Source organism: Mytilus californianus, unplaced genomic scaffold (genome assembly GCF_021869535.1).
Source record: "Mytilus californianus isolate M0D057914Y unplaced genomic scaffold, xbMytCali1.0.p SCAF_11, whole genome shotgun sequence".
NCBI classification, from domain to species: Eukaryota; Metazoa; Mollusca; class Bivalvia; order Mytilida; family Mytilidae; genus Mytilus; species Mytilus californianus.
This window is the reverse complement of record NW_026262593.1, coordinates 35,392,484-35,464,572: the sequence shown is the minus strand read 5'-3', so window position 1 is coordinate 35,464,572 and position 72,089 is coordinate 35,392,484. Positions and strand designations below refer to the sequence as shown.

The 72,089-nt window shown below is 31.7% G+C and overlaps 1 protein-coding gene across 1 annotated transcript; it reads left to right on the top strand.

Annotated features, from left to right (window-relative positions):
- The first annotated feature begins 20,595 nt into the window (after positions 1–20,595).
- Positions 20,596–69,282, top strand: LOC127719983 (protein brambleberry-like). Its single transcript, XM_052226362.1, has 12 exons — positions 20,596–20,845; positions 26,401–26,529; positions 27,758–27,943; positions 45,866–46,088; positions 47,577–47,693; positions 50,276–50,455; positions 55,767–55,973; positions 59,464–59,613; positions 59,847–59,941; positions 60,756–60,898; positions 61,053–61,524; positions 63,342–69,282. Exons 1-11 carry the CDS (start codon positions 20,621–20,623, stop codon positions 61,174–61,176), a joined length of 1,779 nt encoding a protein of 592 aa, XP_052082322.1. The 5' UTR covers positions 20,596–20,620; the 3' UTR covers positions 61,177–61,524; positions 63,342–69,282.
- Positions 69,283–72,089: the final 2,807 nt, after the last annotated feature.

Below are 72,089 nucleotides of genomic sequence, written 5' to 3'. Positions count from 1 at the left end.
ACATAGCGATCGGTAAAGAAAATTGAAAATTTGAATTTCCCGCAATTTGAAGTTCGTTGTAATCTCGCGAGATTTTGCGGAAACCACGTGGTTTTCCAAAGATATGGTGGGAAAATACTGTAAACATTGACAAGATAAGGAGTTTACAAAAATTGATTGAAAATGACTAAAAATAGCCTCGAAATATTAATAGTCTGGGGATTTTATAAGATTTTTGCTGATACTGTGAATATTTTTCCGATAAACTTCAACATTTAAACTACGTATCTATGAATGACATATGTGATATCTTCAACTTGTCACAATTAATATCAAAACCAACTTGCTTTATGAAAGGGTCTAAACCCTCACTTGTTGATGTTATACTCACAAACAAGGAAAATATGTGTTTTAACACCCACAATTTATCTACAGGTATTAGTGATTGTCATAATCTTATATCAGTTACAATCAAGGGCAAAGTTCATGCCCCAAAACAGCAAAAAATATCATACAGAAGTTATAGAAATTTTGATATAGATAAATTTAACACAGATCTAAACCAAATAAAAATGCCACTTACAGAAAATGTCACAAATTCTGAACAGTTAAACCAGGCATACAATGAATTTGAAGATACATTCACAAATATTCTAAACAAACATGCACCGATCAAAACAAGACAACCAAGAAAACAACCATTACCGTGCATGAATAGTGAACTTAGAAAAGCTGTATATCGCAAACACATGCTGTACACACAATTTACAAAGCATAAAGATTCAAAAACATGGGAAAAATATAGAAAACAGCGAAACCTTGTTACAAAACTTAAAAAAGTATCCATGAAAAATTATTTTTTAGAACGTTGTTCAGGTGGGGCAAAAAACAGTAACTTTTGGACAACTATAAAGCCGTTTTTCTCAAAAAAATGTCACTCAGGGGAACAAAAAATTGTTTTATGTGAAAACAGCAAAATCATAAACAACACCAAAGATGTTTCAGAACACTTTAACACATTTTTTTCGACAGTTGCAGACAAGATTGGTAGTGACGTGATATACGACCCACCAACTCATGCCAGTATCTTGCAAATAAAAGATCAAAACTGCAATAACACAAAATTTGATTTTCAGAAAACAACAACAGAAAAAGTAGCAAAAATTATTAATAAAATTAACATTAAAAAAGCTACTGGAGTAGATGGCATACCAGCAAAAGTAGTGAAACATTGTAAACCGATAATTGTGCCACAGTTAACAACACTTATAAATCTATCTGTAGAAACTGGAGTTTTTCCTGATAGACTCAAGCAGGCTCAAGTAACACCACTGCACAAGAAAAACAACCAACTTGACAAAGCCAATTATAGGCCTGTCAGCGTTCTACCAATTTTTTCTAAAATTTATGAAAAGGTTTTTGAAATTCAGCTTGGTGATTTTTTTGAAATTATTTTTCATCCCTATCTGTGTGCTTTTAGACGTGGCCATGGGTGTCAGACCACACTGTTACGACTGCTAGAAGATTGGCGTGCAGCATTAGATAAAAACCAGTATATAGCTGCTGTTTTAATGGACCTTTCAAAGGCTTTTGATTGCCTACCACATGAAATTCTGCTTGATAAATTATCAGCATATGGTGTCTCTGTTCATTCTATTTCACTACTTAAATCTTATTTGACAAACAGGAAACAACAAATTAAAATAAATAGTATTCTTAGCAGTTGGGCTGACATTCATAAGGGGGTTCCCCAGGGTTCTATCCTGGGCCCCCTACTATTCAATGTTTTTATCAATGATATATTCTTATTTATAAAAAATGGAACTTTGTATAATTATGCAGATGACAATACTCTATCTTACTGTAGTCCTGATTATGATGTTTTGATTTCTACTTTGGAATCTGAATCACTCAAACTTATTGAGTGGTTCAAAATAAATAAAATGCAGGCAAACCCCGACAAATTTCAGGTCTTAGCAGTTGGGAAAAAGACATATAACAAAAATCCATCTATACGTATCCAAAGTGCTGATCTTTCGTGTGAGTCAACTGTCAAATTACTTGGCATTGACATAGATTATCAGCTAAATTTTGATATTCATATTGGTAAAATATGCAGGAAGGCATCTCAGCAACTAAATATTTTGAAACGTTTGGGAGCTTATCTGAACAAGCTAAGTAAGCTTACTATTTTCCATACATTTATTTTGTCAAACTTCAATTTCTGCCCTTTGGCATGGCATTTTTGTACCGAGAAAAATTCAAAAAAATTAGAAAAAGTGCAAGAAAGAGCACTAAGGTTTGTGTACGAAGACCATTCAAGCTCATATCAACAGTTGCTTGAAAAGGCTAAGATGCCTTCACTGCATATTAAAAGACAAAGATCTATGGCAATTGAAACTTTTAATATAGTCAATAAATTAGCACCTGTCTGTTTACATGATTTATTAAATATAAAAGATTGTAAATATTCTTTCAGATATAGTAATATACTGGATATACCACATGTAAAAACTACACAGTTTGGTAAGAAAAGTTTTAAATTTGCAGCTGCTACTCTGTGGAACAGCCTACCTGACCATTTCAGGACTGAAAACAGTTTTTCTCAATTTAAGAGCCTTATACAGTCTTGGAATGGTTCAAAATGTTGTTGTTCTGCTTGTAGATAAGCTTTATCATATTTTAGAAGTTGCTCTAACATGTTATTATGCCTTAAATTTTTGCATGTGTGCTATATTTTATTTGTGCTTAATTTTAGTTGTGCTTTATTTTTAGTTGTGCTTCAGCTTTGGCTTTAGATATGTATTTTAAAAGTGCTTTGCATGTATTTCGATATGACTGTGCTGTTATATATCCTGTCTGCATGTTGTGTGTTTTAATGTTGTGTTTGTGTTACCTTATATTCGGTAAAAAGCTCTTAAGAGCTTATGTTTGTATTGTTATATGTGAACCGAATCAAAATAAAACTTTCGTATTCGTATATACGTTTTGACGTTGAAAAATATACGTACTCTCGATTGAAATGCAAGTACTCGCGTGGTCAGAAATTTGGACCTTCTGAAGATTGGAAATCACGCCAATGAGTGATATTTTTTATTCAGGTACAAAAGATCATTTCAGCAAGTGATTTTTGGGAATGGTATTAACTTAAAGGGGATTAACTCCTGACGACTTAAAAAGTTTAAACAATTTCCCCGTGCATGTTTGTCAGAATGTCAGAAATTAATTTTGGCACGATAAAATAAATATGAAATCATAGTGCGTTTTCTTTTTTTATTATAATTTCACACTGCAAACGGAAATATTAAATATTTATTTGATAAATACAGACTTAATAAAGCAGATCTTTTTTACCAAACTTCGTAACAACTAACATGCAAAGATAATTTTTTTTTGCCAGAAATGGTAAACAAATAACTTGCATATTTATCTCCAAGTGTATTTTTTATATAGTTTATTACATTTGTACATGCAGTTGTATAAATTGTGCATATCATGTACTATGTGTTTCAGGAATATAAACAGTTGCATATATAGACTATGTGATTAACCATTACTGCATTAGGCATTAAATGTTCTATCACATTATCATGCATATTTCATATTTGTTGTTTTTATAAGTCCCCTAACTACCGACAAAGTCGAAGGGGACTTTAGTTTTGCACTCCGTCCGTCTGTCTGTCCATCCGTCAGTCCGACAAATCAGTTTTCCACACTTTTTTTCTTCATGCTTGAAGATATTGATTTGATAATTGGTATATAGTTTTATCCTGACAAGTCACAGATAAGTTTGAATTTTGTTCCAATCTGAAGATTTCGTGCAGAGTTATGGTCCTTGGACTTGGAAAATTCACTCAAATAATCAGTTTTCCTCACTTTGTTTCGTCATGCTTGAAGATATTGATTTGATAATTGTTATATAGTTTTATCATGACAAGTTACAGATCAAGTTAGCATTTTGTTCCAGTACAATGATTTTTTAACGGGTAGGGGACTATATATTGCCATGCAATACTCCCAGAATGCTTGTTCTAACAATCTAACATTCAGATTTATGCATGTTATATGAAATTATTAAAAATCACTGTGCAGTAAGATCATTTGTACCATCATAGAAATCACTCTGTGCAGTGATTTAAAATCATTTGTACAAGTGATTTATATTATTTAATGTAAATCACTCTGTGCAGTGATTTAAAATCATTTGTACAAGTGATTTACATTGTTATTTATCCTGGTCTTATGGGTTTTTTGTCGAGCCTGCGACTTTTGTTGCAGAAAGCTCGACATAGGGATAGAGATCAGGCAGCGGCGGCGTTAGCTAACTTCTTAAAAGCTTTATATTTTAGAAGCTGGAAGACCTGGATGCTTCATACTTTGTATATAGATGCCTTATGTTACGATGTTTCCATCTGTCACATGTCCATTGTCCTTGACCTCATTTTCATGGTTCAGTGACTACTTGAAAAAAAAGTAAAGATTTTTTGTGAAGTTAATTTTTCTCTTATTATGAGTAATAGAATAACTATATTTGGTATGTGCGTAGCTTGCAAGGTCCTCATGCCCGTCAGACAGTTTTCACTTGACCGCAACCTCATTTCATGGATCAGTGAACAAGGTTAAGTTTTGGTGGTCAAGTCTATATCTCGGATACTATAAGCAATAGGTCTAGTATATTCGGTATATGGAAGGACTGTAAGGTGTACATGTCCAACTGGCAGATGCCATCTGACCTTGACCTCATTTTCACGGTTCATTACTTAGTATTAAGTTTTTGTGTTTTGGTCTGTTTTTCTTAAACTATAAGCAATAGGTCGACTATACTTGTTGTATGGATGAATTGTAAGCTGTACATGTCTGCCTGGCATGGTTCATATCATACAACTAATGTTCTCCAGCTGAGCCTAGCAATATTCAAGGTAATTTATACACTGTCCAACATTGCCCTTAAAATCTGGGTTATAACGCTAAAGTGCCCTTTCAGACAACTAGCACCCTTCTGCCCTGAGATTCAAGCTAGAACACTGATATGACATTGACCTCATTTTCATGGTTCACTGGTCAATGTTTAGTTTTCTTGATTAAGTTTGTTTCTTAGAAACTATAAGCAATAGGTCAACTATATTTAGTGTATTGAATGATTGTAAGGTGTAAATGTATTTCTTGTTTGGTTTATATGACCTTGACCTCATTTTATTGGATCATGTTTAGTTTATGTGATAGTTGTAGTTAAGCTTTATATTTGTGACTATCAACATGATATCAATGATTAGTAAAGAAGGCGAGACATTTCAGCGTTTGCACCCTTGTCTTACTATTAAGAATGCATTTTGACGTCACAATGTCCATTAAAAAAGCATGCATAGTACAAATTCATATGAGGTAAGAAAACATATGATCTGACCATAATGAAAATCATTTAATTTGTACAAGTGATTTATATTATTTTATGTAAATCACTCTGTGCAGTGATCAGATTTGAAATCATTAATACAAGTGATTTACATTATTATTTATCCTGGACTGCGTGGTCTTATGGGTTTTCTTAACTATTATAACAGGTTGGGAACAACCTCCAAATGAGGGATATCCCTTTACATGCTTTAATGAGGGACTGTCCCTCAGACAAGGGGTCATTTTACTGTTGTAAAACGTAAAACTTATATTTTTTAACTTAAAAACAGTTTATCCCAAACTTTGACTGACCAACAAAATGTCAGACAAAAAGTCATTTGGTCAGACAGAAATTTTCAGATTTTTTTAGTTGAAAATATAGAGGAAAAGGTCAATTTCTTTTTCAGTCAGACAAACTCTAAAACTGTTTGGCATAGACTGTTAAAAGGGAAAAAATTATTATACATGTATTTCATAATTTGGAACAACTTCTCCAAAAGACGGGTACACTTATTTTTAATAATAAAGAAGATATACATGTAAGTCCAGAAATATTACAAAATTCTTGGACATGTTTTGACCATTTAATACAAGATAGATTTACAGTTCTTTGGGAAAAGTTTCTTCAAATAATATAAATATTTGCTCATTTGCACATGTATACCCTGTGATGCGTTTTCAGATTCATCACTCAACAACTAAAGTTACTTCCTGTTTACCCAACACTTGTATCGTTTTACACATGATAGCCAAGTTTTGGACGATCAATGCATTTGAATGAGAAAATATGGTTTAACACCCCTTATACATTAGTTGGTAAATATCACCATGACCACTGACAAGTTCAATAAATAAATTGGGTCAATTGGCTATAAATACCTTGTGTGCTATAAATATTTCTTATCAATTAAAACATTCAAGGCGTAACAATAATCACAAATACTACAAAATATTCTTGTCAAAAGCTGTATTATATATATTATCTCCTTCTGGCGTCAACACTTTGTGGTGTAATTGTCAGGAAAACCTTTCATGTGCACTCAAATACCCCCCTCCCCCCAAACCAATACACTTAAAAAGCATTTTTACATCATCATCATAATGATCAAGTTGATCTGTGGCATTTTGAAGCTAAAGTAAAAAAAATCACTGGTTGAAGTGATGCACGTAGAAAAATTAATTAAAATCACTCTACACAGTGATTAAGATTCAAATTCACTACATTAGTTAAAGTTATTATAACTAAACAACTAAACATACTAAAAAAAACGATTGTGAAAATTTGAGATATTTGTACTTTTGTCCCCCCCCCCCCCCCCCCCCCCACAAAAAAAACCCAAGTTTCCTTCAAGCTACACCTATTTTCAAATTTATTGAAATAAAGAACACATCGTGCACATTAAAGAAAAAAAATACATTTGAAAAAACTTGTAGTAGTACAATGTAGCTAATACTTGTATTAGATATAAAAAAGAAGATGTGGTATGATGTCAATGAGACAACTCTCCACAAGAGATCAAATGACACAGAAATTAACAACTATAGGTCACTGTACGGCCTTCAACAATGAGCAAAGCCCATACCGCATAGTCAGCTATAAAAGGCCCCGAAATAAAAATGTAAAACAATTCAAACGAGAAAACTAACGACCTAATTTAAATTTAGACCTGGCCTAACATTAATTTGTTAGTTTGTCTGACCTTTCAAATAAGTGAGCAAAAAAAATAAAAAAGAAAGCATAGCACCCTCCCTTTTTTCAATTGATAAATGGTTTGGCAGTTATCGTGTTTTTGCCCTAAGAAATTTTCTTAAAAAATTATAGATTTGATCTGATTGATAATTTTTTTGTAATCAATGAAAAGATGTTACTTTAGTAAGTCAGTTTTTGAAGGTAATTTGAAATTAATTTAAGGATCCTGACCAGGGACATGACAATGTGAGAGGAATAAACATTTTTTTAGAATTGAACCCTGCTTTCATCCATGTATAATGGTAAATATGGAAACGAGTTCATGTAACCTTTTTACAGATAAATTTTTATTGCAATTTGAAATGATTTGGGTTTTAAGCACCTGGATAAATCAATTTTTTCTTCATGAATGATCTTGTGCTGGACAGTCAGGACCCCTTGCTGAACCAGATTACAACAAAAATGTTATCTGAATTTAAATTTATAGAAATAGTTATATTCTGACAAAAAGATTCAAATGACCTAGGACTGCAAAATTTGACAACTTTTATGACCTCTGCATTCTGTTTCAACCCTTACAAAGACTAAAATCTGCAACAGAGTTCAATCATTGATGATTAGTCATGGTCATTAAATAATGATTAATATTCTGGTACTGGATTTCTAATAGGGGAGGGGTTTCTAATTGGAAATCACTTCTACCAGTGTTCTGTTGAAATCACTCTAAACAGTAAATAAAAGTCACTCAAGTCATCCCCCCTTTTTAGCTGACTGAGGCCTGAAGTGCCCTATGTGAGCTTATGTCATCACTTGGCGTCTGTCGTCATAAACTATTTCAAAAACTTATCCGCTGAAACTACTGAGCCAAATACCTTCAAACTTTAAATGAATGTTCATTAGGGTATCTAGTTTATAAATTGTATCCAAAGTTTTGATTCACCAACAAACATGGCCACCAATTCATTAAAGAACATTTAAATGGTATTTTTAAGCCACTCATTATTAATATATATTGAAAAGCAAAAATAATCATTGATGAAAGATTTAAGCAAAAAATAACAGGTAGGTGATTCAGGCTCTTGAGAGCCTCTTGTTTATTAAGATTCAATTGCTGTTGCACACATTTTGTTTCAGCCCTCTGAAATTATACAATTTACAACAGATTTGATTTGATTGATAAATATAGTTATTTTTTTAATTTGAATTAAAAAAAAACATATCTGTTTTTCACCATAGAAGTTAATTGGAAATACTGCTGGTATCAGAGATAAACACACATTTTAATTCACTCTGTGCAGTGATTTTAAGTCATTTGTACAAGTGATTAACATTCTAATTGAATGAAAATCACTCTGTGCTGTGATTTAAAATCATTTGTACCAGTGATTTACATTATTTCAAAATGTATGTGATGAAAGACACCCTTTGAAGTGTTTTATTTTTATACGACCGCAAAAAATTTTTGAGGTCGTATATTGGTATGACGTTGGCGTCGTCGTCGTCGTCGTCGTCCGAATACACAATGGTTTTCGCACTCTAACTTTAGTTTAAGTGAATGGATCTCTATGAAATTTTACTATAAGGTTCAATACCACAATAGGAAGGTGGGGATTGATTTTGGGGGTTATGGTACCAACAGTTAAGGAATTAGGGGCCAAAAAGGGGCCGAAAATAAGCATTTTTGTAACTTCCAGACATAACTTGTGTGTTAGTGTATGGATCTCTCTGACATTGTACCACAAGGTTCCATATCACAAAAGGAATGCTGGGATTGATTTTGGGGGTAATTGCCTCAAAATTTTAGGAATTAGGGGCCAAAAAAGGGGCAAAAAACAAGCATTTTTCTAGTTTCATGACAATAACTTGTGTGTAAGTGTATGGATCTTTCTGAAATTGTACTACAAGGTTCCATATGATTATTATCATAAAGGGAAAGCTGGAGTTGAGTTTGGGGGTAATTGCCGAAACATTTAGGAATTGGGGGCCAAAAAGGGGCCCAAAATAAGCATTTTTCTAGTTTCCAGACAATAACTTGTGTTCAAGTGTATGGATCTCTCTGAAATTGTACTGCAAGGTACCATACAACAAAGGGAAGGCTGGGATTGATGATGGGGGTAATTGCCTCAATATTTTAGGAATAAGGGGCCAAAAAGGGGCAAAAAGACAAGCATTTTTCTAGTTTCAGGACAATAACTTGTGTGTAAGTGTATGGATCTCTCTGAAATTGTACTGCAAGGTACCATACCACAAAGGGAAGGCTGGGATTGATGATGGGGGTAGTTGCCTCAATATTTTAGGAATTTGGGGCCAAAAAGGGGCAAAAAAACACATTTTTCTAGTTTCCAGACAATAACTTGTGTTCAAGTGTATGGATCTCTCTGAAATTGTACTGCAAGGTACCATATCACAAAGGGAAGGCTGGGATTGAGTTTGGGAGTGATGAATCATAAGGGGGTTCAAAAAATTTGGGGGGGGGGATTTTTTTTTTTTTCATTTTTTTTTTCTTTTAAAATTTTCCATTTTAAGTTGGTTATTTCTGATTTATATTTAAAAGCAAATAATAATGATATGGTAGGAGATACACACCAAAACAGGATGTGTAAATTATTATATAATAAGTATTGTGCAATAGCAAGAAATTTTCAATTGCACAGTATTGCACAATAGCAAGAAATCTTCAATTGCACAGTATTGCGCAATAGCAAGAAATCTTCAATTGCACAGTATTGCGCAAAAGCAAGAAATATCCAATAGCACAATATTACGCAATAGCAAGAAATTGTCAATTGTACAGTATTGCGCAATAGCAAGAAATATTTAATTGCACAGTATTGTGCAAAAGAAGATACTTTGTATAAATTGCTTATTTCTTGACCAATTTCAATGGGGTTTTATTCTTGAATTCTTGGGGTTCTTTAATATGCTGAATCTAACCGTGTATTTAGTTTTTGGATTTTGGGCCCTGTTTTTAAATTGGTCCACATTGAGGTCCAAAGGGTCCAAAATTAAACTTTGTTTGATTTCATCAAAAATTGAATTATTGGGGTTCTTTGATATGCCGAATCTAACCGTGTATTTAGATTCTTAATTTTTGGTTCGGTTTTCAAATTGGTCTACATTAAGGTCCAAAGGGTCCAAAATTAAACTTAGTTTGATTTTAACAAAAATTGAATTCTTAGGGTTCTTTGATATGCTGAATCTAAACATGTATTCAGATTTTTGATTATGGGCCCGGTTTTCAAGTTGGTCCAAATCGGGGTCCAAAATTAAACTTTTTTTGATTTCAACAAAAATTGAATATATGGGGTTCTTTGATATGCTGAATCTAACCATGTATTTAGATTTTTGATTTTTGGGCCCCGTTATCAACTTTGTCCACATTGAGGTCAAAAGGGTCCAAAATTAAACTTTGTTTGATTTCATCAAAAATTGAATTCTTGGGGTTCTTTGATATGCTGAATCTAACCATGTATTTAGATTTTGGATATTGGACCATAATAGGTGAATGTCCAATTTAAAATTTTTAAGTTCTTAGACCACATTCATTCTTTGTCAGAAACCTATGCTGTGTCAAATATTTAATCACAATCCAAATGCAAAGCTGTATCAAGCTTGAATGTTGTGTCCATACTTGCCCCAACTGTTCAGGGTTCGACCTCTGCGGTCGTATCAATCTGCGCCCTGCGGAGCATTTTATCTATTTTACTTTTATGGTTGCAAAGAAATTTTTATTTTTAGATATTACTGTTAAATGATGCTGATTAAGGTTTTTGCTATGTTTAGCCATGACTATGATGTCATTTTCTATTTTTAATATCTGTTATGATGTATTTAAATGGGCTTTTATGGTTACAAAGGAATTTTATTTTTTGATATTACTATAAAATGTTGCTGATGCTGATTAAGGATTTTGTTTATTTTTAGCCATGACTATGATGTCATTTTCTATTTTAATACCTTTATGATGTAATTTCCATTTTTAGATATTACTGTTAAATGATGCTGATTAAGGGTTTTTTGCTATGTTTAGCCATGACTATGATGTCATTTTCTATTTTAATATCTGTTATGATGTATTTAAATGGGCTTTTATGGTTACAAAGGAATTTTATTTTTAGATATTACTTTAAATGTTGCTGATTAAGGATTTTTGTTTATTTTTAGCCATGACTATGATGTCACTTTCTATTTTAATACCTTTATGATGTATTTAAATGGGCTCCCATGTATTTAGATTTTTGATTATTTATACATGTTACCAAATTGGTCCACATTGAACAAAAACTGTCCAAATTTCAACTTTATTACATTACATCAAACATTGAATTCTACATATTCTTTGATATATTGAAATTAACAAACAATTTAGTTTATGGATATTCCACCATAATAGGTAAATTAAATTTTTTCCAGTTCTTACACCACATTCATCCTGTGTCAGAAACCTATGCTGTGTCAAATATTTAATGACAATCCTAAGTCATAGCTGTATCAAGCTTGAATTTTGTGTCCATACTTGCCCCAACTGTTCAGGATTCGACCTCTGCGGTCGTATCAAGCTGCGCCCCAGCGAAGCATTTTATTATTTATACCAGTGATCAATACTATTTTTTTAATGAATGATTATATTCCATTAACTTCACTACAAATTATAATTATGACCTGAAAATCTTATTTATTACTGTTTGAGTCTAGTTTTCTACAAATGTATGTAAAAATGTTTGTGATTTTTTTTGGATATATATATATATATAGCATTTTCAGTTTATGAGTTTTTATTGTTCCTTTTTATGCCCCAGCTGTAGCGTAGGGGCATTAAGTTTTACCCTTGTCCATGTTGTCTGTACATCCCAAAATTGGTTTCCGTTCTCTAACTTAACTTGCCTCAACCAAATGTAATGAACCTTATAGACAATGCTTATTACCGCCAAACTCAGCACGAGTACAAATATGGTAGCATCAGTTTTACAGTTTGTGAGTTATGTCCCTTTATTACAGTATATGCAAGCAGTTTATTTGAAAGAACATTTGAACAGATTGCTACTAATCATTTCTAATGCTATTGTTTGTTCAGAAAATAAATTTTTCTCCTTACAAGTTAGTTTTTATTTATTTTCACCTTTTAAACAGGTGTCTTCTATTCGCTAATGTCAAAATGACCCCTGTTGTGATGTTGTCCTCTGAAAGAGGGAGATAACCCTGGTTTCTTATTGAAACTTTTCCAAACATAATAATCACTTGAATGAGTGATTTTAAAAAATATTTCTAATCACTGGTAGAAGTGATTTTTAAAAAGTAATGAAAGGGAATTAACTCTAGTTTTGTTGAAAAAATCACTTGAGAAAGTGATTTTAAAAATCACTTGTACAAGTAACTCCCCTGACTGTTGAATAATGGTACAGCTTATTCCTTGTGACAAAAAGCAGAATGTATTGGTTTTAAAATCTCAAAAGGTTCATTAAAACACTTCGACCACATGTAAAGGGAGTGTGAACGGAACAAAGTAAACCAAAATACTCCAGAAAGGAAAAAGAAAAATTTACAACGCAGCAGATAGAAGACTAAGGTTCGTGTGGAAGAAAAGGATCGAAGTAAATATACAGATAGGTATAAAAAAGGGCAACCTGATCCAAAACTAGATGCTGCATTTGTAAAAGCATAATGGACGATCATTCATATGGTAGAGTAATACCTGCTAAGAAGAATATACCTACCAGAAGCTGTTCTTCAAAAGTTCCAAAATCAAGGAAGATATAGCTGCATTCATCTACTGCTGAAAAAGATACAGACAAAATTAACGGTCCTTTTAAGGACCACCAAAATCTTTAAAAAGGAGTCTAAAATTGTTGTACATTCAGTTAAAATTGTTTATATAAGCTATAGCCCTACCCCTTATATATCTTCCAAAAAAATCCAGGCCCCAATCTTTAAAATTGGAGAGCCCCTGGCAAAATTTTCTAAGTTTTACAAAATATTCTGTCGTTATTTATGTGATGCGGCTCTTCAGTAATGTGAGCCGCATTCCCACACAAACTTTTATGACACATAAAATGGCATAAAGTGTTTTATTTAATATTTAAAACTTAACAAAAACTAATTAAAAACCATAAAACTGAATCTATGGGCTTTTTTCTTTTTCCAGGTCCCAGAAATAGGATACCGGAAAGAAATAAGCCCATATTTTCCATCTTTTGTTGTCCCCTGATCCCATATAAGACATTTGTTATTTCTTGCCAGGTGGCTCTTTTCTAATATTCTTTGCTGATATTTTTCGAAAAATCCCTCCATTTTAACTTACAAGTGTATGAATACATAATACCATCAAAATGACCTTACTGTAACCCCTTTTAAAACTTTAAATTGAAAAACAAACTTTTAAACAATTTCATAAATTTAAATTTCAATTTAATTTAAAAAGTTTAATTCAAATTTTAAAAATAATTACACCATTGTTTTCCTTATTGAATTTTGAAATATCTAGCCAAATTTCATCTATGTAACTCCACAAATAAGCTTACAATTGCAGATTGAAGTGTTCAAAATATGCCCTCTGACAGGAACGGGGACCCAGTTATTTCCCCCATTGAAACGCATTGAAAATCATAGTAAATAAATGGGGTGCTGTCCAATAAATAATTTTGATAGCCACCTTGGGACTTCTGTTTCACGTTAGGCATTTGTTTCGAAGTTTCTAAGTGCAATCTCAGTGCCTCATGACCGGCATTCCGTTGCACAATTTTGTTTTGATTGACAACAGGGTAGGTCGGTCTACTTCCGGGGAAGAATAAAGGCTAGAATTTAGGCAATTTACTCTATGTACCGACGCCAGATTACATTTAAATCAATCAAAATTTTTACAGAAATTCAAGCTAGAAAGCCTACCCATTCAATGAAAACTACATTCAGTTACAGAACTTGTGTAATAATAAAACTACACCATTTTTAATAAAAGTTATATATTTTTTTTAAGAACTACATTCGTGGGTACCGGACTGGTTGCCGTAACTGGGATCCTATTCCAGGTAAATGAACGCAATAAAACCGTACCGGATTCCGAATGGACTTTGGTATGAACCCGGGCTCTGGAAAGATTTTAACCACGTCAATGCTTTTAAGATTATTGTCAGGAAAAAACAGAAAAATAACAAGACGACAGATAAATAAAAAAATAATAATAAATAAATAAATAAATAAATAAATAAATAAATAAATTGATTAATAAATGGAATTACTGGAAATAACAATATAATAAAAAAAAGTTTAAAGAATTTCATAGAAAGCCAACATAGTTCCATAACACATCACCGTATCGTTTTTTTTCTCCATTTACAGTCCAATCATTACTGGTAAGTTATTGTGGAACGGAAAATAAAAGTAAATTGTCGTCGTGCAATTGATTCTGAATGATAAATGTCAAATATAATGAAGATGGTATATTGCGGAATATAAATGAACATAACTTATGACATTTTATCAACATAATATCGAAACTGTCCTAAGATAGGTCCTAAGGATTTCTTAGGACAGAGATTTGGATAAAGTTAGGACTGACTGACAGAAAGGGTTAGCATGCACATCGAAGCTATCTTATGATTATATAAGCTGGGATGTCCTAACCGATGTATTAAGTATTGGCGTATAATGAATGGCCTTACAGTTAATGGTTAATTTAAATGAACGAAAATGAAAATATTGTATCAAACCAAGCCATACATTTGTAATTCTAAATAAGAAAAAACTATTAGTTTTAAATTAAAGGTAATAAATAATTGGTATATAATAATTGTACATTATAAATGTATGAAACAAAAAATAATACAAAAATTATAACTTCGTTTTATATAAGCTTATCGAAAATAGTTATAGCTAAATGTGTTATCATTAAAAATAAGTGAGGTTGAATTCGAAGTGTCACGGTTTCATACTTCAAAGTTAAAAGACAAATTTCGTGCATATTTCATAGAAATACGGAGTACTTCAACTATTGTGCGTTTGTTGATTTTGAAATAAAGCTTTTGACTTTGTACTTAGAAACTCTTTATATTTCAAACTTCTACAAAACCCATGAACCGGATTTTTTTTTAGAGTTGTAAAGATGTATCAGATACGAAATCTTGCATAGTTTATAATAATGAAAAGTCTGCCTTACTTTTTGTATATGATATAGGAGCAAGTCAAGGGGGAATCTCTAATCTATCTCGTTTTCTTTATTCTTGATTGACTTGCAAGACTTTCTAGAAACTACAAAATCTAAAGGGCTAGAAACTGTATTAAAGAGATACAGAAAATGAATAATGGTTTATTTTGCTGTTTGCTGATGATACAATGTTTATGTCAGAAACTTGCAGGATTTACAGATGATGCTAAACTTTTTTTTTTTAAATTAAACAATGGAAACTGGGATAAATGTGAAAAAAACGATATCTTGTTTTCATAGGTCGATGGTCAATGAATTTGAAATTTGATATTGATAATCATAAAAATTGTGGCAGTAAATGAATATAAAGGGCTCAATTGTTGAAGGCCGTACGGTGACCTTTAGTTGTTTAAGGCCTTGCGGGTGCCCATAATTTCTTTCATTCTCTTTATAAGAACTTTATAGTCTTCTCATTGGCAATTAATCCTACCACATCTTCTTATATCTTATGTAGTTTGTTTTTTTTAATTCGCAACGCTTGTTTGTAATTATCAGCGTGTGATTTATGCTTCATGCCAAGAAATTGCCTCTGTTGAAATTCTGCAAACACCCCATAGAGCAAATTACATGGATGATTAATATTGACCATTTGGTATATGACCGTGTTCTAAGCGACACGTACATGAAGGTCATAAATTAATTTGTTGAATGAAATTAAATCTTTTTTTATCTACTAATGAGTGCCGTAGGAGGTCGACCGGAATTTTTAGCGAGGATTTCATGGCATGTAACAGATAGAAAACTCAGGGTTAGAATTCAAAGAACAGAAAAGGGGCAGTGGCAAATATTTCATGTATATTATGAACACAGAGAAGATTACCCCGGCACCCTTTGCCAAAAAAAAAAACCTTCTTTTTCTTATTTGTGCCTTCGGACTTTATGTTTTGAATTGTAGTTTCACTTTCCATATTCGGTATTTATTAAAATGTAAGCTCCACGCGGTAAAAATCACGTGATGCAGGAATATAGTATCTTGGAGTTAAGCTATTTCTTTCTTCTCGGGCGGGGACTCCAAGCAAACAACATGCATGTGTATAACGGCACTGCAGATTTTCGTATTAAATAAAGAAATTTGCCGGTCCGGTACATGAATAGATTGGTTAGAAAGCAAGGTTTTAATTTTAATTAGATTGGAAAGATTAATTCGAGGGTTGAAAATAGAGAGCACAAAAAAAGGGGGGGGGGGGGGGGGGGGGGGTGTTCCACAGGGAATATTTATATCTTATGAACTCTACATTTGAAAGGTTTGTTATTTTTTTTATTTAATTAAAAAAGAGAAAAACAAATGTAAGACAAATTGTGAATGGTCTTTCTTCCTTTCTCCCATGACAAGAAATTGCCTCCGTTGAAATTCTGCAAACACCCCATAGAGCAAATTACATGGATGATTAATATTGACCATTTGGTATATGGCCGTGTTCTAAGCGACACGTACATGAAGGTCATAAATTAATTTGTTGAATGAAATCAAATCTTTTTTTAGCTACTAATGAATGCCGTAGGAGGTCGACCGGATTTTTTAGCGAGGATTTCTTGGCATGTTGTAATCTCATTGTGTTTTTCCAAGTGTAAATTTTGTGAAAGATGATCTGACATATACATTTCCATGTGCCCGTGTATTAGAGGGTCACAGCTCCATTTATGTTCCACAATATACCCTTTTGTGCACATCTTTACTTTGCATTTTTAACTCGCAGAATGTGAGACATAGGTACAACAATCCTGTGGCGTTTATATAAAATGAAGATGTGATATGCGGGTTGCCAATGAGACAACTCTCACAAGAAACCAAATGTCACATAAATTAAAAACATGACGGCCTTCAATAAGCTCATATTGATACCCAGCTATACAAGACCCCGAAATGACAAATGTAAAACAATTCAAACGAGAAAAAAAAAAAAACCTGACGAAAAACAAATATGTATCACAGCAACAAACGACAACCACCGAATTACAGGCTTCTGGTTTGGGACAAGCAAATACAGAATGTAGCGGGGTTAAATTCGTTTTTTTGGCGCCAAACCCTTCCTAACATGGGACAGTGGTATGACGGTACAATGAATCAGATGGATACAAATAGAAATACATCGAATAAAAACACAGAGTATACGTGGACGGGTATTTGTACATCACAACATATTTGTACAGATCTGATAGTACTCGCAGTTACTGACAGCTAGTTCAAAGCCTATAAAAACTATAAAAATAAACATGCATCTAAGAATAACTTTGTTTAAAACTTTTTAATTTAATTTTGGATGTAACGCGTCTTCTGATTGGTTGACGTTGTTTTGTTTATCAGCTCATAGACATAATTTTGTCATGTGACCGTGACGTCATCAACGTTTTTTCATGGTTTACTCCGGTTTAAAATGGAATTTAGAATTAAATTATAAGAAATGACTAATATTTTTTCTGTCTATTCGAAATAACATAAAAAATGTGGTGCACACTTTAAAATAACCCGCTACGCTAACTTGTCTTGAACAGAGACCACCCAATGGTCATGTCCGGTATGGTGAATCTGCGCTGATGGCGGTACCTGGGGTATCATATGTAGAGAATATGTCCATTGACCGTTTTTGGATAGAACAGGTGCGTAGCCAGTATATTGAAATCCGTTAACATTTGGAAACTGCTTTTTCAGGAGGTTTTGGGCAAAGTTAATTATATTGCAAGAAAGTTTTCTGTCACATTCTATGTCTCTTTTATCGGTGAAAGTTAACGAGATGCTATCAGATAATTGAAGCCACAATCGTTGTGAGGTAATGGGCCAGCTGAGGACCACCTCCGGGTGCGGGATTTTCTCGCTGCATTGAAGACCCATTGGTGGCCTTCGGCTGTTTTCTGCTCTTTGGTCAGATTGTTGTCTCTTTGACATATTCCCCATTTCCATTCTCAATTTTATTTCCAATATAAAAGAATATTTTTTTTATAAAAACATAGTGGGAAATAACCAAGTTCTGTAAATACAGGAAAGTTGGCGGTATTTTAGTCACATTAGTTTTTGTATGAAAATTGTCATATGGTCTGCACATTACTAGGTTGTCTCATTGGCAATCATACCACATCTTCTTTTTTGCATTTCCTATAAACATTTAAAAATCTACCTTTTACAATAACTAATCTGATACAAATGTATTACAACTTTTTACCGTGCATTCAAAAAATATTTTAATGGTTTATTTCATACATGTACATAATGAATAATCATTTGCATTCCAACATACTTCTTTTCAAGGTATTTTGTGACTTTTCCGTTTATACTATTTTTATGTCACCTAAAAATTATTTTCAAAACTTTACATGCAGTTTTTCGCTTATTAGATGTGAATATAAATTGTATGGTGATACTGAGTATCTTGCTGTATTTGCATTAACAGTGACCAGATTTCTCTACCACAAAAGGTCAGATACCAGACATTACTATCTCTGTCATAAGTTAGGCCTTTGCAGTGGACGATAACAGAATAATATCACCGGCATATATTAAGCAATTCATTCTTATAGAAGTTTTAAAATAAATTAAACATAAAAAATCGAGGAATCACATTTAAATCTCAAAATAAACACACACAAAAAATTGAATCCATTTATGACATAAAACAAGTAGATAGTTACGGTTTCTGGGGGAAAAAATCTTTTAATTATTTTGTATTAGGTTTAACAAAGTATCATAACCATAAAATACTGGATGTTTTATTTTTTCATTAATCGAAGAAAAAAAAACAGAAAAAAACCCACATTACAGCCAATAAACTAAAACAATTAATACTTCTATCTATTTGACAAAACAAAAACTATATAGAAAAAAAGAAATAAGAATTCAAAAACACAATCATCAATCATAGGCCGAAGTAATGGTCCAAATTTGGTATAGGCCGAGTTAACCAGTAGCGTCATAATCGACCCAAAAATACAAATACAAAATGGAGTTGTCTCCCTTTCAGGTTCGGGCGACCAATTTGTTGGTAATTTCCACGATAAAAATTTTTTGCAAAGTTGTAAGAACAATTTTAAGTCAAATATGAAAGATTATTACATTTGGGACATAAAATAAGAAAGCGAATTTAATCACTTAGGCAGATTAAGGTTTGGTTTAAGAAAAACTTTTAGGTTCGGGTTACCACTTTTACCGAGTTGGAAATTAATAAACCTTAAATTTATCATTGTTAGTGATGTTTGGAAAAAAACCTTTTCATACATGAGATAAAATTTAATTATACATCAAATATATAAACGTTTGTAGAAAAAAACGAAACATAAAGGACATAATATATGTAAAATAAATTTCCGGTTCGGCAAATTTCCGGCAAATTCCGGTTCGGGTTCGGGTTACCACTTTTACCGAGTACCGTAAAAAAAAGCTAAGTATATAATGTGTCACTCAGAGAAACTACAGTACCTAGCTGAAACAAGCTAGCACAAAGAGACCAGTTGTGTCAAACTATATATTGATCAGGATCAGGATTGTATTTATGTTCATGGAAGTTTTTATAAATATCAAATGTTGGTGTACATGTATGAAACGGGACGAATATATTTTTATTAGACCAGGTATAAAGTAGCCAAGAGTTAAAGTGAATGTGTCTCACATGCTAATGATTTGGTACATGGACTTTTGATTTGAACCTGCCCTGAGACGTCCAGCAAAGTTCATGTATAGTATCGTCCTTGCATTCAAATTTGATTCATTTTGTTCCGTATTTGCTGTTAAAGGTTTACAATGTTCCATTATCTGAGCATGAAGTGATGGCGTCAATATTTTCCACGGAGATTGTGAATAACACTTTAATTTGAGTTTCACTTTGAACAGTTTGAAAACGGATGTTGACAACTTGTTTGGGTATAATATTTTCGGAGACAAGGGCGGATACCTAAGACCGAAATCCGAATGTAATTCATCAGTGGTTGGTGTAAATAGTGGATTCAATATATGAATAGGAATTGTCAAATGATGAAAAATAGGATTTCAATTTTACACATACATATCATTTTACACTTAATTTTTGCCTTTTGAATCATTTCCTGGGATCACACTTATTTGAAAATTATTAACTGAATATCTGAAATAAGCGTTTACCTTTTTTGTTGTGTGGCATAAAGTTTGAGCATCCAGAATGTAATAAATGCAACATTACAACGTGGAATGCCAAATCCAACGTCAAACAATGGCCGCCATTACGTGTTGACAACGTCGTCTAGTGAACCGTATCACTGAGCACCGAAATCCTTACTCAGACGCTTCCGGTTGTCCTACTGAAGCGTTAAAAATAATAACCAATCAAATGGCCTGAAAAATTCAGCGAGGGGCATTCAAAATATGAAAATCTACTTCCTGTTGTCAATTTGCTGAAATGCATCGCACTTGTTGTTCACTTTTTATATTGATATTTTGCTTTACACACACTGACAGTTTGGTTCTAGACTCCATAAAAGGATGGCTTTTCGGCCCAGACACAGATATAGACAAATCATTCTCGAAAAATGTGAAATTCGAAGTGGTATCAACAGACAAAAAGTTTCTGAAGTTTGCAAGTGAACTGAACGAGATGTCCCCCTTGGATTCTTGTTATCATATAGTAATTATACTTTATATTATACGAGGACTTCACTGCACTAATGTACAAACAGGTCACGAATAATCATTTATTGGTCGAATATACCTCAAATTTAATATTATTCATGTATCATTGTGTATAGTAGACTTGTCTTCAAATTGGTTAAAACATGAATAAGTAAGAATTATAGTTATCTCGTACCATTGTAAACTCGTACCAATGTCAACTCGTACCACTAAAAAAAACTCGTACCAATGCAAACTCGTACCACGGCTAACTCGTACCACAGAGAAAACCGTGGCAGATTGGCTTTGTTGTCTCTCTTGAATTGACTCTTTTTTAAACTTTTACTGACAACTGAACTATTTGATTTAATTTTTAATCATTCCAAATCGGTAACATTGAATAGATTTGTGTATTTTTCTATTGTTTCTAAAAGGAATTTTATTTAATGAAAGAATTTATTAATTGTGTTTTAAAGGTTTAAAATTGTTTATGACCAACAGTTAGAAAGTATGAAATAATATATGTTTATATAATATTCAGCACTTTGTAGCAGAATATGACCATGCTTTTATTTGATATAAATAATAGGTCATTATCATTCTTCTAATTTATAAATATCACCTGTAGTGGAAGATATGCATAGTTCTTTTAGAAAAAGTAGCCAATATATGAAATGGCACCTGAGATTACTCTCGGTTTTAAGTGGGGTTCGTGTTGCTTAGTCTTTCGTTTTCTATGTTGTGTCTTGTGTACTATTATTTGTCTGTTTGTCTTTTTTATGAGTTTGACTGTCCCTCTGGTATCTTTCGCCCCTCTTTTTTAATGATGTGTCTAATGGTATTGTGAATGACCAGTAGGCGTAATGGTAGTGTTGGCAGAATAACAAAGAATATGTTTCATTTTGATGCTTTATTTACCACAATTTCAAGAACATTCATGTATAAAAATTAACAAAACATCAAATATTACTATTTTTTTCTCTCAAGAAATACACCTTATGTTTTATTAACATATATATCATATATTATTTCACATATATATCATATATTATTTTGTCTAAGTTTTCATTAAATTCTGGTATAAAATTCAAAGATATTTTAATTTTTTGTATAAAGCTTAAAAAAAATAATCATAAAACATTCGTATTTATGTCTAAGTTTTTATTAAAATCTAGTATACAATTCAAGTAATTCAACTTTTTTTGTTAAGTTTACCCCCAAAAAAATCATAAAACATTCGTATTTTTGAATATATTTTTAATGGTACGAGTTTGCAGTGGTACGAGTTCTGATTGGTACGACTTCCCAGTGGTACGAGTTTACGTTGGTACGAGTTAACTTTTTTGGTACGAGTTTACGTGGTACGAGTTTACAATGGTACGAGTTAACTTGCTTCCAATAAGTAACCTGTAATTGGTATGGATCTGTATGTCCCAATTTCTCATTTGCCCTCCAAGTCTGTTTTTCGAGGACTTGTGAGCCGTATTTTAAAATTTTAAGTTCAAGACGATTTCGATTTGTGCATTTTGCCATACATTTCTGGTGTCACAATGCTTTATCATTTCATGTACATCACTGTGAGAGGTGATTGTTCAATGACCTCATTTCCGCTGATTGACCCTGGAATCTCCATGAAGTGTTTTCTAGTGGTGCAACACCATCTTCAAATGATCCCTGCTATTGTTAGATTATCATGATGATCCACTGCCATCATTAAAAAACTGCTATGATTTTAAGGTGTAGTCAAATTTGATTTTGTTAAGCTAGCCCTCATCATTTTTGTGAACAATAATAATCAATTGCATGTAATTGCATAACTCCATACGTATTTTGATCCAAAGGAGCCTCCTGGTTACTGTTTTTAAGCCCTGAGGGATATGTATATGTTGGTAAATCGACACACCTGACATGAGAAAACATTGATCTAGATAGATGATGAATTGCATTATTTAAGGTAGCACAATATGAAAACAACAAAACTTTATCAAAATTTCATTTTTAGTTGTTTTTGTAACTTTTTACAATTCAAAACCACAGAAGAAAACTATGTCAGTATGATTCCATATCTTACACTGTTAATTGGTGTTTTGGTGATAATTAGTTTTGTAAACAAATGCATGTGTCTGACTGATATCAGATAAGAACATGTGGGTAGTGCTTCGTGTGCTTTGTGGTTAATCAACAGAATCATTTGAAAGCTTTATGACCACTGACCAGCTATCAAAATAGCAGTTGTGGAAAATGAGGTGGATTAGAGGTAATAGAAAAAAAGAAAATAAAGAACTGCAAATAAATATACATTTATACATTAGAGCTGACAGGAGAAGAAAAAATGAAACAATTTGGAGTTAGATATACATGATATAGGGAATCAAAATATAAATGTAAAGTATTAAACAAAAATAATTGTACAACAGTTAATGTTGCTGATGTGTTTATGATGATTCTAATATTAGAATTTCTTGAGGGGAATGATTAAACTTGGATTCTTTTTTAAAAAATTAAAATCAAAACACATTAATTATTTTTTTCAAGCTACAAAAATAGAAATTCAAGTTTGGGTAAAATACTGCATAATCTTTGTATCCAATCATAATTCTAAAAATTCCCCATATACACCATATGAATCTTCTAGATTAACCAACTGATCGTTTAATGTACACAATCAAAACTTACTTTTTGGGTGAAATGTTGAAAACAGAATGCATTGTATCATGTGCTTAATTGATATTATCCAAATAAAAAAAAAGCAATGTGTAATTTATAATCTGAGATCGTTCATAGTTAATATTATCAAGGTTGGCAGAGTTTTTATCATATCAGTAGCAACTGACTTAGAGCAAGGTCAATTGTGATATAACTTCTCCCACCAGATCTGATTTTCAATGCATAGGGTATACATTTTCTTTGTATATTTAAAATTGCTGAGATGTAATGCTCTATTACTTGTCAAAACCTAATTGATTTATGATTAAAGGCTAATCCTGAGGTATCCCCATGGTAAATGTGTGAATTACATTGAAGTAAAATTAAATGAGGTTTAAGAAGGAAGATCCTTATTTATTCAATTGTGACACCTACATTTTTGTCATGAAAGTGTATTTTTAAATGAAATTAGTTCCTAGATGGCTGCCCCTATCATGCCTATATGTGTGATTTTAGCACATGTTGTTCTTTGACCAGTTATCTTCAAAAGGGTGTCTCAGATTTCTCATAACATCATATGAAAATCAATAGAACAAATTTTATAATTTTATACCCTATTAAATTTGGTGATTTCTTTAGAAATATGGTTACATACTTAATTGGAATGAAATACAATAGGAAAAATCTGAGACACGCTTTTAGTGGTTAAACTGTGATATACAAGAATCTTTCAAATATTTTGGGATGGTACATGTACATGTATGACAGTCAGGGGTACTACTTGTACAAGTAATCTTTATTTACTTGACGAAGTAAATAAAATAAACTTATATAAGTTAATTATAATGTTTGAATAATCTCCCCTTAATTTTCTCAAAAATTTACTTGAATAAGTAATTTTTTTTCACAATCCCACAAAAATTCTTAAGTTTTGAGATGTAAAAACATGCCTTTAACAATTTTTCTCAGGTTAGCTCATAATTTTTTATTAGAGTTCAATGTTTCATCTCATTAATTCAACAAAGAATCTGATTGCGCAAAGATCTTAAGTATTTGCGCAAGGCCTTCAAAAATTGCCCCTTGGGGGCTTGTAAAAGAGCAGTGTTCTGAAGATAACAGACAAATGAGATTTTCATTGTCCATGAAATTACACTTAAATGATTAGTAAAGACATCTGCAAAGGACAGACAATCAAAAATTCTATTAGAGCAAAGAAGTCCTAAGAATTCAAGAAAAGAAGATAGGATGACTTTTTTACTTGTATAAGTAAAAAAATATCTTAATGTCTAAGGGACATTACTAAGCCCAATTTTTTTTTACCTATACAAGTAAATAAAATACACTTGTATAAGTATCCTACAAATTTACTTATATAAGTATATTAATATTTACTTCTTCAAGTAAATAAAAATTACTTGTACAAGTAGTACCCCTGACTGTATGAATAACAACCAAACTAATTTCATTCAAACATGTACATCACTATCTACATGAAGCAACTAATTATGTAATGATTATGCAATAATGAAATTCTATCTATTTGGAAGATAAATCTTTCTTCTTTCTTTTGGTTCCTCATTTTATATGAACTTTAGAGCTGTTTTAAAGAAATTACATCAGTTTAAAGTTATACATGTATGATTGGGGTTGAAAAAATCTTTGTATTGTACTTTTATTATTTTTCAGCAAATGCTTATGAAAATTTTGAATAAAAATTAATTTAAATTCAATTACAAATGTACAAAGAAAAATATTAAAGAAGTCAAACACATTCTTTTTATTGACCTATGCAATCCGTTTCCTTCTTTTTAAACAAGTCCAAGATTAGACTCCTAACCATAAAAAAGAACATAATTTCATGCCAAATAAACACAAATACAACAATTATGAATCTCTTTACAAGTGTAAAAGTAGATACGCAAATATTATCTCTGAAACTGGCATAATTTATGCAAAATTATGCCAAAAATCAGGTTTTAACGAAACTCACCTACATTAATTATAGAATAATGTTGCAGATATAAAAATAAGGAGATGTGGTATGATTGCCAATGAGACATTACCCTATCCACTAAAGTTCAAATGAAGTGGATGTAAGCAATTATAGGCAAACGTACATCACTTAATTTTGTAATTAGTGAAACTCTTTTTAGCTTAAACAATTGGAAATTTTAACATATGTTTTCATCAAATTTTAACAACATTATCACAGTTAAAACTTTTTAATTAGTGAACATGATGAACCAACTCCTTTATACTGTTGCATTTGGTATACATTCTATAAGATTACCTAAATATCGAGAAAGCACTCAGGAGCCTTCTGACAGGAAAAGACAGCTGAATAAGAGAAGCCAGGCTTGACTTTGGAATTGTTACAAATGAAAATTAATGAAGATATTGATTATTCTATATTGAAATAAATATAATAACAATCTATGTGGAGAAATGAAATAATTTCGATCACAACATGGTTGATTTTGTTCTGTTGAAAGTTCCTCCATTGTCATGATTGTTAAATTTTTATCCGTTATGTCCAGGAAGATCTTCATTGACCCCTGGTCAATGGGCCTAACTATTCATAAAAAAAGAACTTGAAATTGGTCCTCCATCATGTTTTGTCCATGAACCTGTATCTGTCCAACTTGTAAGTAAAATCTGCCCTCAACTGTCAAATACTTCTGTTTGTTTTATTACTTTTTGACGTGTTGAAGTCCCCGTTGAAGCATAAAATGTTTGCTATTATGTTAAGAATGTATATAGTGTATACAATGAATTACTTGTAAATTATAAATTGATAATGTAAGAAATTTATTGTTCATAGTCATTATTAGTTGTTGTATGTGTGCCTACCGCCATGTACAGTACTTACCACTTGGCAATTTTGAAATTCATGACTTACCTTTTATCTTTCTTTCATGTTCATAGGTTGTATTTAGTCTCAAGAAAAGGTGTGGGGAGCTTACTGAAGAAGAATTGAACAAGTTAGCAGTACAACTACTGAACTGTCAATCACAGGCAGAAGGGAGACCTGTGTTTAAATGTACCACTGAAATGGTAAGATGTTTGATCAAAGGTATATATCTACATGTGTGCCTAAGTTCCTTCTTAATCACATCTGTTTATTGGGATCTTTTACTCCAAAAATAAAAATAGTCAGGCAGGGTGCAGATTTTAGAGTACCAAACTATAAGCAAGATGTAAGATAAAAACTAGCTTGTTTAAGTTAAGTCTGTCATATAAAAAAGAAGATGTGGTTTGATTGCCAATGAGACAACTCTCCACAAGGTACCAAATGACACAGAAATTAACTATAGGTCACCGTACAGCTGCCTTCAACAACATGTTTGTTATTGAAATTGTAGAGGCCACCCTTATTTCTTTTTAAAACTTCAAAAAATAACATACCCGGTAATCCATATTAATATGCAAGTTTAATTTTTAAATCCATATGAAAGGAGAAAAACAAAACAAAGGATGAAGCTAGATATTGACAGATGTCCCTGATAATTCATATTTAAGATCTGTTTATTGGGATTAAAAACCTTAATAAACAGGAACAGGTCAGAAGGATGGGCATTCTTGGAAGAGATGACTCCGATTTATCATACCACCTGACCACCAGCTTAAAGCAAATATTTAACCTACATGTACTCTATCACATACCAGTCAAAAAGATTTCATCCTGATATTTTTCTTAGTGTCTTGGTTAACCCTATAGTGGTCTTGACATGAATGAATAAGTTATGATATTAAACTACCAAGACTGCTAATTAGTTACAGATTTATCTAATGGTTATTAAAATCCTATTTTTTATTAGGGTATTTCATGTATTTAGACAATTTATAGTGTAAGTGAATCAAAGCATTTGATTTTATAACTGAGACTTTTAACACACATACTTTTGCAATCAAAAATAAGTTGTTTTACAATTAATTTTACCAATCATGCATACATATATATACATCATGTACATTGTATGTTTATAAAAGTTGTATTTATTTTTTGATTTCACAGACAGAGGAAATGATGTGTAGGGTAACCTTTGTATATATAAAAATAAGAAGATGTGGATAATGAGACAACTCTCCACCAGAGACCAAATGATGTAGAAGTATAAACAACTATAGTTCACTGTATGGCCTTCAACAATGAGCAAAATACATACCGCATAATAAACTATAAAAAGCCCAAATATAACATACTTCATTTAGTTTTAATTGATTGTTACTTTTTTCATAAAATATATGAAAGGCATGTAATTGATTTTATTTATCTTACTAGACTCTAGCTGACTGTACAAGGGAGATGGATGGACCAACATGGAATGCCTATCAGATTGTTGGTAACAGAGCTAGGGCAATGTGTTATGCTACACAACAGGAACAGTTTAGAAGGATGACAGAGATGACTGTCAGTGATTTGGTGAATGCAGCTACAAATCAGCTGGACAGTATGGAATTAATAAAGGTCTGACTTGTATCTGTTTTAGAGTAGATGAGCTTGAAAGTATAAGAATAGTAAAGGTTTCTTCTTTTTTTCTGATTTTATGAAGCTACAGATTGATTTTACAGTACATGCTGTACAGGTTTTTTATTAACATTTTCTTTCTTATCTGCACTGTTTGTAGTACATATCATGCACATACTGATGTTCATTACCATGATTACTAAATAAAATCTTGGTAATTTTGGGTATAAATTGATGATTAAATATTTCTAAAGTTTTATAACAAGTCAAAGATACTGGTTTGCACACACATGTTTCTGGAATCTGGCATATGACCAGTCAGAGCTCTGACATAAACAAGTCAGAATAAAATGACTTCTTCAAGTCAGAAAGTGTTTTGAAATTCTGACCTGTACGCGTCAATTTTTGTTTTGCATAGTTTTCACTGAGTCCGTCAAACCAGAAGTTATTTTGAATTTGCCGCCGATCTACGACACATACGATCACGTGGTTTTTTGCAAGAGATCACTTGTTTGAGAGTCGTTGTTTTGGAAGTGTCTCGAACGAGAAGTCATTGAATATTATATTGATTATTTACGATTTTTAGTGAAAATCTAGGTCATTGTGGGCATTTTTAGAAAGGTAATTCATATTACCTCCGTATTTTGATGGGCATTTTTATATTTTTTGCCTATAAAGAAGTTCCTTGCAAGTGATTTTTTTGCTGTTTCATGAAGGCGCGCGACCTGTAAATACGGACGCGTGGTCTTTTAGATGACCTGGTGTTTGACAATTCTGACTTGTTCAGGTCAGAAAATGTTGTTATGATAATGAATTGTTATTTTCGGGAGATAACTCGTGTTGTCTTAAACAATATTAACCAGTCAGTGCAATTTAAAAAGTAAAATTATTGCTTCGAGCTGAACATCGTCACGTGATTTTTCTATTTTTAAACTCAATCACGAACTGATTTTTTAACCTTTCTGATTCGTTTCTCCCTATGAGAAAAACGATCATTGTGAATATTGATATGATGATAATGAAACGAAAATGGGAAAAATTTTAATAAAAGAAAAAGGAAGGGAGGGGTTTAACTAAAGAACCCAAGGGTTTTTTTTTTATTTTTAAAGTTATAACTTGAGAACAACAAGTGATGCACACACCTGGTCTTCATTTATGATCATGGGACATGATAAAACAAATCAAATGAAATGTAGGGCAAGTCTCCAGGGATCACCCCTATCCCTGTCATTTCTCTATTCCTCTTTATAATGTCAAATTGATTTGAATGAAATATACCGGGCTAGTCTCTAGGTTTACCCCCACCCCCTGCCATTTGCAAATGTTCTTATATTTTGTAAACGGTAGAGATCCCCACCCCTAAACCATATATATTCTTGTATGGGACAATTTAACAAATCAAATGATATGTTGGGGAGGTCCCTGGGGGTCACCCCTACCCCTCCTGTTTGAAAACTTGTAAACGGTTGAGATCCCCACCCCTAAACCATATATTTTTTTTGAATAGGACAATAAAACAAATCAAATGAAGTATAGGGGAAGTCCCTTGGGGTCACCCCCACCCCCTCCTGTGTGAAAACTTGTAAACGGTCGGGATCCCCACCCCTTAACCATATATATTCTTGTAAGGGTCAATAAGACAAATCAAATGAAATAAAGGTGGAGTCCCTGAGGGTCTCCCCACCCCCTCATGTTTGAAAACTTGTAAACGGTCGAGATCCCCACCCCTACACCATATACATTCTTGCACAGGACAATAAAACAAATCAAATGAAATATAGGGGAAGTCCATTGGGGTCATCCCCATCCCCCTTTTTGAAATGTTCTGGATCACCACCCCTAAAGGTAAACCATATGATATTCCTGTTCGTCATTTCAAGAAGATTTGAATGACATGCAGGGTCAAACCCTAGGCGTCACTTATGCATATCACTTTACTAGACAAAACCAAATTGTACTGGAACTTGCCCAATGTCAGGCAACCATGGGAATGACGAATTATGGGAGCTTAAATTTGTTTGGGAGACTTCGTAACAGCATCCTGTTACAATTATTTCTTGTTTATTTTAATCTGCTGAGAGACCACCTTTACATATTATATTTATCAGTGTTTGTGCAAACAGAATTGTCTATTCAGTATTATTTTCCTCTCACATGCATCACATCTTATTAATTACATGGATATAGGAAGATGTGGTATGAGTGCCAATGAGACAACTCTCCATCCAAGTTACAATTTATAAAAGTAAACCATTATAGGTCAAGGTACGGCCTTCAACACGGAGCATTGGCTCACACCGAACAGCAAGCTATAAAGGGCCTCAAAAAATTACTAGTGTAAAACCATTCAAACGGAAAAACCAACGGTCTAATCTATATGAAAAAAAAATAAATTTTGGCATATTTGTTTTCCTCTGAAATTACACATCTATAATTCTTACCCCAGATGCTTAGCCACATGAAGCATTTACCTCTTATTTGAGACATAGATAGTCTTTGTTTCTACAGAAGTGAGAAGAACATTGGAAGTCAATGTTCTGACTTATAAAAGTCTGAATGTTCTGACTTAATAAGGTCAGAAAGACTCAGAATGATCTGAAAATACTGACTTTTTTTAATGTTTAGAGTATTTTAGAATATGAATGCACTTGTCATGCTAGTACCATAAGAAACCCTGACAAGATTTTGTTCCCAAACAACAATTTTTAAAGATATTAAGAATAACAAGTGTACAATGGAACATAAGTTACAAAGTTATAAGTGTTGTGAAAAAAGCTATTTAAAAAAAAATCAAAAGATAGTTATCTTTCAACTTTTACATGTATTTAAAAAACAGTGAAAATATTATGGATTATATGTACGGCTTCTTGAAGGACAACAAAGTCACCATATTTGGTCTGAATTTGTATGTTTTTTCTCCTCAAATTTTTTTTAACATTATTAATGTCGGCTTTTTTCTTAACTAATTTTAAACATTCTTAATTATAATTAAATTCCCCAACATTTTGCTTACAAACTCTTTAATTTCTAAAGTCAAATTGAAAGTTGTCTTCACAGATTCAATGTGTCTGAAAATGTTATATTGAAAAAACAATACTTTTATATCCTCAAATAAAATGGGTATACCATGAGTTTAATGGTCATGCAGATATGCAATCCAGGATGTTAACAATCAGAGTTTAGATTACAGTCATATAGTAATAGGCAGAGTTTTTCTTATATAATCAATAACCAGAGTAAAGATAATTGATTAATAGAGGTTTAGTTTAATATAAGTAATAAACAAAGCTAATTAATACACTTGCAATAACATACATGTAGTTAAATTAGTAAATACAGAATATTCATAAATAAAATGCTTCGCTGGGGCGCAGCTTGATACGACCGCAGAGGTCGAACCCTGAACAGTTGGGGCAAGTATGGACACAACATTCAAGCTTGATACAGCTCTGAATTTGGATTGTTATTAAATATTTGACACAGCATAGGTTTCTGATACAGAAAGAATGTGGTCTAAGAACTTGAATTTTTTTAATTTACCTATTATGGTCCAATGTCCAAAATCAAAATACATGGTTAGATTCAGCATATCAAAGAACCCCATATATTCAATTTTTGTTAAAATCAAACAAAATTTAATTTTGGACCCCAACTTGGACAAACTTGAAAACTGGGTCCATCATCAAAAATCTAAACACATGTTTAGATTCAGCATATCAAAGAACCCCAAGAATTCAATTTTTGCTAAAATCAAACTAAGTTTAATTTTGGACCCTTTGGACCTTAATGTAGACCAATTTAAAAAACGGGACTTAAAATTAAAAATCTAAATACACGGTTAGATTTGGAATATCAAAGAACCCCAATAATTCAATTTTTGATGAAATCAAACAAAGTTTAATTTTGGACCCTTTTGACCTCAATATGAACCAATTTGATAGCGGGGCCCACAAATAAAAAATCTAAATTCATGGTTAGATTCAGCATATCAAAGAACCCAATATATTCAATTTTTGTTGAAATCAAAAAAAGTTTAATTTTGGACCCCAACTTGGACCAACTTGAAAACTGGGCCCATAATCAAAAATCTAAACACATGTTTAGATTCATCATATCAAAGAACCCCAAGAATTCAATTTTTGCTAAAATCAAACAAAGTTTAATTTTGGACCCTTTGGACCTCAATGAAGACCAATTTAAAAAACGGGACTTAAAATTAAAAATCTAAATACACGGTTAGATTTGGCATATCAAAGAACCCCAATAATTCAATTTTTGATGAAATCAAACAAAGTTTAATTTTGGACCCTTTTGACCTCAATATGAACCAATTTGATAGCGGGGCCCACAAATAAAAAATCTAAATACATGGTTAGATTCAGCATATCAAAAGAACCTCATATATTCAATTTTTGTTGAAATAAAAAAAAATTAATTTTGGACCCCAACTTGGACCAACTTGAAAACTGGGCCCATAATCAAAAATCTAAACACATGTTTAGATTCATCATATCCAAGAACCCCAAGAATTCAATTTTTGCTAAAATCAAACTAAAGTTTAATTTTGGACCCTTTGGACCTCAATGAAGACCAATTTAAAAAACGGGACTTAAAATTAAAAATCTAAATACACGGTTAGATTTGGCATATCAAAGAACCCCAATAATTCAATTTTTGATGAAATCAAACAAAGTTTAATTTTGGACCCTTTTGACCTCAATATGAACCAATTTGATAGCGGGGCCCACAAATAAAAAATCTAAATACATGGTTAGATTCAGCATATCAAAAGAACCTCATATATTCAATTTTTGTTGAAATCAAACAAAGTTTAATTTTGGACCCCAATTTGGACCAACTTGAAAACTGGGCCAATAATCAAAAATCTAAATACATGTTTAGATTCCGCAAATCAAAGAACCCCATATATTCAATTTTTGTTGAAATCAAACAAAGTTTAAATACTAGACCCTATCTTGGACCAACTTGAAAACTGGGCCCATAATCAAAAATCTAAACACATGTTTAGATTCAGCATATCAAAGAACCCCAAGAATTCAATTTTTGTTAAAATCAAACTAAGTTTAATTTTGGACCCTTTGGACTTTAATGTAGAATACACGGTTAGATTTGGAATATCAAAGAACCCCAATAATTCAATTTTAGATGAAATCAAACAAAGTTTAATTTTGGACACTTTTGACCTCAATATGAACCAATTTGATAACGGGGTCCACAAATAAAAAATATAAATACATGGTTAGATTCAGCATATCAAAGAACCCCATATATTCAATTTTTGTTGAAATCAAACAAAGTTTAATTTTGGACCCCAATTTGGACCAACTTGAAAACTGGGCCAAAAATCAAAAATCTAAATACATGTTTAGATTCAGCATATCAAAGAACCTCATATATTCAATTTTTGCTAAAATCAAACAAAGTTTAATTTTGGACCCTTTGGACCTTAATGTAGACCAATTTGAAAACTGTACCCAAAATTAAAAATCTAAATACACTGTTAGATTCGGCATAACAAATAAATAAATGTGATCAAAGATTTTACAAATCTAATGCGCCATACTGTGCAATTAAAGATTACTTCTTGAAATTTTTCAATATTTGAAATTTGAAAAAAAAATAATATTTGAAGAATAATTCTTTATAATTTCTGAAATCTGAAATGAGAAAAAATTGACCCCCACAATCTCTTTTTATCCCCCCCTTTTTTCCCCAAAAAAATTCTTTCCCTCAAGATATGGTCATAATCTCAATTCAAATTTCCAATGGAGTTGGCAACCATAATTACCCATTTAAATTTACCATAGTGCTAACTTAATCTATTTTATAATAGAATTAAAAATATAGTGTCAAATCTTTCATATGGATTATCAGATGCAACATTTGCAGATATTTTTACTGGTCTTCCTTTATAAATATGCATTTCTTTAAACATAATTTAAAAGCAGTGTAAGGGAAGTAACCAAAACGTTGTATTTGGATTACCTCCCTTACACTGTTTTAAATTATCTTTATGTTCATTAACCATTACTTTATACATAATTTAAAAGCAGTGTAAGGGAGATAATTTCAATGATGTATTTGATTTATCTCCCTTACACTGCTTTAAATTATGTTTTGTACTAAAGTATTTGTCCATTAACCAGGACAACCTTGTTTTTCCCCCTTTTTTGCCCCTTATTCCTAAACGGTTTGAGCCATAACCCCCCAAAGCAAATCCTAACCATCCCTTTGTTGTATGGAAACTTGTAGTATAATTTCAGAGAGATCCATACACCGTTCCACAGTTATTGTCTGGTTACTAGAAAATGCTTATTTTTGGCCCCTTTTTGGCCCCTAATTCCTTAACTGTTGGTACCATAACCCCCAAAATCAATCCCAACCTTCCTTTTGTGGTATTTAACCTTATGGTAAAATTTCAAAAAGATCCATTCACTTAAACTAAAGTTAGAGTGCGAAAACCAATGTGTCTTCGGACGACGACGCCAGACGACGACGACAACGTCATACCAATATACGACCACAAAATTTTTTGCGGTCGTATAAAAATTCAGACAGAAATACTGTAATAGGTCAAGTCATTAGGGACGACATCAAAAGTTCAATATAGGATAAAAAACTTAATTCACATCACATAGTTTTTTCACTGACCCCCCCACCCCCCCTCTTAACTTAATTTGGGAAAGATTGATTGACCAATATGGATTTATGTAAAATCGATTTTGGATAAACAAAACTTGCAGCAACTTTAACCCCACCCCCACCCCCAAACTATTTGATTTAAGTTTTTTTATCCTACATTGGTCTTTTGATGGCGTCCCTTAGAATGTGCTGACTTTGTACATGTTGTAGTGATAGTTATGGCACCCATACAACATATAGGAATCAGTCAAAAGGAGAGAAAAATATATATAGTGACATTTGTGAGTCGGAATAACAAAATATAGACTCATTAATCTCTCCATCTTTTCAAAAATTATGAACCAGATTTTATGCATATCTATTTAGTTTTTGACTGACTCTTTTAAGTCAGAACATGATTTGACCTGTTTGAGTCAATTTGCAGAACAAAATTTCCAATCAAAGCTATGTGTTCTTCCTCTTAGCCCCCTTCTGAATCTGCCACTGTTGAGTTTATTAATTGATTTTTCCATACATTATCATTAATATCAAATGGCAATGCCTGACTTAATAATTTCAATAAATTTAGTTTTTGACTGATTTTTTAAAGTTAGAACATGACTTGACCTGTTTAAGTCAATTTGCAGAACAAAATTTCCAATCAAAGCTAGGTGTACTTCCTTTAAGCCCTGCAATGCCGGCTTAAATATTTCAATAAATTTATTTTAGTTTTGGACTGACTCTTTTAAGTCAGAACATGATTTGACCTGTTTAAAACAAAATACATTTAATATTGAATATACCAAATAAACTTTTTTATTGTCCTCATTATTGTGACTTATGGGGACTTTATTCTCTCTGTCTTTTATCTGGCTCACCCATACATTTTTAAATCAATATGACAATACTATACTTAAAAGTTGTAATAAGTTTAGTTTTGTTTGACTCTTTGAAGTCAGAACATGATTTGACCTGTTAAAGTCAGTTTACAGAACAAAATTTCCAATCAAAGCTAGGTGTACTTCCTTTAAGCCCTGCTTCTGAATCTGCCATTTTCGAGTTTATTATTTGATAAGTTTTTAGAAACAATTAAGTCAAATGGTTATTTATTTTAGGGGATCTTACATATATTTCCTGTGTCTTTTATCTGACGTTCCCATACATTCATTAAATAACATATGGCAATGCCCAGCTTATATATTTCAATAAATTTATTTCAGTTTTGGACTGACTCTTCTAAGTCAGAACATGATTTGACCTGTTTAAAACAAAATACATTTAATATTGAATATACCAAGTAAACTTTTTTATAGTCCTCATTATTGTGACTTATGGCTACCTTATTTCCTCTGTCTTTTATCTGGCTCACCTATATATTTTTAAATCAATATGACAATACTAGACTTAAAAGTTGTAATAAGTTAAGTTTTGTTTGACTCTTTGAAGTCAGAACATGATTTGACCTGTTAAAGTCAGTTTACAGAACAAAATTTCCAATCAAAACTGGTCTTTTCCTCTAAGCCCCCCCCCCTAATCTGAATCTGCTACTGTTAAGTTAATTAATTGATAAGTTTGTTTAGAAACAATTCAGTCAAATGGTTTTAAAATAATATTTTTTATAACCAAAAGTTCCATATGTTAACTTAACAGAAAAAAAAGTCATAAAAATGCAGAAATAGAAAGAATTTTAAAATAATTTGATGAAATTTGTAAACAAAATACATTTGAATATTAAATATACCAAATAAACTTTTTTATATATAGTCCTCATTATTGTGACTTTATTATTGGGTGTCTTTTATCTGTTTTTCCCATACATTCTTAAATGCATATGACAATTCCAGACTTAAAAGTTGCAATAATTAGTAAAAGTATAGTTTTTGACTGACTCTTTGAAGTCAGAACATAATGTGACTTGTTCAAGTCAGTTTGCACAACAGGATTTACCTCAATGAAATATTAAGATATCAAATATATACCAAATTAACTTTTATATAGTTCTAAAAATTGTGACTTAATATTTGTGATCTTTTTTCCTACTTGTATCCATACATTCTAACAATCACATCACAATCATGACAATGCCCGACTGTTACAGTTGCAATCCATTTAGTGTTTGACAGATTCTTATAAGTCAGAACATGATTTGACCTGCTTGAGTCAGTTTACAGAACACAATTTCCAATCAAAGCTATGTGTTCTTCCTCTTAGTCCCCTTCTGAATCTGCCACTGTTGAGTTTATTAATTGATAAGTTTTAAGAAACAATTAAGTCAAATGGTTATTTATCTTAGAGGATCTTGCATGTATTTCGTGTGTATTTTATCTGACTTTTCCATACATATCATTAATATCATATGGCAATGCCTGACTTAAAAATTTCAATAAATTTAGTTTTTGACTGATATTTTTAAGTCAGAACATGATTTGACCTGTTTAAGTCAATTTGTCAGAACATAATTTGACCTGTTCAAGTCAGTTTACAGAACAAAATTTCCAATCAAAGCTAGGTGTTCTTCCTCTAAGCCCCACCCCCAAATATGAATCTGCTACTGTTGAGTTAATTAATTGATAAGTTTTTTTAGAAACAATTCAGCCAAATGGTTATTAAAATTTTATTTTTTTTTGTCAACCACAAGTTCTATGTGTAAACTTAACAGAAAAGAAAAGTCATGAAAATACAGAAATAAAATAAAATTTTAAGATAATTTGATGAAAATCTTTAAAAACAAAATGCATTTGATATTGAATATACCAAATAAACTTTTTTATAGTCCTCATTATTGTGACGTAAGGGGACCTTATTTTATCTGGCTTTCCCATACATTTTAAAATCAATATGAAAATCCTAGACTTAAAAGTTGAAATAAGTTTAGTTTTGTTTGACTCTTTGAAGTCAGAACATGATTTGACCTGTTAAAGTCAGTTTACAGAACAAAATTTCCAATCAAAACTAGGTCTTCTTCCTCTAAGCCCCCCCCCCCCCCCCCCCCCCCTTTTCCCTTTATCTGAATCTGCTACTGTTTAGTTAATTAATCATGTTAACTGATAAATTTTTTTAGAAACAATTCAGTCAAATGGTCTTTAAAATAATATTTTTTACAACCAAAAGTTCCATGTGTTAACTTAACAGAAAAGAAAAAGTCATGAAAATACAGAAATAGAATAAAATTTTAAGATAATTTGATGAAACTTGTAAACAAAATACATTTGAATATTACATATACCAAACAAACTTTTTTATAGTCCTCATTATTGTGACTTTATTATTGGGTGTCTTTTATCTGTTTTTCCCATACATTCTTAAATGCATATGACAATGCCAGACTTAGAAGTTGCAATAATTAGTTAAAGTATAGTTTTTGACCGACTCTTTGAAGTCAGAACATAATTTGACCTATTTAAAACAAAATACATTTAAATATTGAATATACCAAATAAACTTTTTTATATAATCCTCATTATTGTGACTTTAGGGGACCTTATTTCCTGTTTTTTATCTGGCTCTCCCATACATTTTTAAATCAATATGACAATACTAGACTTAAAAGTTGTAATAAGTTTAGTTTTGACTGACTCTTTGAGGTCAGAACATGATTTGACCTGTTAAAGTCAGTTTACAGAACAAAATTTCCAATCAAAGCTAGGTGTACTTCCTTTAATCCAAGAAAGTCCTTGCTTTCAGACTGCTTCTGAATCTGCCATTTTCGAGTTTATTATTTGATAAATTTTTAGAAACAATTAAGTCAAATGGTTATTTATTTTAAGGGATCTTACATATATTTCCTGTGTCTTTTATCTGACGTTCCCATACATTCATTAAATAACATATGGCAATGCCCAGCTTATATATTTCAATAAATTTATTTTAGTTTTGGACTGACTCTTTTAAGTCAGAACATGATTTGACCTGTTTAAAACAAAATACATTTAATATTGAATATACCAAGTAAACTTTTTTATAGTCCTCATTATTGTGACTTATGGCTACCTTAATTCCTCTGTCTTTTATCTGGCTCACCTATATATTTTTAAATCAATATGACAATACTAGACTTAAAAGTTGTAATAAGTTAAGTTTTGTTTGACTCTTTGAAGTCAGAACATGATTTGACCTGTTAAAGTCAGTTTACAGAACAAAATTTCCAATCAAAACTGGTCTTTTCCTCTAAGCCCCCCCCCCCTAATCTGAATCTGCTACTGTTGAATTAATTAATTGATAAGTTTGTTTAGAAACAATTCAGTCAAATGGTTTTAAAATAATATTTTTTATAACCAAAAGTTCCATATGTTAACTTAAGGTAGATGGGGTGTCTAAATTATAATCCATAGAATTTTTTAATAATTTGCCAAAATGTAGTTTATATCATGCTTTTTAAAAAAAAATAATAAAAAGAATGGGTCACAAGGCTTATTTTCACGATACAGGTTGTGCAAAATTGACAGATTTTGTATAGATTATGCATGGAAAACCCAATTTTCTGCCATAAAACGAAAACTATACCATAGAATTTTGAGATAGAATATAAGAAGATAGCTCTAATAGTATGCTTTCAGATAAGAAAAAGAAAAAATGGGGTCACGGGACCCGTTTTCTTGCTACATAATAAAATAGGTAAATTCCTAACACATTCTATTGTAAAAGTAAATTTATCTGAATTATCTGCCCTTACATTTGAGTTGCCTCCCCTTATGTGGCAAAGTTGGAAAAAATAGAATCAAACAAAAGTATTCTGTTTTTTTTGTAAAATACAACCATAAATATGATAAAATATGCCATTTTATATATTGAAATGAAAATGCTTACACATGAATTACCTACTACTCTCAAAATTTGCACCTTTTATTAAAAATCTAGACCGATTGTTTTCTGGTATTTCAAAATCCAAGATGGAGGAAGACACCCTATCTACCTTAACAGAAAAAAAAGTCATAAAAATGCAGAAATAGAATAAAATTTTAAAATAATTTGATGAAATTTGTAAACAAAATACATTTGAATATTAAATATACCAAATAAACTTTTTTTAGTCCTCATTATTGTGACTTTATTATTGGGTGTCTTTTATCTGATTTTCCCATACATTCTTGAATGCATATGACAATTCCAGACTTAAAAGTTGCAATAATTAGTAAAAGTATAGTTTTTGACTGACTCTTTGAAGTCAGAACATAATGTGACTTGTTCAAGTCAGTTTGCACAACAGGATTTACCTCAATGAAATATTAAGATATCAAATATATACCAAATTAACTTTTATATAGTTCTAAAAATTGTGACTTAATATTTGTGATCTTTTTTCCTACTTGTATCCATACATTCTAACAATCACATCACAATCATGACAATGCCCGACTGTTACAGTTGCAATCCATTTAGTGTTTGACAGATTCTTATAAGTCAGAACATGATTTGACCTGCTTGAGTCAGTTTACAGAACACAATTTCCAATCAAAGCTATGTGTTCTTCCTCTTAGTCCCCTTCTGAATCTGCCACTGTTGAGTTTATTAATTGATAAGTTTTAAGAAACAATTAAGTCAAATGGTTATTTATCTTAGAGGATCTTGCATGTATTTCGTGTGTATTTTATCTGACTTTTCCATACATATCATTAATATCATATGGCAATGCCTGACTTAAAAATTTCAATAAATTTAGTTTTTGACTGATATTTTTAAGTCAGAACATGATTTGACCTGTTTAAGTCAATTTGTCAGAACATAATTTGACCTGTTCAAGTCAGTTTGCAGAACAAAATTTCCAATTAAAGCTAGGTGTACTTCCTTTAAGCCCTGCTTCTGAATCTGCCATTTTTGAGTTTATTATTTGATAAATTTTTAGAAACAATTAAGTCAAATGGTTATTTATTTTAGGGGATCTTACATATATTTCCTATGTCTTTTATCTGACGTTCTCATACATTCATTAATATCATATGGAAGTGTCCAACTTTAAAATTTCAATAAACTTAGTTTTGGACTGACTGTTTTAAGTCAGAACATGATTTTACCTGTTTAAAACAAAATACATTTAATATTGAATATACCAAATAAACTTTTTTATAGTCCTCATTATTGTGACTTTAGGGGACCTTATTTCCTCTGTCTTTTATCTGGCTTTCCCGTACATTTTTAAATCAATACGACAATACTAGACTTAAAAGTTGTAATAAGTTCAGTTTTGTTTGACTCTTTGAAGTCAGAACATGATTTGACCTGTTAAAGTCAGTTTACAGAACAAAATTTCCAATCAAAGCTAGGTGTTCTTCCTCTAAGCCCCCCCCCCCCCCCCCCCCCCCCAAATATGAATCTGCTACTGTTGAGTTAATTAATTGATAAGTTTTTTTAGAAACAATTCAGCCAAATGGTTATTAAAATTTTATTTTTTTGGCAACCACAAGTTCTATGTGTAAACTTAACAGAAAAGAAAAGTCATGAAAATACCGAAATAAAATAAAATTTTAAGATAATTTGATGAAAATCTTTAAAAACAAAATGCATTTGATATTGAATATACCAAATAAACTTTTTTATAGTCCTCATTATTGTGACGTAAGGGGACCTTATTTTATCTGGCTTTCCCATACATTTTAAAATCAATATGAAAATCCTAGACTTAAAAGTTGAAATAAGTTTAGTTTTGTTTGACTCTTTGAAGTCAGAACATGATTTGACCTGTTAAAGTCAGTTTACAGAACAAAATTTCCAATCAAAACTAGGTCTTCTTCCTCTAAGCCCCCCCCCCCCCCCCCCCCCCCCTTTTCCCTTTATCTGAATCTGCTACTGTTTAGTTAATTAATCATGTTAACTGATAAGTTTTTTTAGAAACAATTCAGTCAAATGGTCTTTAAAATAATATTTTTTACAACCAAAAGTTCCATGTGTTAACTTAACAGAAAAGAAAAAGTCATGAAAATACAGAAATAGAATAAAATTTTAAGATAATTTGATGAAACTTGTAAACAAAATACATTTGAATATTACATATACCAAACAAACTTTTTTATAGTCCTCATTATTGTGACTTTATTATTGGGTGTCTTTTATCTGTTTTTCCCATACATTCTTAAATGCATATGACAATGCCAGACTTAGAAGTTGCAATAATTAGTTAAAGTATAGTTTTTGACTGACTCTTTGAAGTCAGAACATAATTTGACCTATTTAAAACAAAATACATTTAAATATTGAATATACCAAATAAACTTTTTTATATAATCCTCATTATTGTGACTTTAGGGGACCTTATTTCCTGTTTTTTATCTGGCTCTCCCATACATTTTTAAATCAATATGACAATACTAGACTTAAAAGTTGTAATAAGTTTAGTTTTGACTGACTCTTTGAGGTCAGAACATGATTTGACCTGTTAAAGTCAGTTTACAGAACAAAATTTCCAATCAAAGCTAGGTGTACTTCCTTTAATCCAAGAAAGTCCTTGCTTTCAGACTGCTTCTGAATCTGCCATTTTCGAGTTTATTATTTGATAAATTTTTAGAAACAATTAAGTCAAATGGTTATTTATTTTAGGGGATCTTAACATATATTTCCTGTGTCTTTTATCTGACGTTCCCATACATTCATTTAACATCATATGGCAATGCCCGGCTTAAATATTTCAATAAATTTATTTTAGTTTTGGACGGACTCTTTTATGTCAGAACATGATTTGACCTGTTTAAAACAAAATACATTTAATATTGAATATACCAAATAAACTTTTTTATAGTCCTCATTATTGTGACTTATGGGGACCTAATTTCCTCAGTCTTTTATCTGGCTTACCTATACATTTTTAAATCAATATGACAATACTAGACTTAAAAGTTGTAATACGTTTAGTAAGTCAGAACATAATGTGACCTGTTTGAGTCAGTTTGCACAACAGTATTTACCTCAATGAAATATTAAAATAATAAATGTTTTGCTCTTAATACATTTAGCTTAAAGTGGATGAGAATATATCTTTTATTAACATAGTCTTATCATGAATAAGTGTCTTGTTTTTCCTTGGAAGATTTGAAGTATTGTCATGTAATGTATTCAATATTGTATTTTGTAAAATCTTTTGATATTCAGATAAAATGCTTCGCTGGGGCGCAGCTTGATACGACCGCAGAGGTAGAACCCTGAACAGTTGGGGCAAGTATGGACACAAAATTCAAGCTTGATACAGCTATGACTTTGGATTGTCATTAAATATTTGACACAGCATAGGTTTCTGACACAGGATGAATGTGGTGTAAGAACTGGAAAAAATTTAATTTACCTATTATGGTGGAATATCCATAAACTAAATTGTTTGTTAATTTCAATATATCAAAGAATATGTAGAATTCAATGTTTGATGTAATGTAATAAAGTTGAAATTTGGACCGTTTTTGTTCAATGTGGACCAATTTGGTAACATGTATAAATAATCAAAAATCTAAATACATGGGAGCCCATTTAAATACATCATAAAGGTATTAAAATAGAAAGTGACATCATAGTCATGGCTAAAAATAAACAAAAATCCTTAATCAGCAACATTTAAAGTAATATCTAAAAATAAAATTCCTTTGTAACCATAAAAGCCCATTTAAATACATCATAAAGACATTAAAATAGAAAATGACATCATAGTCATGGCTAAACATAGCAAAAAACCCTTAATCAGCATCATTTAACAGTAATATCTAAAAATGGAAATTACATCATAAAGGTATTAAAATAGAAAATGACATCATAGTCATGGCTAAAAATAAACAAAATCCTTAATCAGCATCAGCAACATTTTATAGTAATATCTAAAAATAAATTCCTTTGTAACCATAAAAGCCCATTTAAATACATCATAACAGATATTAAAATAGAAAATGACATCATAGTCATGGCTAAACATAGCAAAAACCTTAATCAGCATCATTTAACAGTAATATCTAAAAATGAAAATTTCTTTGCAACCATAAAAGTAAAATAGAAAATGACATCATAATCATAGCTAAAAATAAACAAAAAATTTTTTATTGGCAAATTTTAAATGGAGTTTATTATACTAAAACAATAAATTTGCAACCATAAACATGATAAAACCCCATTTAAACACATCATAAAAGTATTAAATAATTCAACTACATCATAAGGCTATAAAAATAGAAAAGGACTTCATAGTCAAGGCTAAAGGTAAACAAAAAACCTTCATCAGCAAAATTTTATATTGGCAAATTTCCAATGAAGTTTATTACACTAAAATTGTTGGCAAATTTCCAATGCATTTATTAACAATAAAGTTATTGGCAAATTTCCAATTTACATAATTTAAAAGCAGTGTAGATGAGATATTTAAATGAGTTTGAATTACCAACCTTACACTGCTTTTAAATAATGTTCTTTACTCAATTATTTGTCTATTAAAATGGAAACCCTTGTTTTTTAACCTTTTTTCCCCTTATTCCTTAAACATTAGAGCCATAACCCCCCCCCCCCCCCCCCCCCCCCCAAAGCCAATTATTACTTTCCAATGTAACCTAAATTTCCAATATACATAATTTTAAATTTCAATTCCTCATGATATATAACCGTATCATTATTATTTTCTTTCATATATAAATCTGAAACAACCATCTTTAAATGGAAAATTTTAAAGAAAAAAAAAGGAAAAAAAAAATCCTACCTCCCACACATTTTTTCACCCCCCTTTTGATTCATCATCCCCCACCTCAATCACAACCTTCAATTTGTGGTATGGTACATTGCAATACAATTTCACAGAGATCCATACACTTGAACACAAGTTTTTGTTGCAAACTAAAAAAATCCTTATTTTTGACCAATATTTGGCCCCTTATTCATAAATGTTTGAGCAATTAACCCCAAAACTCAATTCCTACTTTCTCTTCGTGATAAAAAATAACTAACTTAAAATGTAAATTTTAAACAAAAAAAAAAAGGAAAAAAAAAAATTACCCCTTTTTTGACCCCCGCCCCCTTATTATTCATCACCCCCACCCCCCTTTCCCCCCAAACAAAGCTCAATAACAGCCTTGCCTTTGTGGTATGGTACCTTGTAATACAATTTTAGAGAGATCCATACACTTGAACACAAGTTATTGTCTAGAAACTAAAAAATGCTTATTTTAAACCCCTTTTTAGGCCCCTTATTACTAAACGTTTTGGGCATTTACCACAACACTCAATTCCAGCTTTCCCTTTGTGAAATGGAACCTTGTAGTAAAATTTCAGAAAGATCCATACACTTACACACAAGTTATTGTCATAAAACTAGAAAAATGCTTGTTTTTTGCCCCCTTTTGGCCCCTTATTCCTAAAATTTTGAGGCAATTAACCCCAAAATCAATCCCAGCATTGACCCTTTGTGATATGGAATCTTGTGGTACAATGTCAAAGAGATCCATATGCTAACACACAAGTTATGTCTGGAAGTTACAAAAATGCTTATTTTCGGCCCCTTTTTGGCCCCTAATTCCTTAACTGTTGGTACCATAACCCCCAAAATCAATCCCCACCTTCCTATTGTGGTATTGAACCTTATGGTAAAATTTCATAGAGATCCATTCACTTAAACTAAAGTTAGAGTGCGAAAACCATTGTGTATTCGGACGACGACGACGACGCCAACGTCATACCAATATACGACCTCAAAATTTTTTTGCGGTCGTATAAAAATTGTATGATCCATTTTTTCTCACCTGGTTTTTCTTTGTATTTTGAAATAATTGAAAGTGATGAGATAAATATATTATGTTTAGATTCTGGAAAGGAGAAGGTATGATGTCAGATGAGCCCCACTTTTTAAAACTCTTTAATTCGAAACTAGTAATCACCATATTTTTATGGAGATTGATAACAAAGTGGTAGTAATGACTGCTTCAAATCAGAACAAAAATGACCTCTCGAAGTCAAAATGCATTAAAAAGGGGCATAAATCTTATTAGAATATGAAGATATTAAGTCACAATATTTTGTGCAAAATCTGACCTGTGAAAGTCATTTTATGATAAATTAAAGTCTGACATAAACTGACCTGTACAGGTCATATTCTGTTGAGTGCAAGAAGGGAGACAACACTTACATCAAATTATATCTGACCTATGGAAGTCATTTTATTCTGACTTGTTTATGTCAGAGCTCTGACTGATGACACATGTTTCTGGAATAAATTTTTCTTATTTAAAAAATGATCACATATTGGTATGTACCCTTTGTTATATGACTGAAAAATGTACATGTATAAATAATGAATTCAACAGTAACTATTTATTGTTCGTTTATTAATAGAATAATCAGGAAGCACTTCATAACATGGCTACTGACACCATTAGAAAGTTATACGAGAGTCAACAGGAAATGCTAGGCCATCATCAGCAGTTACAGATTACACAAGAGGGAGTAATGACACAGATAACAGACAACATGGCATCACTTAAAACAGAAAAAGCTTTGATTGCTGCTGGAAATAAGGAACTGGCAGATCAGACTCACAATATAAAGAACAAATTAGGTTATTGTTATGCCCCATCTATGATAGAAGGGGGGTTAGGTTTTCTGGTCGGTCTGTCTGTCTGTCTGTTAATCTGTCCAGGTTAAAGCTTTGGTTACAAGTAGTTTACCATAAAGTTGTGGTCACATCAACTTGAAACTTAGCACTCATGTTCCTTATGATGTGAAGTCTTAAATGAAACGTCAAACTGGATTTTGACCTTAATATCACAGTTCGCTGATCAGGGCTGATCTTGTTTCAATATATAAAACATTTTACTCAGCAAATAATGCATAATAAAGAATAAACAAAAACAATTTAACAGTACAACCTACCACACCAACTCCTCTAATAACTTTAACAAAAATACACAATGAGAAACAACACATGGTTCAGATAGCCTGACTCGGTGCAGGCTCAAAATACTAGGTAAAACCATATTTACTTGTGCACAAACCTCTTGCTTTGACTCTCTAGACCATATTTACTTGTGCACAAACCTCTTGCTTTGACTCTCTAGACCATCATAACCATATTTGGTAAAGGTAAAAAACACAATATAAGACTCAGTCCAGCATCCAACACCATAACATTAACAAGGAACTAAAAGATTCTACAAAATTTGTATTTTATGGAAAAAATGTACTTCTACGTAAGTAAAAATATCCACAGCTGCTGGTCTAATATTGCCACTTAAGAAAACAAAGTTTACATTAGAAAACATTTACCTGATCCAACTGCAACTAGGGGGTTGTTTAACTACCTTGACTACCCATGAGGGCTTTCAAATTTTTGGGTATTATAATAATATGGCAAATAATATAATTTTGAGAGACAAAAATATAACATACATGTAATTATTGTAAAACAAGAAAAAAGAATAAAGTAAACAATAATTTGATAAAAAATAAATGAATAAATAAATTGATGTATAATAGTTGATAGATTAATTATTTGAAATAATTAATAAATAGAACTTAAGTAGATAAAAATAAAAAAAAAAAAAATTTAAAAAGAACAACAAATAAAATATGTGCCACCAAAAGCCGGAACAGGAGAAAAGGCTAAACAAACGACAAAGAGCATCATTGGCGCTGTTATAGTACACCAGCAGCCAAGTAAAGAGTCCCATCTTGTTCAACTGAAAAATAATAGTTGCTTTTTATTTTTAAAAACAACATGTCAATGCTTTCATAAGAAAAATAATCATACAGATACAAGGAATTTTTTCTTTTCTTTGGAGTAAATCATCTTGAACAAAAGAAAGCTACTCACTCTTGTTGTTATCATGAAAGACTGCTGTCTTATGATTATTTTTGTATTTAACTGTGAAAACTTCAAACAATGTTTTGTTGTTGATTAGTAAGAATTATTGACATGCTATATAATTAGAAAATTAGATCGGTGAAATTTCAGAAAACTAATTATCTGCTTATCTATAATTAAAACCATTATATATAATTTAAAAGCAAGAGTAGTAGATAAAAATTGGTGATGTTTTTGTTTCAGAGGATGCCATGAAAACATTACAGAGTCAGAATCAAGAACAAAAGTCGAACCATGAAATTATCATACAAGATCTAATGAACATACAGATGAAGGCCCAAGATACAATAGATAAACTTGGTAAGGTTCATTCATTATTTGATGTTATGTCAAGTAAGTTTATGATGAAATTTAAGACCATTTTGGTATGAGACTCATTTAGTTTAAAACAAAAAATTTGTACCTGACATTTGTGTAAGTGGACAGCTTTCGTTTTATTGTCAAGAAATTTTCAGAAAAAATATTTTGGACTGTTTTCTTTACCAAATTGATATTTAAAATTGACTTCCCTGGTTCCCATGTATGCTTTTATGGAACAATCTTCAGATAAAGTTTGTTTGATAAGTTGTCATCTTATGTGAATATATTTAACACTGTGTGAATGAAAGCTTGTCATAAAATATAGACACTTTTCATTTGTTTAAGATGATATTGTGACCATTAGATGTCTGTTTTGGTTAGGGCAAAAGTTAACATAATTGAGAGGTAGTTCAGATTTAATGGTATTTTATTTGCATGTAGAACATGTACTATGTTGAACTGCATCAGAATATAAAAAATAAGATATCTAGCATTTTTCAATTTTAGAGATACTGTTATCATGATTATATCTTTTTATGCATACATGATTTAAAATAATTTCTAAAATACATGTACCACTAGGCATGCTTAAATTACCATAAATTCAGAAAATATTGGGATGTTTCAATTATTGGGTAAAATGTCACCTACTGACAATCACAATAATTAAACATCAAATTTTTACTATAATTTTCCCTGATCAGTTTGTGATTGATTTGCCTCCCTTTAACCACAGGTGTGATAGGCTTGTCAACTTTAAACTGGGTACCTGAAAGGGCTGAATTTTTTTTACAACTTGTGTAAATTCAGAAATTTTTAAGATGATTTTGCAGGACTTCTTCCTAGACTTATTAGTCACATGAATCAATAGTTCAAACAAGTTTCTAGATATCCAAAGTTGACATGAAATATTAATCATTGACATTACAGGTGTGTACCCGTATGTCCTTTCTTGGAACCCATTACAAGACAAGACAAATACTTTATTAAAGTCTCACCACTTGTTACTATACCATTATATAAAAATAATTTTCGCAAACCATTTAGGTCACGGAAATTCCATTTTTTGCCATCAGTAAGGAGAGTTGTACAAATAATGTGAGTTCACAGAACCCCGATCCAATTCATCTTTTGCTAAAAATATTTATCATTTTCTGTTTTGTATCTCCTAACATCATTCCATTTTTCTCTAATTTCGATTAAAATATGGCAAAACATGCAGTAAAAATAGATGTATGCCCCAAATAAACATTTCCCGATTGGTTGAACTACTAAGTTGTCGATGTAAAGCAACGCAAGCCTCGATGTAAAGCACACACTTTAAAAGAGTAAGGAGAGTTGTACAAATAATGTGAATACACAGACCCCCAATCCAATTTATCTTTTGCTAAAAGTGTTCATCATTTTCTGTTTTGTATCTACCAACAACATTCCATTTTTCTATAATCCCGATTTAAACATGTCAAAACCTGCAGTAAAAATAGATGTATGCCCCAAGTAAACATTCCCCGATTGGTTGAAAAGCTTTGGCCTTGATCTAAAGCAACGCAAGCACACGCAAAAATTTCCGTTGATATGTTGAACTTTGACCTCGGGATTCAGCCGATTCACAAAGAGATTTTCTTGTGCTCAAATGTAATTTTAAGTGAAATATACTGGTTACATATAAAATATACTGCAGATTAAAACACAAGTTAACAAGAACCACTCTATAAAGAATTATGAGAGACTATAAAACAATTTTTCTTAAATTATAATACAAATACAAGTCAACTATCATGAGTATAAAATATATTTTCGCTTTATTAAAATTTCATTGCAGATTTTGGCAGCATAAAATACCATATTTTCATTTGTTAAAAGAAATATCAATTTTTCATTATCAGATGTATGTAAAAAATTCTCATCAACAATACTAGCATGATTAAAAATAACATTATGAATATCTGAATATACAGGACAGTTTAACAAAACATGTTTCTCATCTTCAACGTCATCAGTACAGTTAAAACATACTCTATTTTCAATATCAATATTTTCAAAACGACCAGTTTCAATTCTGATCTAAATTTGGCTAAAGCACTCCTGTATCTACCAGGTATATCAAAATTCAAATAATTTTCTACACCATATACATTTTTGAATATTCTATATGTACGTAATTTATTTTTATCATTTGACTTCAATTTTGTCATACCATTCTTTCTTAAATTTTTCAAAAGATATATTTTCGACATTCTTAATCAAATCCTATGAGAAACCAATCATTTACAGATGGATCGCATAACTAAAACCTCACATTTTTGCAAGGGATCCTTCAAAACATTAATTAGTACAAGCAGTAATTTCTGAATTTACAATAAATCTGGTGTTGTTGAGTTGCAGTCCCGCTGATGTTTTATCCGCATCTCCTTTTATTGATGAGAGCCGTATTCAGACTTTTCATTAAATTTTCCAATAAGTGGAACAAATTATTTAAAAAACAATGTGAACAATATCTTCCATGAGTGATAAGAATCCTATTTGGTAATTGATGAAAACATTGTTAAGGGCTAAGGTTTTGAGATGATTTTTTTTTTCAGACAAAAGTACTCAGCATCTTTTACAAAACCACCAGGATCTGAAGAAACAGTATGTAGTCATGCATGAAAAGATGGTAAAAATTAATTCAACCGTTACTGATTTGATGGAATCTATAAATAACATGCAGGAAAAGTTAGATAAAAAGATTTCTTGGTTTTCTCATTTACTAGGAACTACAGGTAAGTTTCTACTTATCTCTTGATCCAGAAGTCACATTCTTTGGTAGAGCTTGATATGGTATATTTTTTTGCATTAAGTTTCAAAAAATAATGTAGGCATACAAATTCATGAAAAATCAGTAATTGTTTATAGATAATTTTTGTCGAGCCTGCGACTTTTGTCGCAGAAAGCTCGACATAGGGATAGCGATCCGGCGGCGGCGGCTACGGCGGCGGCGGCGGCGTTAGCTAACTTCTTAAAAGCTTTATATTTTAGAAGGTGGAAGGTCTGGATGCTTCATACTTTGTATATGGATGCCTCATGTTAGTAAGTTTCCGTCAGTCACATGTCCAATGTCCTTGACCTCATTTTCATGGTTCAGTGACTACTTGAAAAAAAAGTTAAGATTTTTTGTAATGTTAGATTCTCTCTTATTATAAGTAATAAGATAACTATATTTGGTATGTGCGTACCTTGCAAGGTCCTCATGCCCGTCAGACAGTTTTCACTTGACCTCGACCTCATTTCATGGATCAGTGAACAAGGTTAAGTTTTGGTGGTCAAGTCCATATCTCAGATAATATAAGCAATAGGTCTAGTATATTCGGTGTATGGAAGGACTGTAAGGTGTACATGTCCAACTGGCAGGTGTCATCTGACCTTGGCCTCATTTTCATGGTTCAGTGGTTATAGTTATGTTTTTGTGTTTTGGTCTGTATTTCTTATACTGTATGCCATAGGTCTACTATATTTGGTGTATGGAATGATTGTAAGGTGTACATGTCTAGCGGGCAGGTGTCATCTGACCTTGACCTCATTTTCATGGTTCAGTGGTCAAAGTTAAGTTTTTGAGTTTTGGTCTTTTTTTCTAATACTATGTGCAATAGTTCAACTATATTTGGTATGTGCGTACCTTGCAAGGTCCTCATGCCCGTCAGACAGTTTTCACTTGACCTCGACCTCATTTCATGGATCAGTGAACAAGGTTAAGTTTTGGTGGTCAAGTCCATATCTCAGATACTATAAGCAATAGGTCTAGTATATTCGGTGTATGGAAGGACTGTAAGGTGTACATGTCCAACTGGCAGGTGTCATCTGACCTTGACCTCATTTTCATGGTTCAGTGGTTATAGTTAAGTTTTTGTGTTTTGGTCTGTTTTTCTTATACTGTATGCCATAGGTCTACTATATTTGGTGTATGGAATGATTGTAAGGTGTACATGTCTAGCGGGCAGGTGTCATCTGACCTTGACCTTATTTTCATGGTTCAGTGGTCAAAATTAAGTTTTTGAGTTTTGGTCTTTTTTTCTAATACTATGTGCAATAGTTCAACTATATTTGGTATGTGCGTACCTTGCAAGGTCCTCATGCCCGTCAGACAGTTTTCACTTGACCTCGACCTCATTTCATGGATCAATGAACAAGGTTAAGTTTTGGTGGTCAAGTCCATATCTCAGATACTATAAGCAATAGGTCTAGTATATTCGGTGTATGGAAGGACTGTAAGGTGTACATGTCCAACTGGCAGGTGTCATCTGACCTTGACCTCATTTTCATGGTTCAGTGGTTATAGTTAAGTTTTTGTGTTTTGGTCTGTTTTTCTTATACTGTATGCCATAGGTCTACTATATTTGGTGTATGGAATGATTGTAAGGTGTACATGTCTAGCGGGCAGGTGTCATCTGACCTTGACCTTATTTTCATGGTTCAGTGGTCAAAATTAAGTTTTTGAGTTTTGGTCTTTTTTTCTAATACTATGTGCAATAGTTCAACTATATTTGGTATGTGCGTACCTTGCAAGGTCCTCATGCCCTTCAGACAGTTTTCACTTGACCTCGACCTCATTTCATGGATCAATGAACAAGGTTAAGTTTTGGTGGTCAAGTCCATATCTCAGATACTATAAGCAATAGGTCTAGTATATTTGGTGTATGGAAGGACTGTAAGGTGTACATGTCCAACTGGCAGGTGTCATCTGACCTTGACCTCATTTTCATGGTTCAGTGGTTATAGTTAAGTTTTTGTGTTTTGGTCTGTTTTTCTTATACTATATGCAATAGTTCAACTATATTTGGTGTATGGAAATATTTTATGATCTATTTGGCAGTCACGCAGGTTTTATTTGACCTTGACCTCATTTTCAAGGTTCATTGCTCAGTGTTAAGTTTTTGTGTTTTGGTCTGTTTTTCTTAAACTATAAGCAATAGGTCAACTCTATTTGTTGTATGGAAGAATTGTTAGCTGTACATGCCTGCCTAGCATGGTTCATCTGACCTTGACCTCATTTTCATGGTTCATTGGTCAATGTTTAGTTTACTTGGTTAATGTTAAGTTTATGTGACAGTTGTAATAAAGCTTTATATTTAGGACTATCAACATAATATCAATGATTAGTAAAGAAGGCGAGACATTTCAGCGTGTGCACTCTTGTTCAAATAGTGTATATTTCACAAGCCTTCACATTTAACATGCATTTGAATGTATGGAAAAGAAATAGACAAACAATGACAATATCCGAGAATTCGTATAAACAAACCATAAAGAAAACATTGATCTTATTATAAAAATAAGAAGATATGGTATGATTGCCAATGAGACAACTCTCCACTGGAGACCAAATGATATAAAAGTTAACAACTATACGTCATTGTACTGACTTCAACAATGAGCAAAACACATACCACACAGTCCGGTATAAAACGCCCCAAAATGACAAATATAAAACATATCAAATAAAAAAACTAACGGTCTGATGTATGTACAAAACAATGAAGGAAAAACAAATGTTTTATTAAAAAATTATATTTTACAATGGTAAAACAAAGAAGTAGGGACCTGTTAAATTTAGACTATTTAAGGCTTTGCTTGATTTAGAGCTTGACAAAGACAAAGGTCGATTGATGATATAAATTGTAAATGGTATATATGGAAGATATATGTTGACCTCAAGATGTGTTATTGATTTAATTGTAGTTTTGAATAACTGACCCATTTGAGTATATCACACATCACCCTTTTATTCATGTATTATATAGATATAAGAAGATGTGGTATGAGTGCCAATGAGACAACTCTCCATCCAAGTCAAAATTTATAAAAGTTAACCATTAAAGTTCAAAGTACGGTCTTCAACACAGAGCCTTGGCTCACACCGAACAGCAAGCTATAAAGGGCCCCAAAAATGACTAGTGTAAAACCATTCAAACAGGAAAACCAATGGTCTAATCTATATAAAAAACAAGAAACACTTATGAACCACATCAACAAACGACAACTACTGAACATCAGATTCCTGACTTAGGACAGGTGCAAACAATTGCAGCGGGTTTTAACGTTTTAATGGTACCAAACCTTCACCCTTTTTCCTGAAACAATAGTGTAACATCACAACATAGAAAGACACACTATAAAATATCAACTGAAATGGCATAACTCAAAGGACATATTAACACCAGTGAACATACACTGAACAAATAAATTTGACCTATGATACAATGTAAATACAAAATAAAATAAATAAATAGCCTTATATGCTCTTATACAACATCTTCCATGTTGATACAAGAAAAATGATGTGTTTAACAGCTTTTTTTATGATCAAGAATTTTGTTACCCAAACATGTTATTCAACACTATAACCCAACATCTTATAACTGATTTTTTGGTCATCTATACTATCAAAATATATTTATATGTTGACCAGAGTGACTTTGATTTAGAAATTTTTTCACTTAACCTGCATAGTTGCCAACTGACATGATATTTGCGTGTAATACACGCTTTTTCAACGGTTCACACGCGAGGATTTTGTCACATGGCGTGTACACGCTTTTAATCACTTTACACGCAATTACACGCTTTTTAGTTGTTTTGATTTTTTGGTTGTTAGTGATATCACGATTCTCGGGTTTTTCCTTATTAGACGATAAATACCGAAAATTTTGAAGTAATTGTTTGGTCACCATTGTTTATTTTTCTATATGGACGAACAGCAAAAAGCACTTAAGGTAAGTAGTTTGTGATTAGTTTTTACGATTTTGTGACTTTCTTTCTTTCAAATTCACGTAGGGGAAATCATAGGCGGATCCAGGGGGGCCCGGGCCCTCCCTTTCGTGGGAAAAATTTGGTTGATTATATAGGGAATCACTGAAGCATGACTGGAGCGGGGCCCCCCCTTATGAAAAGTTCTGGATCAGCCACTGGAAATGTCCACAGAAGGAGGTTGCTTTCAGGACCTGTACCGTCGTCTAAAGAGCGGATTGTTATGTGAAAACGATGTGTAAGCCTAAGATTCAAGATTTATAAATTATATTTGGGAGTTCGAGTTTAAATGATCGAGGGACAAGTAACGCATTGTGCACCCTATGTTGCAATCATAACAATACATGTGAGAGGAGAACTACAATGTAGCTATTTGATTAAGCATTTAACGTGTTTAATGGTAATTGAATAATAAAATATTTTTCAGTTTCAGTTTCAAATCTAGCCAACAGATTTACACAGGCCATAGGGGATGGAAATATCACGGAACTGTTGGATAAGTTCTCATAGTACCAGCTGTCTTCTGATGAACTACCTAGTTTTGACCAGGCAATAGCAACATATATAGTTTGTTGGGAGTAATGGCAGCGATAATAGATGACATTTTAGATGGCAAAAAAGCGTTATGACACTCTTTCAAAGCTTGATAAAGCTATTTTAGTTCAGCCAATATAAATTCAGACTGTGAGAGAGCATTTTCAATTATAAAGAAATCACACTGAATTCTGATCAGAACTTGACAATGATATATTGAATGCCTTGTTATCAAGTAATTGTAACCAAACTGGCAGTTGTTTTGAATTTGTTCTTAGTGGTGTTGCTTTAAAAGCAGCAAAACAGACCACTGTTCAATACAATAAAAGTTTACATTAGAATATTGTTTTTTATATTAACAAATTTGTATAATGTGAAATTATGTACATTGTTCATATTAAAAAGTCCGCATCTACGTCGCGTGTTTTCACACGCTTTTTGACATGACATGATTTCTCATTGTCAGGGGTTGGCAAGTATGTTAACCTGTATACTAAACTTAGGTTTCATTTCCTGCAGACAAGTTGACCTTTAGTTATATTTAGTTTTACTGTTGATTACTTTTTTTGTTTTGATTCTCTCAAATGTTTCATGTGTTTGGTTTTCTGAGCACCAGGCTCATTTGTACCTGATTATTCTAAAAATACATCAAATATTTGTCATATATACTGAAATTCTTATCATACTTTCATATTTGGACAACGCAATCCTCTTCTACAGTTCCATTGATATTGACATTCATATATTTTTTTCCAGAGGAAAAGATAACAACAGTATTGATGTTTGGACAACATATAGTATTCCTCATGCTGATTATGTTCCTTACAGCCTACCTACAGGTTCCTCCAATGTCTCGTGTTCTCATTCTAGTTGTCACCTTCTTTAACTCAGCTATTGAGATCCAGTCTGGAAAAGGAGCAGGATTTATCAGAATGGCAGGAGTTGACTTCTCTATAATCATGGGTAAGGCCACAATGAAAGTATATAATAGGTTAGGATCCTAGCTGCAGAACATTTGTTTAATAGAGCAATATTAGAGCCCTTTTAAGCTCACCTGGCCCAAAGGGCAAAGTGAGTTTTTCTCATCGCTTGTCATCCATAGGCGTCCGTTAACTTTTACAAAAATCATCTCCTCTGAAACTACTTGGCCACCATGATCATGGGGTAATCTTGTTTAAAAAAATATGTCAAATGACCCTGCCTGCCAACCAATATGGCCGACATGGCTTAAAAAAGACCATAAGGGGTGAAATGCAATGTTTGCCTATTATCTTGAAAACTGTTAATGATAGAGAAAATCTGACTCGGGCAAAAATGTTCAAAATGATCAGATCTACCTAAAGTCTGTAGACATCAAAACTATCAAATGATTTCTTACAGGTGTTATTGCCTTTAAAATTAATTTTACCATTTTTACCCAGGGCTTCCAAAATTTTTTTTTAGCCAGCCGGACATTTTATATATTATCCCGATTTTAATCCCTTAAGACTAAATAAACAAAAAGCAATTATGGTAATCAGTTGCCGAGTTGGACATTCCAATGATTGACATTAAAAAAAAACGATATTAAACTTTCTTTGATTCAAATTCGAAGTTCTGACGTAAACTGTTAAATTGGCAGTGCATCATTCGAAGTGTGCAACATCAGCGTACTTATATCTGCCTTAGACTCTTTATTTGTGCAAAATAACGTTGTCAAAAACTTTACTTTCATTTTTAAACCGGATGTTATCTTGACAATGGTAAAACATGGACCAGAGACGGATACGTAAATTCCGTGTACGTTTGCAAAGCATGAATGAGTGTAAGTAGCTCTTTCTACGTTATTTCTTCAAGAAAATATTCGAAAAAACGTGAGATTAAGGTATCAATGACAATTTAAGCATTTTTTGAAGAAATTAGGCTGCATAATTAAATTTCACACCTGCGCACATGCGCACACGTGTACTAGTTCAAACATGTCTCTGGTTCAAACAACGTGGTTATGACGATTTTTCATTTTCACCTTTTTAATTTTTTCATCAAATCATATTTGTAAACGTATTTCTGATAATTTAAATCTTTTTGACTAAATTAATTAGATGCAAACCGCTGAAATGTAAGAAAATAACTTTGAATAGACCGATCAATGTCCGGTTCAAAATAGTTTACCTGTCACCTGAACAGGTAAATTTCAGCTGTTCGACAACTAGTTAGCCTTGATTAAGATGAGAAGGCATTAAAGTAGGGGTTGTTTTGATAGTACTTAATGATCATGTCACTTTTATGACCGGAAATGTGTGGCTGTTAAAGGCAAAAGGTTGGGTCGAAAAGATCGTGAATTATGTTAAAATGACCGTCTTTTAAGAAAGCCTTGAAAACTAAAAAGTAGATGTCCGTTTCATGCTTTGCCCAGCCGGACTTTTACCGGACATTATACAAATGTCCAGAATATATGACCGTTTTGGAAGCCTTGTTTTTACCCATTATCTCAAAAATTGTAATAGATAGAAAGAAGCTTTAAATTATAAAAATTATCAGCGAGACGAGATCTACAAATAAGTAAACATGATTGAAATTGTTGGTCAGCACCTTATTGAAGTTATTGCCCTGTAATGACAATTTTTCATGTTTTTTGCTTATGATCTTGAAAACTATAATAGATAGAAAGAAATTTAAAGAGCAAAAATGATCAGCAAGACAAATTCTACAAATAAGTCAGTACAGCCCAAGTCGTTGGCCGACTCTTTATTAAAGTTATTGCACTTTAGTAACGATTTTTCATGTTTGCCTATTATCTTGAAAACTATAATAGATAGACTGAAACTTTAAAAAGCAGAAATGATCACTAAGACAAGATCTACTAATAAGCCATCATGGTTAAAATCTTCAGTTGACTCTTTATTGGATTTATTGCCCTTTAAATGTCAGATGATTTTTACCATTTTTGGGGCATTTTTTGCCTATTATGTTGAAAACTATAATGCATAGATAGAAACTTTAAAAAAGAAATATGGTCAGCAGGATAAGATCTACAAATATCCAACATGGCTGAAATTGTCAGTTAACTCTTAATACTGTTATTTCCATTTAATGATGATTTTTACAAAAAAATGGCTATTGTTGAAGATGCAGGAGAGCAACACAAGAGCCTCTAGTATTTGGATAAGTAAATATAACTTTAACATTTAAGGTTAATGATTGGACAGCTTATGAAATCAAGCAGACAATTTGTTAGTTATAATATTATTTAATTTATTTAATGAGTTCTTGCAGTTTCAGTGATCGGGAAGGACGTGCGCCTTGCGCCAATTGCGCTTATCGACCAGAAATGGCGCATAGAGTGACAATTGTAAGTGCCCGCGTGGCGCATGATATTTTTCACTTCGTTTTGAAACGTTGAGATATCGTCAAATAGATTTCTGATAGTATTTCGTGCCGCCATGTGTGAGTACACAACTGTGTAGTGTTTACTCCAATGATAGGAGCACCTATATATTTTTGGGACGTCTCGGGTGTTTTCCTATGGAAATAATAGCAACATGCGGTATGACTGATTACCCCAAAAACGTAATTAACCATCATTCATGATATAATTTTTTATAAACAACTTTAAATTTGTGAAAATTGGCTAGTACAGGCAAGAATTCTTCTCTTATTATAATCTTTTAAGTAAGCTTACTATTATTTCGATTGAAAAACCCAAAAGCCTTTTTATGAATAGCATATTATTTGTCTCCATAAAAGGGGCTTAACTGTCCTTGTCTTTTTTTTTTCGGTCTTTGGCGCGTTTTGACATTTTGTAAACATGCCTTCTGCGAATTGTTGTTGTGTCTTATCAATTAACGTTGCTCTCTACTGTTATTCTTGTCATCGTGATGAAGTAATAATAATACAAGTGCAGAGAAAATGCCAGAAACTTCCTCTAATACAGAACGTCTGGAATAAGTATGGTATCGACGTAGACCCAAATTTAATGTAAAAAAAAAACATGAACATGAACAAGGGAACAGTACCAGTTTTAACATTGTAAATAAAGGTTATCGTAAATATTGCCCGGTTTGGAAGAAGTTATTGTATTTTCATTGAAATTGAAATTACAAAATCACAGGAACAATATTCATGATATTAATTAGAATCATACTTGTAAGTACAGTGAAATATACCCTTTTTTTATTTTTTGTTTTTATTGTAAACGAATGGCCCACTCATTTGACAACATGGCCCATTAATTCTAAAAATGGCCCATTGAATTTATTTTTGGGGGGTCCTGGGCCCATAGAGAAAATATCCTTCCAGATCACTGAGTTTATTTTAAGGGTATCAACTCTTCAATAGATTTTACCGACACTTGTTCGTTCTTGATCCATATTACAATTCATTTGAGATACTTGTAAATTAAATATTTATTGAAAGCAGTGAACTTCTGTCTTCTTTCCTACAGATTAAGTAACACTATCATTGACTTTTACAGCAAATGGTTTATACTATATTTGGAAATCCAAAGGTAATATACAGAAGGCTCCTCTAAGACTTACAGGAACTGATGGTGATGCTACTCAACCAGTCACACATGAAGAGTTACAGAACTTGACAAATATAGTTGGAAGACTACAGTTTTCCTGTGAGTAGTCATTTTATAATTTAACCATGATTTATACTTTTTGATTTTACAGGAAAGTCTGTGTTAAATAAAAAGCCAAAAATCAAATGTTGATGTTCATGATAGAGGTTATTTTGTCTGTTACTAAATGATTGACTTATTGATGCTTTCAGTTTAAAGCAGTTAAATAATAAATAAAAATATGAAATTGAAACAATTTTGCTTGCTGTGCTTCATACTTGTTTGTTTTACAGTAAATGAGAGTGGTATAGGAAATGATGCAAGTGTTAGAACAACACCTAATGTAACACAGATAGAAACACAGGCTAGACCAGACTCTTCTACAATGGTGAGATATCATACAATGATTTGCAATGTATTATGTCCCTGAAGGAAGTTTTGATTGGAATACAAATGTGGCATCATCATTTCTTCTATCCTTGAAAAATGGTATATTTGCTTGACAATCATAGTAGACACCAAGTTTTTAGACAAAGATGCAGTCTTTGAAATAGTTATCATTATTGCTATTTTTTAAAATTTTCCTTTGATCTTACTGACTGAAAATTTCCTTTCTAAGCATAGTAGAGTCAGATGGGAGATAAGCGCTAGAAACTAAGGACACACTTGCCATTGTCAATGTAAACATCAATTATGTCATAGGAAAAATAAAGATAAACAGATTATCATAGGTCATCTTCAATCGCTTGCTTTTCTTGCTTCAGCCATGCCGGCTCAAGAAAGAAAATCAATCTTGCGAAGATAACCAATAATAATCATAGAGGAATTATCTTACTTTTTTGTTTTAAAAAGTCTTTTTGATAGTTTTAGTGACGGATGCTTTTGATTTGAAATATCTTATTGTGACACATCCCCAATTAGAACTTATCATATTACATTATCATATATAGTCGTCTGGGATCTGATTGTATATATCTGTTACAGATCAACAAGATATGAAATTAAAAAATCAGTGAACAGAAAGCTTATTGATTAATGAAGTAAATATTGTAAGCTGAGCTGGTCCTGCAGTATCAGTATTTCACTGGGAAATGCTTTCTTTTGGCCCTTCCCCCTTACAATTAGTGGTAGACAAAGTTTATACATATATAAGTAGAAGTTTAGAGCCAAATGTGTTCACCATTTTTTTTAAATCATTTTAGCCTGAGGACGTTGACAGAGTACATAGATTTGTATTGAATAGTTCCATGGAAAGATTTTCTACACATTCCAGGGAGGGTACACCTGTTTTCTCTAGGACCAGTACACCACAGCCTTCAACATCAATCAACTACAGGAATGTCAGGTAGTCATATGTACATGGGTATCAATTTCTGAAGTATTATTTGATATAGAATTAGGGAATGTGGTTTTATTTTCAATTAAACAACTCTCCAATTACATTCCATATTAATGGTAGCTTTTGTTCTTATATATGTATATCAGTTATTTTATTCTAGGGGTTCAACACCTAGCAGCAGTATGAGTTCTCGTTGCAATGGCCTGACACGTAGTGGGACCCCATGTAGACTGAGTTCTGTCAGAGGTCAATCATACTGCAGAAATCATACAGATCAAGGTTAACCTACAACAGTTCACCAGTTAATACAGCCATGCCTGGAAACAGTGAGAAATTGATAAAAATATGCATTGAAAAATCGAATTGTAAAAAGTTACGGACTTTTATCTACTGTCAACATTTTTTTGGCATGTTTGAAAAATCAAAAGAGCTCAAAAAGATGCAGATCTCTTATTTATTCACTTCATATTAAAAGATGTCTTCTCTAGAAATAATTGTATAAGAGAGTGGGACAGAAGGCTATTTAAAAAAAATGGTTAGTGTTTGTTGATTCTTAGAACCAACTTTAAGAAACAATAAAAATATCGTTTGATTTATGAATAGAGTTGTTGAAATAAAAAGAGTCTTAGAAGGTATAGAACCACTAATTCAGGCCCGGTCGGAAAGAACATACAAGAAAGTAGTACATATTTTAAACAAAATAGTTCCTACGCATAGCTGTATCTTTGTCAATAGTGGGAATATTTGGGTAGTTTTAGTATCAAATGAAAGCTTGGGGACTTGGGGTCACTGTAGAACCCTTGTTGAAAGTTTTATTTGAATAATAAAGAAGTATGGGAAATTTTAATAGGAGGACTCATTTGGCCTGTTGTTCAGATCAGAAGTTCCTGTTTTTGTACTATCAAACTTCCGGGAACCAGTACGCTCTAATATGCAATTAAAGGTATGTTGATTTTTTCAGCACAAGTCAGCATAAGGTACAGTTTTGACATGAAATAACTGCCACTTTATTTGAACTTAAGATAAAGTAGCCATTTATGCTTGAAATTGCAGAATTTAACATAGAAAGCAATGGGGCTATAAATTAGTGGTTTTAGACCTATTACTGACAGGCATGTGAAATTCTTTTTTTAGAAATCATACCCTTTACAGTGAAAATTGTTCACATTTGTTGTCAGAAATCATGATACATTATTTTTTTTATGTAACAATTATGTTAGTGTCAAATTACAGCCCTCAAATTGCTACAATAAGGTATTTTAGCCTTTTTTGGTCATTTAGCATGCACACAGTTAAGATTTTACCTGAAATTTAAATTTTTGTATTATCTAACACTGAAACCAATGAAACTTGTATATTATGACTAGTTTATAGTATAAATATTGTTTTTGGTCAAATTATCTAGTGAGTGTTCATGTTTTATTGTGTTTCTTGGTGAATTATTTATTTCAAGGAAAATTGGTGTATACTTATATAGGAATTCCAAAATCTCACTTGAAATGCATTTTATAACCATTTTAGCAAGTTGTCTAGCTTGGAGATACATAAATTGCTTTGTTGATCCATGTTTATACATAAAAGTATGTTTTTTTTTACCTAATCACTCTCCTTTTCCAACATGTAGAAAAAAGGGGGGACAAAATTATCAATTATATTTTATGTTTGGACCACTGTATTTATATTCAAGGAAGAATCTCTGATAAAAATAAGACATATAGGTAAGAACACTGTTATTTGAGTAGATATTAACAAATCATAACTGGTAAAAATTGAAAAAGTGTCATATCTGTCACTATTAGTATCCATATGTAGTTTTCTTTGTTTAACGCATATGTTACTACCAGTCCAATTTGAGCTTGAATTCAGTGATATAGTGTTTTGACAAAAGCTTTATGTGTTTTTCTATGCTAGAAATAGATCATAGAAGGAAATTAAGTCAAGCAGAAGTCAATATAACAAGTTTGGTGCTGTTATAGGTATAGAACCACTAATTCAGGCCCGGTCGGAAAGAACATACAAGAAAGTAGTACATATTTTAAACAAAATAGTTCCTACGCATAGCTGTATCTTTGTCAATAGTGGGAATATTTGGGTAGTTTTAGTATCAAATGAAAGCTTGGGGACTTGGGGTCACTGTAGAACCCTTGTTGAAAGTTTTATTTGAATAATAAAGAAGTATGGGAAATTTTAATAGGAGGACTCATTTGGCCTGTTGTTCAGATCAGAAGTTCCTGTTTTTGTACTATCAAACTTCCGGGAACCAGTACGCTCTAATATGCAATTAAAGGTATGTTGATTTTTTCAGCACAAGTCAGCATAAGGTACAGTTTTGACATGAAATAACTGCCACTTTATTTGAACTTAAGATAAAGTAGCCATTTATGCTTGAAATTGCAGAATTTAACATAGAAAGCAATGGGGCTATAAATTAGTGGTTTTAGACCAGAAGCACCTCTTTTACAATTATTCTGGAACTTTATAAATTATTTATATGTTTTTTTGTTGTTGGTACATCATTTTATTGACAACTAGACATTCCAGAACAGATGTAGAGTGGGTCTTTAAGAAAATTGAAATATATTTGCCTTTGTATTATTTATTGTTACATTTGATATTTGAAATTTGTATCATATCATTCAGTTTTTTAATTGTATTCAAGATTGAACGAAAAGGCTGAAAGGATTTTTGGTGCTTGATTCTATTTTTAATTGATTGCTAAGCTCTAAAATTAATTTTTAGGAGTACATTTTTTTTTAAACATTTTGGAATTATCTTTAAATTTGTTAAACATTCTTTTTAATCCTGAAACTACTTTATGCATCCAAAGCATGTAGCATTATCATTTGATCTATACCTTATGATTAGTGTTTAAGGGAAACTGTAAATTCAGAAATCTTTTGCATGTTTTATTATTGCAAAAATTGAGAAGGAATAGGTTTTGCATAAAAAAGATCTCTCATTCTAAATTTTGATAGCATTACTATATCAGCATTTTCTTAAATGTTTTAGTCGGGTCTTATTGACTGTGAAAGGTTAATGCAGTGTCAGTTCAGGAATCAAGTCATTTATTTGTAAAAGAAATTAATCATAGTGTTGTAATGCATATGACTAACATTCAGCAACAAACTAGCTCAGTAGTTGAGTATTAATGTTTATAAAGAAAATTATCTGAAAAAGGATGAAATTAAATTTTTAAGGTTTATTATTTGTTTTTTGATAATTAATTCCAGTGCCAAAACTTAGCCATTTCTTTTTTCCTGTCTCTTACAGAATACTAATGCTGTTTTTTTTTTCATTTCTTTTTATTAATTGTCTACACATTCAAATTTCATTGTATGTTAAGTAATACCATTCATTAGAGAAATTAATACCAGTTTGTAGCTTTTATGGAATATAAATACAAGTTAAGCAGCAGAGTCTGCACACAGGTGCCATTTTTAATTTTTTTCAAAATGCATTCACTTCCTTTATATGTGATTAATACATGTACAGTGGATTTATTTTTTTTCGTGGATTGAGGAAAAATTGTATTTTCGTGGATTGAGGAAAAATTGTATTGTCATGGATGTTTGATTTTCATGGTTTTCCTAAAACCTGCATACCGGTACAAACTTAAAGAAATTTGTACTTTGTTAAACATTTAAATTTTTGAATTAAACTCCGTCTGGTGAACCAATGCCTGTGTGAATCATTTCGATTGGGTCCCTGAAGTGGATACCTTGGTATGCAGGGTTGTCAAATTATGCAAATGAATGCAACATTTAAATAATACCCAAAATTGACAACAACACTTCAAATGGTCTGCAATTTTATTTACTATGGTCTACATGTTTCGCCACTATACAAGGCAGGCGTCATCAGGACAATTTACATACAGAAATTATTTACTGAAGTACCCAAACTGGTATCTTGAATTTGACATCACAATGTGTGATGTCAAGGTGAGAGAAACAATGAAAAGTGAAAGTAGCAATAAAGAGTTATAAATAGATAAGATAAATATAGAAATATAAAGTTTGTTTACAATGTAACTTGAGTTTGTTTTACTTTTATATGATACATGACATTGTTCTAAAGGCTTGGTATATAAATAGACGAACTTCCCATGGTTCCTACCATTTTAAATTTTTTGGGATGTGTATCAAAATGTTTAACTTTTTTTATAAGATATGATATCTTGTAACAACAAAATATGGCATTTTTCAGCCTTTATAAAAGATGTTATATGTGAAATATAGAGCTGTTGTATATATAAAACGTCAAATATGAGTAGCAACTGTTTTGAAAGTTTTTCGTTGTATCAACTTGTTTCAACTACCAATCATGAAATAATAATTAGCGAAACCAGAAATGAATTACAATGTATATAAGCATATTAAAAAGGTTATATGTATAAACAGTTTTCAGTTTAAGATTGAATTATATATGTATATAAATGGATCATTATATTTAAGAGACTTGTACTGGTAATTGACCTTTTTTAATATTTACAGTAATTTAGAAAAGAAAGAAATCATAGTTTCTCAGAGACTATTTAAAGAAAATGTTTTCATGTGAAATGAACAAAATGTATGAAATTTTTTTGTATATTATTGCAAAATACGGAATTAGATATACGCTTTGCTATTTCATTTATATATTTGCAGTTGCATGTATATGATCTGCTTTAAAGAATTTAAATATTGTAAATTCAGAAATCTTTTCCAATCTTTTTATTATTACAAAAATTAGTGTTTTAAATTTTGATAGCATTTATATTGGATTGCAGCATTTCCTAAATTTATAATATTTATCTAATATTTGTGTCCATTGGAACAATAGCACTTATAAATGCACGCAAAAATTTCTGAATTTACAATAGTATTTATATATTATGGGGTACAGTTTAGGTTTTATGCTATGTTCAGAATTTGATTATAATTGAGGTTTGGGTTTGTTATGTTTACTATTAAAGTAAGCTACAGTAAGCATTAATTGGAGATGGCTTTGCACAAATGGTATCATCTTATGCTGTCTCAAACGAACATTTTCTCAAAAGAAATAGAAGCTCACAGATCCAATCCTATTGATATTCTTGGTTGTTTCATTTCAATACTCTCAAGAATAAGACCAAATTTTTTGTTTCTAAAAATGTGCTCACGTTTTTTTAATTGTGCTCATTTTGTTTTTCAGGCATTCTCCTGATATTAAATGCCATAAAAACATTGTTATTTCAGTATACTAAAAACAGACTATTTAATTTTATAATGTCTAAAATAGTAGTTGTCTTTGTTTGATAGAAGTTCTAATACCAGAACCGTATGAACTGCCATGTCTACCACTTGAGATTTTTTGTAGCATTATTAGAGATAACATAGAATAATTCTTATATGATTTGAATATTAGGGAATACGTTTATATGGTTGGTCGAGAGGGCTTCTGGTTGTGGCTCTTGAAGTTATTTATTTTCTGATAGACGACGTTGACGGATTTACATATTGTAACCAATGTAAACAAGATGGCGGTGTTAAAAATATTTATTTTCATTTTGCGTTCTTTGTTAAATAATCAACACAAAACATTCATTTGAATGATAATAAGCTATTTTTGTAGTTTATTTTTTTCAGATAGCAAATTTCATGGAGTATATTTTTTTTGCTTTTACAAAAAATATAGTCATGCGCCAGGCCAATTCAATGACACAAATATACAATTTCCATGTTATATAGAGGTAACAAGTAGGGAAATTAAGTTTCTTATCTAAAATTTTAAAGAATTATAAGGATTAAACATATTTTTAAAGGAATTTATTGGTGTATAAACTGGACCAAGTCACTCACAAACATATCAAAGGACTTTTATTTGTTTGTGATTGAATTGGTCCTGTTTATACACCAATAAATTCCTTTAAAAAGGCATTTAATCCTATAATAATCTGGAAATTTGGGGATGTTATATGTGTTGCATATATTTTTGGCAAAAAAGAAAAAGGTTATCTGGTCATTATTTATATTATTTATATTGAGAGTATATCCTACATGTATCATCATAAAACTGGTTCCATTATTATAGGACTGTTACAACATTTGATCTTCTGTCTACAGCATATCACAGCTTTAACCAGTGTGTAAGAATATTTATCAAGAGCTACATTAGTCAGACATATAGTCTTTTAACAATGAACTTGATAATTATGCCCCTTTTCCATGTGGAATTTATATTGTTATTTGTTAAACCCCCTTCAAGAAACCGTAAATGTCAGTTAAATTTTTTTAAGATTACATAAGCATGTTAAGAGCCTTATTTTGTATTAAAAATTTTGTATTTAGAAATCAAATGAATTTTGTGCGTGTGTGATCATTTAAAGCTTAACAGTAATGTTTTTCAAATATTATAAATAGTTTCAAGATTTAATGGTGCATAATTTGTTTTCCAAAACGATAGAAAATGTTTAGTTTTGACAGATATATATATATATAGATATTAATGGCTGGGAAATATATAGGATATACAAAAACCACTTAAATATTTATAAAAAAAGTGTTTTTTATGGAACTACCTTCTTGTTTTATAAATTTTGCATTACCTCAGCTTCAATACAGACATAAATAGAAACTTTTAATTGAAAGTATAGGTTTTAGTGACAAATTATGATAGATAAGGTCCTTATAACACTCTATCCTTCACAATTGTTTCATGTCTCAACTTCACCCTAGTTTGTATCTACATGTCTGACGTGAACATGTTCCAAATTGTAGCTTAAACTCTCATCTTATTTTCTAATAAGCACCAGTTCAAGGAAAAAATGCATATCCTCACACAATATATGCTTTGAATGAACAAAGTTTTTATTTCATCCATTTTTTTTAATTTTAAATTTATTAACAGCATTTTAGTTTATTTATTAAACCAGACAATTACAGATTTAACAGTATTACTAACATCTATGCAAAACGGAATGAAATGAAACATAACGAAAATTTATGGTGCTTAGATTATGTTTTTATGTGTATTTGTGTGTGTGTGTTTTTTTACACAATTTCCATAAGATCATCATGTAAACTATTTCCCATGTGTCAACTTTATTAAGTCTAATCAAATATCATTACAACAAACTAAAGGACCAAATAGACTGTGTGTTTGTTTTTAGTTTTTCTAGAAAAGTCTTTTAAGTGAATGTTTTTAATTTTTTTGTAAAGACATCAGTTTACTGCAGCACATTATGAATTTTAAATATGCTGTCAGATACAAATCATGTAAAAGAAGGTAAATGTGGTACAAAGTTTACAACTAACCAACTTTTCTCAAAATAAGGTTCAATGAATTATACAATTTTTTGTGCATTAACTTTACAAACGTTGAGCAAAGTACCTGATTTTATATATAAATAAGAAGATGTGGTATGAGTGCCAATGAGACAACTCTCCATCCAAGTCACAATGTGTAAAAAGTAAACAATTATAGGTCAAAGTAGGGCCTTCAACGTGGCTCACAAAGAACAGCAAGCTATAAAGGGCCCCAAAATGACTGTTTTATCAGTAAGAAAAAGACACTGTTAAAATATTTGTATACATATTGATAATATAGTACCAAATATTTTCGTATACTTCTTTATGAAATGAAGAAACAGTATAAGTTCATATTTTTGATGGCTGAGCATTTCACAGTAAATTTTTGCATGCTTCAAATCATTTGAATGGCATTTCTTACTTTGCACAAAATGTGCAGTAGACTCTAAATAGGTTTTGAACATGTGAACAGATTTGTTTTAGGATAATAGTGTAATGAATTATTTGGTACTATAATATAAAAGGGTTAATGTAAAAAAATTAAGAAACTTTGTACCCAACATCATATTGGACTCACAAGTTGGTGCAACATGACATTCTAATAGGGATAATATTCCTTGAAAATAGTGCAAAAACCATACAATATAGATATATATTATCTAAGTAACTGGGCATTGTGTTACAGATTGTTATGAATTCAAAATGACAAATTTTAAGACTTGTTTAAATGATAACTTTTTTGTATTTAACTGTTTTACCCCAAGGAGTTTTTTTTTATTAGATGAAAAGGAAGTTTTTTTTTCATTAGAACTGTTAAAACTTCTATAGAAGGTTAAACATACACATTTGAATGTTTATAAGATATTTATGAGTGCTTAAAAATGTTCCAAAGTAAACTATTTGACATCATGTAGACCAATCTAACAATTGTATACAGTATTTTGTTTTAAGAAGAAGTTTTTCATGGATTTCATATCAAGGAGCATTGATTTATATATAATTGAGAGTTTTTTGAGAGATGATATATATTTATTGTAACTTCGTCCTGTCATGCAGGATTAATTATGTCTTTGATTGTGTTCACTGTGCTTTCTGTTTTCAATAAATGGTTATTGTTTTTAACTTAAGAGTTTAATTTTTTACAATCCTCAATAATTAATCTACAGATACTTATATATATATAGTTATCAGCTAGTCCTCTGTCCATCACAAATTTTTGATGTTGGTAAAGAAATTTGGCATGAATAATCACCACTACTAGAAGGTGTGTCTGTTTCAATGATAGCCGGGTTCCAAAGTTATTGTAAAACTGCCTATTCTAGAGGTGGCATGAATCAGATGTGGATACTAAAAAATTCCAAAGATCTTTTAGAGTACATACAATCTAAGACTCTCTCATCTTGCAATAGTATTAAAACATTTGACTTTTCTACACTTTACACAAGTATTCCCCATTCCAAACTTAAAAAGACAAATTGAAAGAGTTGGTATTACTTTGTTTCATTAAAAAGAATGGCGAACGTAGATACAAGTATCTTGTCATGGGGAGGGATAAATCCTACTTTGTAAAGAATCAGTCTGATTCAAACAAAAAATTCTCTGAAACTGGCATTATCAAGATGCTTGATTTCTTGATTGACAACATATTTGTTACGTTTGGAGGACGTGTTTTTCAACAGACTGTCTGAATTCTAATGGGAACCAATTGTGCCCCTCTTCTTGCCGACTTGTTTCTTTATTATTATGAGGCTGACTTCATATAGGAACTTCTTAGGAAGAAAGATAAGAAGTTAGCAATATCCTTTAACTTTACGTTCCGCTATATAGATGATGTTCTCTCACTAAATAATACAAAATTTGGTGACTATGTTGAACGAATCTATCCCATCGAACTAGAGATAAAGAATACTACAGATACAGTTAAGTCTGCCTCATATCTTGACTTACATCTAGAAATTGACAATGAGGGTCGGTTGAAAACAAAACTTTACGACAAAAGAGATGATTTCAGCTCCCCAATTGTGAACTTTCCATTTCTATGTAGCAACATTCCAGCAGCGCCTGCATTACGGAGTATATATCTCACAATTGATACGATATTCCCGGGCTTGTATTTCCTATCATGATTTCCTTGATAGAGGATTGCTGCTCACAAGGAAGCTTTTAAACCAAGAGTTCCAAATGGTGACGTTGAAATCATCCCTTCGTAAATTTTACGGACGCCATCACGAGTTGGTTGACCGTTATGGAATAACCGTTTCACAGATGATATCGGATATGTTCCTTATGTCGTAAATACAATACCCTTCCCTTTTCACGAATGTGACCTACCGAATTAGACTATTTACCGGATTTGTAATAACATAAATAACACGACGGGTGCCATATGTGCAGCAGGATCTGCTTATCCTTCCCGAGCACCTGAGATCACCCCCAGTTTTTGGTGGGGTTCGTATTGCTTAGTCTTTATTTTTCTATGTTGTGTCATCTGTATACTATTATTTGTCTGTTTGTCTTTTTATTTTTGGCCATGGCGTTGTCAGTTTGTTTTCGATCTATGAGTTTGACTGTCCCTCTTGTATCTTTCGTCCCTCTTTTCAAGGAAGAAAACCATATGTTGAAAGTCATGGTCATAAACTTAGTTTAAATTAGCCCCTCCCCACCCCGTGTGCATATATATACGGAAGTCATTGATGGCATATCAAGGAACTTGAATTTATATTTAATTATTTTAAAAAGACTTTGAGAGCTGATATATTTATATGAATAAGGTATTTGATTGTGTTTATTTATTGTGCTTTCTGTTTTAAATAAATGGTTATTGTTTTATCTTGTGGGTTGACTACTGGAGGAGCAATGTACATTTTTTGCGGCTGATATTCTAGAAAGAGAATTCACAAAAGATTAGAAACAATCATTATGTTCTTGTTCGTCTACTCAAACAAACATAAAATATTTATAAATAAAAACCAAACACTATTTGGGATATCAGCTCGCCTGGACAGTACAGTTAAGCAACTTTATTCATTTTATTTACAATGCACCAATGTTTGTTTGCACGTCCTTAGGGGACGACCATTTGATATTCTGGGGGGGGGGGGGGGGGGGGGGGGGGCAGGAGGATTTTGAAAATAAATAACTCAGCCTTGATAATAACAAAAATGAATGGTTTGTTCTGTGGTAGTTGTGGTAGTTGTGTGAAAATAAATAACCTGACCTACAATGTATTGAAAATAAATAACTGGCCAGGTCTTTTAAGCCATTTATAAATGCTATTCAAAAGTATGAAATGACACCAGATTCCTACAAAATTTGTCTTTTTTCATATTTTTTTCGGGAAAAACTTTCCAAATCTTTTATAATGCAATGTATAAATATTATTGTACTTGAAATGTCTGAAAATGGGTTTCATTTAACTAGAGGTATATTAACTCAGGAACATATACCTCACTTTCATAAGTCATAGGGCTGTAACTAAATTGAGGCAAATGCATCAGGTAGGAAATTTCAAAAACAAAAGCTTGTCTTCATATCAAATTGTTTTTACTTCGAATGCATTGCAAGAAGCAAGTTCTGTTCACCCTATGGCATACAGCCCCTGTTTTTCGTGATCCATGTTTCACATTTAATTTTAGTTTTCAGTGTTATTTGTCTATAATGTTTGCCGTTTTGTGTTTTATCTGTTCCAGGGTTTGTCTTTTGTTCATTGATTGCCCTTCTTTATTCTCTTAGTGTTGCATTCCATTTGTAATTTAGAAATTTTTTCAAACTTGAGTTTAATTTTATTTAAGGACTTTTTTTCTAATTTTACAAACTACATGAATTTCAAATTGTATCTCAGTTAGGAACTACATCAAGTTGTAATTGAAATGTCTTATAAAAACTTACCTGACATAGTTATATCAATGATAATCAACCCCTCTTAACTT

What these genes read in the sequence shown, in the direction of transcription:
- LOC127719983 (XM_052226362.1), top strand. Translation starts at nt 20,621, where the DNA reads ATGCATCGCACTTGTTGTTCACTTTTTATATTGATATTTTGCTTTACA. An exon ending in ACAGTATGGAATTAATAAAG is followed by an intron (nt 27,944 to 45,865) that starts GTCTGACTTGTA and finishes GTTTATTAATAG; the next exon opens with AATAATCAGGAAGCACTTCA. An exon ending in CAATATAAAGAACAAATTAG is followed by an intron (nt 46,089 to 47,576) that starts GTTATTGTTATG and finishes TTTTTGTTTCAG; the next exon opens with AGGATGCCATGAAAACATTA.